The sequence below is a fragment of the Quercus lobata genome, chromosome 3 (genome assembly GCF_001633185.2).
Source record: "Quercus lobata isolate SW786 chromosome 3, ValleyOak3.0 Primary Assembly, whole genome shotgun sequence".
Classification (NCBI taxonomy): Eukaryota; Viridiplantae; Streptophyta; class Magnoliopsida; order Fagales; family Fagaceae; genus Quercus; species Quercus lobata.
This window is the reverse complement of record NC_044906.1, coordinates 11,398,353-11,470,441: the sequence shown is the minus strand read 5'-3', so window position 1 is coordinate 11,470,441 and position 72,089 is coordinate 11,398,353. Positions and strand designations below refer to the sequence as shown.

General features: G+C 36.9%; 3 protein-coding genes and 1 pseudogene across 6 annotated transcripts; 3 read left to right on the top strand and 1 right to left on the bottom strand.

The window, feature by feature from the left end:
• Positions 1–28,025: 28,025 nt before the first annotated feature.
• On the top strand, positions 28,026–29,325 carry LOC115981666 (annotated as a pseudogene).
• A 1,635-nt stretch (positions 29,326–30,960) lies between these two features.
• LOC115979515 (DEAD-box ATP-dependent RNA helicase 3, chloroplastic) lies at positions 30,961–38,801 on the bottom strand. Its single transcript, XM_031101570.1, has 10 exons — positions 38,093–38,801; positions 36,811–36,947; positions 36,313–36,727; positions 35,255–35,353; positions 34,403–34,627; positions 33,417–33,794; positions 32,769–32,912; positions 32,565–32,660; positions 32,095–32,375; positions 30,961–31,370 (listed from the first exon to the last, which is right to left on the bottom strand). Exons 1-10 carry the CDS (start codon positions 38,510–38,512, stop codon positions 31,292–31,294), a joined length of 2,274 nt encoding a protein of 757 aa, XP_030957430.1. The 5' UTR covers positions 38,513–38,801; the 3' UTR covers positions 30,961–31,291.
• Positions 38,802–39,254: 453 nt separating this feature from the next.
• On the top strand, positions 39,255–45,862 carry LOC115981481 (transmembrane protein 184A). 4 transcript variants are annotated; one of them, XM_031103648.1, is made up of 8 exons: positions 39,255–39,553; positions 39,664–39,782; positions 39,899–40,056; positions 41,956–42,029; positions 43,702–43,851; positions 44,255–44,540; positions 44,761–44,994; positions 45,161–45,862. In XM_031103648.1, exons 3-8 carry the CDS (start codon positions 39,901–39,903, stop codon positions 45,524–45,526), a joined length of 1,266 nt encoding a protein of 421 aa, XP_030959508.1. In that variant the 5' UTR covers positions 39,255–39,553; positions 39,664–39,782; positions 39,899–39,900; the 3' UTR covers positions 45,527–45,862. The 4 variants fall into 4 exon arrangements, with proteins under 4 accessions (XP_030959508.1, XP_030959509.1, XP_030959507.1 ...); XM_031103649.1 differs by having other exon boundaries at positions 39,891–40,056; XM_031103647.1 differs by lacking the exon at positions 39,664–39,782.
• Positions 45,863–50,058: 4,196 nt separating this feature from the next.
• LOC115981482 lies at positions 50,059–51,042 on the top strand. Its single transcript, XM_031103651.1, has 2 exons — positions 50,059–50,178; positions 50,317–51,042. Exons 1-2 carry the CDS (start codon positions 50,093–50,095, stop codon positions 50,756–50,758), a joined length of 528 nt encoding a protein of 175 aa, XP_030959511.1. The 5' UTR covers positions 50,059–50,092; the 3' UTR covers positions 50,759–51,042.
• The last annotated feature ends 21,047 nt before the right edge of the window (positions 51,043–72,089 follow it).

The window sequence follows — 72,089 nt, the reverse complement described above, 5'->3', positions numbered from 1 at the left end:
TATCAACAAAACAAGAAAGAATCTATTCCAAACCCTTACGACCCATCCACACGGAACTTTTGATATTTTGACGACATTCGTGAATAGCATAAGAATCAGCCCGCCCGCCATCAAACAAGAAAGAAAAGGTTTTGGAGTCTATGTGAAAAGAACCATTACTGCCCTCTCTGCCCTGAGGAGAAAGTTTAAGCGCTGAAATAGGGGGAGGCAATTTTATAGTAAGAGGTGTGGGTGATGTTGTGGTGGTTGGTTTAGGCCATAGCGGTGGTTGTAAAGGCAGGTCTGAAGGAGGTGGGGTGAACAGAGTAGAAGAATGAGGTGGACAAAATGAATGAAAAGGAAAAAAAAAAAACCCAAAGATGAGGGGAATGGGAACGGAGATGGAAAGAAACCAGGGAGTGGAGGAGGTGGCTGGTTGAAAGGCAGTGGAAGAGAGGGGAGTAGAGGAGGGAAAGGTGTTGGCTGAGTGGTAGGGAGGGAGGGGGGTGGGGGAGGAAGGGTAGGGAGGGGTGTAGTTGTCACTATGAAGGGTAGGGAGGGTCTATTTGTGAAAGCCACCTAGAATGTCATTTGGTGAATAACACTTTGAAGTAACTTTCAATTAAAATCCTTGATAGAAGGAGTGTTAAAGAGAACAAAAATCATTTATAACAAAAACTACTTCCTACTTGAATAATTAAAAATTTTCCTTCACCACCTTGGCAAGCTTTATAAACATGCAAGAAACATCTAGAAATCCTACTAAAAAAGAGCTAATCTTCACCACCTGTTTTACAATGCATGTTAAACCTCGCTTGAACCCTCTGACATTCAGCTTATGTTTGTCTTTTCTATACTTTCTTTCTTCAAAAATATATTGGACAATCCTAACTGTGAACAAATAAGTAAATCACAGCCACAATAACTAAGCCAAACACCACATCATTTTTTCTCATATGCTCAATTTTTTTCAAAATTAGCACTCTTATTCTTACTAAATTCTGAGATCTCTTAGGTAACCCACTGAAGCATTGTTTTATTTTAATACTCTTCACATGTAAGCAATCACTCAAACTTGTTTTCATAACTCATGTTTGTGTCATAACTCATAGTTTGCTTAGCCTTGCAACCCATTAAAAAAAAAAAAAAAAAAAACCTTTACTGGTGGTAGCAATTTTTTTGGATATGGGTTCTCATTTAAACTCTAATTTTCTTTTCTAAGAAATGCTTCCTTATCTGTACATATCCAATTGTGTTTTCTGGATAAGCAATAAGTAGTTCAAAATTCCTAGTTATCATGCTTTTCATAGGAATAACCCACCAAATTGTTCAAAAAGTTTTTCATAGGTACAAACCATAGTAGAAAATTACGAAAGTAGTAAATGATAATAAACCAAAATACAAAACTCAAACAATAAGATCTATAAAAAAAAAAAAAAAAAAAAAAAAAAAAAAAAAAAAAAAAAACTATAATAACTCTTTACATTGGAATGGTAAAGGTTGAGCATAAGAAAATAAATTCATAGCTATTAATAATTATAGATATAAACACATTTAAAACTTTGTTTTTAAATAATTCAGTGACAGGAAATTACCAAAGCCCACAGATATAACAAAAATGGGACGATGATCATTTGACAATCCCAACTTTTTTTTACAAATCAAATAGAAGAAGCAAATTAAAAGGAAGCAAAAACTTACAAAAAGATTTAAGTTTGGCGGCTTTTCAACAACAATTGCATGATGGTAATCTTGCCTACCATATCCACTTTTGGGTGTTTAAAACTTTTTCCTACACCTACACATCAATAATACTATCAATCTTAACTTTGGAGCAAATAGCAGGTCACTAATTTTGTTGGTCCATGATTGTAAGAATTTACAAATAAAATAAAAACTAAACTTCTAGCTTACTATTGTCATAAGGTAAGGCAGTATTTATAACATTTGAATTAATATCAATATCAGTCGATCGTTTTTATTACTAATGTCATAAATAATGACATGGTGTGTCTTTATAAAGGATGGTTGAACATAATTTTTTAGAATGCAGCCCCTAATCTACAAATGAAAATATTAACTACAAAATAAGATCATTCTTATCTAATTAAAATCATTATAGAAGGAAAAAAAAGAATAATTGTTTATAATATTTAGCTTTCTACATCAAATAGGGAAATAAACACCAAACACCAAATTTAATTTAGAAAACAATAAAGCTTCTATGAGAAATTCCATAAAATGTAGTCTAAATTTTCTAGATTTAGTCTATCAACTACTCAAAACACATAGATTTTAGAAATATATATATTGGGCAGTGTTGGTGTAGTAATCTAAAGCTTTTTCTTATCTTTCTTATTCTCTCTCTCTCTCCCCCTTCACTCTCCTCTGTCTCCCTCACTTGCTAATATGGCATCAAACTACTATCCCAACTCTTATAACCTGCATTTAGTAGGTAAAATTTTCTGAGTTGATTTCCATAGTATTTTCAAATTCCATCACTTCTTCTAGACTGATCTTTGTGCTTGACATCACCCCGTGTTGCAAAAAATATTTTGACCTCACTATAAACCTCCCTTGAGAATTTATTATCCACATAATCTTATCTGGTGTATTCCTTATTGAGTTAGGATTTTAACAATGGGTTGGGTAAGTACACTTTGGGGTGTAACAAAAATGTAGTTACTATTACCATTAGAATAATATTTTTAACGTAAAGACCATCAATTACATGAAGTTGGGTTGATGTTTGGGTAGAAAATGCCTGAGAAGTTCTTGGAGGACTGTTAGCTATGAAAAAAAAAAAAAAAAACTATGTACATGTTATTTATATTTATCATGGTATGGGGTGGGGAAAATCAAATCCAAACATCACATATTAAGTCTAAGAGGGATTTCATCGAACATGTCGAATGCAATAAAAACAAATATGTAGAACAGTGCAAATTTTTATCTGCAGTCAAAGAAACCCAAAAATTCAAATCGGGTTCAATTTAGTAACATCATAGATACAACAACAAACAACTAAACACAAAAAGAGTATCTGACACAGGAAAACTAACAACGTTATGCTGACCTTGTGTGTATGAAGTTGCAAAAATGAAATGAACAAAGCATGAAAAGGGGAAGAGTTTCCTTTTCTTTTGCCCATTTTTGTTGAATGAATGGCAACAGAGGGTGATAACCTTATTGTTGAGATACAGCACCAAATTGATCCATGAAGACCTAAAGAGTAAAGACATACACCCAAAACGAATTGAACCCAAATATCCAAAAAAAACTAAAAAACTAAAAAAAAAAAAACAAATCTAAGATGGATAACTGATATTAAAAACCATTAAAAACCAAATTCCTAACTCAAAACCGAATCTAAGTCAAAACCTGAATTCAATCCAATCTAATGAAAATACCTAGACCTAAATCATATTTGACTCCAAATTTAAATAACAAAAAAACAAAAACCATACCAGTGGAGAGTATGGGTCTGATAGAAGTAGATGCGTGATTGTCATCTCAGTTTTTTCCACACTCCACTTTCTATTTCTGACCAAATTTCTCTTTGTCGTTTGATGAAGCACAAGCTCGTCAGTAAGAGTGGGCAGATGGAATCCCTTGTGGTGTGTGAGGGTATGCCCGATGAGGGTCACCGGTGTGGTGTCTGCCACAACGTCTCCGATGCCAAAGTTAGAATAATGACCAAACAAGATAAAGAATCAGAATGTGCTCTCAAAGTGTCAGTGTATGTGTGTACCTTCTGTTGACTGTATGAGGGCTTTATACCTGCGGCCTTAGGGGCCAGCCGTTGTGGTTGTTAATGCTTTCTCAAGTAATGCCTCTGGTCCAATAATGGGACTTTTAAGAGGTTCCCAACGGTCTGCCTGGTTGATTTCGTAACTGTCCAGGTCATTGATTGACTGCATTGAATGACTCCCCTGCCTTCGTCAGTGATGACTGCTTTCCTCGTTGTTCAGGATGACTTCGACAGGGATGCTTTCTTCGTCATTAATGTTATCTTCGTTTGTGGGATGTAATCTCGTCATTCCCATCAATTGCCCCCCAAGTTCTGGGGTCGTCTGTGACGTGTCATGACAATCACGGAAGATGAAAACTTTTCTTGTGACTCTTGGGGTTCTGTTCCACATTTAATGCTTGGTGGCGACGCTACACGCAACATGGCCACGTGGCGCGTGCTGATCCGTGGAATTAATGGTATGACCCTTGGGTTTCCCGCTGGTTTTTCAATCGTTTTTTTGGCCTAAGTTTAAAACTTCTCCTCTTTTAATTTTCTTTTACTTTTCAGAGAGCAAAACAGAAAAAAAAAAAATACCCCAGTGATACTCTGAGCATTTATTTCTTGAGACTTCCTTCCTCTTCAAATCATCTGTGCTATGCTTTTGGTGTTCCGCCATTGGAGGTACGTTTCTCCTTACTGGTCTTTCCTTTATTTTTCCTTTTTTCTTTACTGCAGTGTAGTTTCTGATTCTCTGTTTCCTTTTCTTTCTCTTCTTTTGTTGGTCTTTGATTTTCTGGGGATTTAGCTTGTATCGTTTTTCTCTGCCCTTTGATTTCTATATTTCCATGGTTGATAGTTTGTAGGTTAGGATAGCTTGCCCGTCGATCTCATTTCTTTTTACGTGTCTAGGAGGGTCTTTGGGCACTTACCCGTTTTTAGAAAATTTTGTGTTTGAGGGCAATAGTCTGAGCGTGGTTTTGGGCGACTTGTTGATGTCTGAGGTTAGGTCTAGTGATCTCAAGACTGGGTTGTCGTCTAATGGCGACCCAGCGGAAGGGGATACAGCTGTCTCTGGTCCTCGGGAGGTTAGGGCTTTTTATGCCCTCAGGGAGGTGTGTGGTTTGGATGCCGAAACTGTAAGTAGGTTCAAGGATAGGTTCCATTTTCCAACAAGGGTTCGTGTCCGTCTACCTAAGGACGAAGATAGGGCCTGCCACTTTTTTCCAGGTGAAGTATGTTTTTACGAGTCAACCTTCTCCTACGGGCTTAGACTCCCCGTCCACCCGTTCCTGATGGAACTTTTGGCTCACTTTGGTATTGCTCCCGGGCAGCTCATGCCTAACTTGTGGAGGATTGTGATCAACTGTATGCAAATATGGTTGGCCTCCAACGAGGATATGATCAGGATGGGTGAGCTCACCTATCTATACCGTTTGAAAGAGTCCAAGGAGTGGGGGTATTATGAGTTAGTCCCTTGGGAGAGAAAGACAAGGATTGTCAAGGGCTTACCCTCGTCCTTCAGGTATTGGAAGTCGTGCTCTCTTTGTGTCTGGGGATGACTTCGAGACTTAATCCAGCAGTGAGTGGGGTGATATCCCGAGGTTGCTCCGTCGGTGGGGAACCCCGACCTTAGGTGTGTCAGTATTTCTCCCCGTCGTTTTAATTTTGCCACCTTTGAGGCTTTAGTATTGCTAACTCCTTTGTTTCTTATTTGGTACAGTTAAGAGACGGCCTAAGCTTAAGAACCGGCATAAGGAACGCATCGAAACTGCGATCGGGTACGCTGAGATGATTGAGAACGGGGACGACCTAGTTGACCCCCGGACACTCGCTTTCTACAACCTCGGTCCTGACCCTTCTCCTTACGTTCTTCGTCAAGTCGGTATTGAGGACAAAAAAAGTAAGTATTATCCTCATCAGTGCTGATTCTTCTTATGTACACTTAGGAATTCCTGATAAACGTTTTCTTCTTGCAGAGATGACGACAAAATTTAATAAAGACATGTACGCGAAAATGAGATCCAAAAGGACGAACCGCTGTCCAACCTGGGGAAGAAAACTGTGCGTGTGACCAGGAAGGGCCCTATTCCCACTCCCCTTAGTACCGTCCATCCCATAGCTTTTGAGACGACGAGGACGGCATCTCCAACCACGTCAATAGAGGAGATCCCTACTCCAGGCTTCAAAAGGCCGCGCATGACTGGCAAAGAGAAGGAGAAGGAGAAGGCTGATACTCGTTCGTCTACAATATGGGATGACGAAAGGTTGGCCGTGGACAGGCCTCACGAGGTTGTCACTCCAGCGGATTTGAGGGCTCTTTCCGACATGTCTTTAAACGAGGTCGCCTCTCGTCATGTTCACAAGCTCGTCCAGGTCCGGTGTTCTCTTTCCATACCCTTTTTTTTTTTTTTTTTTTTTAACTGACGACTCTACAATTTCCTCCAGGTTGGGAGAGAGCCTCCATATTACCACCGAATACCTCAGTCAAGAGGCCAAGGTGGCATCTCTAACAACCCGGATGGAGGCTTTGGAGAAAGAGAACTCTGACCTGAAGAAGAACTTGATTGCCTCTATGGACGAGACAACTTCATTGAAGGAGAAGGTTAAGGTGCTGGATGACGACCTTAGGGTTGAGCGCAAGTTGACTCAAGAAAAGGATAAGCAGCTTCTTTCATCCAAAGAGAAACTCGTAACCATCGCTGCCAGATCCGTGGAGGCTTTCCAGACCACTGACGAGTACAATACTGTACTCTTTAGTTGGTATTTTAAAGGTTTCGAGCTTCTCAGGAGGTATCTGGTCAAGCATCCTTCTGGGGTCAACATGGAGAGCTTGGATTTGGAGGAGGTGGATAAGGAGATGGCTCTAGACGAAGCTGCTCAGTCTTCTGCCCTGGATGGTGATACTCCTGAGCCTGCTACTGACGCACCTGCCGGTGAAGATGCTGCTGCTGATGCCTGACTTCAACACTTAGAAAATTTTTTCTTTTGTTTTATTTTCGGTGGATGCCCGTCCTATTTTGGGCCTTTTTCTTTTTTGTAAATCTAATCCCAGAACAATCAATTTTATTTTGAAAACAATGTTAGTTGCCCAATGGTTACGGGTTTAAATGAAGCATACTTACTTTTTCAGTAGATGTTTTGGTTGATTTATACTCGTCCATATTTTTGTGCCTTGCGATCTGTTTATTCGTCAACAATCTGTTAACGGATTGTTTTGACGATCTTGAATGCATTCTAAGTGTTGTTTTGATTTGATGTATGGTTCTTCCCTTTTCCCCTTTCTCTTTGTGTGAACCCGTCAAACGGGCTCTTGTCACTTGCACTTGCTAGGGGGTTGTACCTGTGGTGACTTATGTCCGTCAAAGCGGAATCTTGTCACTTAGTCGTTTTATCGCTTTTCTAGCTTTTGTATCCACTACAATGGTCGTCAGTAACTTACATCCGTCAAAGCGGAATCTTGTTACTTTAGTTTTTTATACCCGTGGGGTTATCGTCAGTAACTTACATCCGTCAAGGCGGAATCTTGTTACTTAGTGATTTACACCTGTTACGGTGGTCGTTAGTAACTTACATCCGTCAAGGCGGAATCTTGTTACTTAGTGATTCATACCATTTAGGGTGGTCGTTAGTAACTTACATCCGTCAAGGCGGAATCTTGTTACTTAGTGATTCATAGGCCTTATGATTGAATAGAACTGCCTGCACAAAGACATCAGAGGAATAATTCTTTCATTAATTTCAAGAACGAATGCATTCATCTATTACATTTACTCGTGGTACTTCTTTAAATGCTCAATGTTCCATGGTCGAGGGAGCCTTTGTCCGTCCATGGTTTCCAGGTGGTAACTTCCTTGTCTTGAGTAGTGAATGACGCGGTAAGGCCTTTCCCATGTAGGACCCAGTTTTCCTTGAGTAGGGTCTTTAGTTGCTGTAGTGGTCTTGCGCAGGACGAGGTCTCCTATGTCCAGTCGCTCGAGTTTAACCCTTTTGTTGTAGTATTCGGCCATCTTTTTCTGATACTTTGTCATCTTGCTAGATGCGTTATCTCTTACTTTGTCCAGACAGTCCAGGTTGAGTCGCAGTTCATCGTCATTGAGTCCTTCGCTAGAAGTTCCTTGTCTGATGCTTGTTACCCCAACTTCTACTGGGATTACTACTTCTGTGCCATAGGTAAGCCTGAAGGGTGTCTCTCCTGTCGAGGTTCTGGCTGTGGTTCTATAAGCCCACAGGACACTAGGTAGTTCTTCTGGCCAAGCACCTTTCACCTCGTCCAGCATGGTTTTGATAATCTTGAACAGCGTCCTGTTCGTCACTTCCGTCTGTCCGTTTGCCTGGGGATGCCCTGGGGATGAGAACTGATTCTTGATTTCAAGGTTTGAACAGAATTATCTGAAGCCTTGGCTGTCGAACTACCTCTCATTATCAGATATGATCGTCAAGGGAATCCCGAACCTGCAGATTATGTTCTTCCACACAAAACTCCGAATTCAAGCCTCAGTAATCGTTGCAAGAGCCTCTACTTCAACCCACTTAGTGAAATAATCAATAGCAACAACCAGGAACTTTACCTGGCCTTTACCTTGGGGTAACGGGCCGACGATGTCCATTCCCCATTGTGTGAATGGCCATGGGAAAGCTATAGTCGTCAGTCTCTCTGCTGGAAGCCGTTGCACATTCCCGTATCACTGGCACTTGTCGCACCTCTTGATGATCTCAGCTGCGTCTACCTGCATGGTTGGCCAAAAGTATCCTATTCGTATTACCTTGTTTACCAGGGATCTGGGGCCAGCGTGGTCGCCGCAAATTCCTCCATGGATTTCTTCTAGGATGTATCTGGCTTCTTCTTCATCGACACACTTCAAGTAAGGCATAGAGAAGCCTCTCTTGTATAAGACGTCATTAAGGATCATGAACCTGGCTGCCCTCTTCTTGATCTTTTTAGCTTCCTTCGTGCTCAGAGGGAGGTGCCCGTCTTAGAGGTAGGATATTATGGGCGTCATCCAGTTGTTTATGCCCTGGATGGTGAATGTTGCAATTTCTTCAATGCTGGGGTGTTTTTAGACCTCCATTGAAAGATCTGTGCCAATTTTCCCTTCTTCTGATGAAGCTAGTTTTGAGACTTCGTCAGCCCCTATGTTCTGACTCCTTGGGATCTGCACGAACTCCACTACATCGAACTCCTGAGTCAGATGTTTCGTCAGCTTGAGGTATTTCTGCATCCTTTCTTCCTTTGCTTCGTATTCTCCCCTAATCTGTCCGACCACTAGCTTTGAGTCACTTTGAATCAACAAGTTTTCAGCACCAAGTGCCCTTCCAAGCCTCAGTCCCGTCAGTATCCCCTCATATTGAGCTTCGTTGTTGGTGGCCGGGAATCTTAGTTGGACCCCATATTTCAACACTTCTCCGTTGAGGGTGATTATGACGACCCCTACTCCCCCTTTCCTCTAAGCTGACGAACCATCAATTTGTATTGTCCATCTGTCTACCTCGTCGGTAATCCTGTCTTCGTCTGGAAGAGTGAACTCTGTGATGAAGTCCGCCAGTGCTTGCGCCTTGATCGCCGTTCTGGGATGATACTCAATGTCAAACTGACTAAGTTCAATCGCCCACTGGACCATTCTTCCTGCAGCTTCGGGCTTGTTCATTGATTTCTTGATTGGTTGGTCCGTCATTACGAGAATGGGATTTACCTGGAAGTATTGCCTTAGTTTGCGCAAAGCCACTATCAATGCAAACGCGATCTTCTCGATCTTTGGGTACTTGGACTCAACTCCTTGGAAGGCTTGGCTGACGTAGTAAACCAGTAGCTGCTTCTTGCTCTCTTCTCTGATCAGGGCTGCACTTACTGCCGAGGCTGACACTACCAGGTATAAGTATAGGTTTTCCCCTTTCTTGGACGGGTTTAGAAGGGGTGGGCTGCTCAGATAACGCTTTAGTTCCTGGAACGCAGCTTCGCATTCGTCGGTCTAGGCAAAGGCCTGCTTCAAAGTCTTGAAAAAGGGCAGGCATTTGTCTGTAGCCCTAAAAATAAACTTGTTCAAAGCTGCAATTCTTCCTGTGAGTTTTTGAACTTCCTTGACGGTCCTGGGGGACGTCATGTCGATGATGGCTCGTACTTTTTCTGGGTTTGCTTCTATTCCTCTTTGGGACACCATGAATCCCAGGAATTTTCCCGAAACAACCCCAAAGACACACTTACTTGGATTCAATCTCATTTGGTGTGCTTTGAGGGTTGTAAATGTCTCCTTCAGGTCGTCCAGGTGTGCGAGCTCTTCTTTACTCTTGACGAGCATATCGTCCACGTACACTTCCATGTTCCTGCCAATTTGTTGGCTGAACATTTTGTTCACCAACCTCTGGTATGTAGCCCCGGCATTCTTCAACACAAATGGCATTACCTTGTAACAGTAGAGTCCTTGACTGGTGATGAAGGCGGTCTTCTCCTGGTCTTCCTCAGCCATCCTTATCTGGTTGTACCCTGAGAAGGCGTCCATGAATGTCAGTAACTTGTGTCCGACTGTGGAGTCCACGAGCTGGTTTATTCTAGGTAGGGGGAAGCTGTCCTTTGGGCATGCCTTGTTCAGGTCGGTGAAGTCTACGCACATCCTCCATTTCCCGTTTGCTTTCTTCACCAATACTACATTTGCTAGCCATTCAGGATAATACACCTCCCGGATGAACCCTGCCGTCAGGAGTTTGGTAACTTCCTCTACAACTGCCTGGTCTCATTCTGGAGCGAAGGTTCTTCGTCGTTGCTGGACAGGTTTCCGTTCTGGGTCCACATTCAACTTATGCTGGATGACTTCTGGAGATATGCCCGGCATGTCCTCGTAACTCCATGCGAAGATGTCTAGATTCTCTTTGAGGAACCTTATGAGTTTTGTTCGCATCTCGGGGCTCAACGTCGTTTCTATCTTGGTCGTCTTGTTCGCCTCTCCTTCTACCAACTCCACCGTCTCCAGGGCCTCTATCCTGTCTTCTTCCTTTTCCTCAATCATCTACATGTGGTTCTCCTTCCCAGCCAGGACGGCTTGGTAGAATTCTCTTGCCAGGACTTGATCTCCTTTCACTTCACTGACACTATTATCTGTTGGGAATTTTACCTTCAAACAATAAGTTGACGTTGCCACCTTCCACTTGTTGAGCGTGGGTCTTCCAACGATGACATTGTAGGATAAGGGACAATCCACCACCAGGAAGTCTACTTGTCGGGTCAACTGCACTGGGTAGGTCCTCGCCGTCACCGTTAATGTCACTATACCCCTGGGGTAGACCTTGTCTCTGCTGAAACTGACGAGTGAAGAGTCAAAAGGGTGCAGTCTTTTTGGATCTAGTCTCAGCTGCTGGAAGGTTGGGAGGTAGATGATGTCCGCAGAACTGCCATTATCGACGAGGATCCTCTTGGTATTGAACCCTTCTATATTTAGCATTATGAGCAAGGGATCGTTGTGGGGCTGCTTCACTCCCATGGCGTCTCCTTCACTGAAGGACATGTCTTGGTATGTTCGTTCGTGCTTGGACGGGGGTACGGTGTAGACGCTGTTAACCTATCTCTGGTATGCCTTTTTGAGTGATTTAAACGACCCTCCTGAAAACGGCCCTCCTGTAATCGTGTTGATCTCCCCGATCACCTTGTTTGGAGGCTGGGACGGACGGTCGTCATCCCGGGAAAAGGATTCATGCTGGGCTTTATTGTCGTCTCTAAACTTGCTATATTCTCCTTTCTTCGCATATTTTTGTAACTTCCCTTTCCGTATTAACTCCTCTATTTGCTCCTTTAGGTACCTACAATCTTCCATGTTGTGGCCGTGATCTTTGTGGAACCGGCAGTACTTGTTCTTGTCGCGGACATTAGGGGATGAGTGCAATGGTCTGGGCCATTTGAGATAATGCTCGTCCTTGATCTGCGTGAAAATTTTGTCAATAGGCATGACCAAAGGAGTAAATCTTACCGTCCGAGGACTTTTATCATCTTTCCTCCTATTCCCGTCGTTGTTCCGACGATCTGGTCGATCTCTCTTCTGCCCCCTGTGATCGTCTTCCCTCTTAACCTTGTCGCCTAGCTTCTCGGCATCCTTTATGGCAGCTAAAGCATCTTCAGCATTCATGTACTTCTATGCCTTCAGGAGCATTTCCGCCATCGTCTTTGGTGGATTCTTTGCGAGGGAGGCCACAAGATCTCTGGACCTCAGCCCCGCTTTGAAGGTCGTCAACTGCACCTTGTCATCGGCTTCGTCCACCTCCAGAGTCTCCCGGGTGAATCGTTTGACATATGACCTCAGAGTTTCCTTCTCTCCCTACTTTACGGTGAGTAAGTAGTCTACCGGCCTTTTTGGACGTTGCCCCTCTATGAAATGGCGCAAGAAGGCACTACTTAATTGATCGAAGTTGTCTATGGACGAGGTCTGCAACTTCGTGAACCATTCTCTTGTAGCTCCTTTGAGAGTGGTTGGGAAGGAACGACACAGTATCTCGTGAGGTGGTTGTTGAAGACCCAGAGTTGTCTTAAAGGTATTAAGATGATCTTGAGGGTCCTTGAGTCCGTCGAATGGCTCTAGTTGAGGTAAGCGAAACTTTGACGGTAAAGGGCATTCAAGTACCGCTGCGGTGAAAGGCGAATCCGTAGCCCTTACCATTTTGTCTACGCTCCAGTTCATTTTCTCTTTGATGGCGCTCCTTAGTTCGTCCATCTCTTTCCTCATTTCTCGAAGAAGATCTGAGTTCTGTTCGTCCGGAGTAGCTGGCCTTTGAGGGATACCCCTCCTGTGGCTATCCCCTTCTCCCTTCAGGTTACCCTTGGACCGGCTTTCGTCCTGTTGAGCCTGTTGAACCTGCTGGAGTCGTAGCTTCATTTCTGGTTTTGTTTGGTGAGTTCTTCAATGGTGGCTGCAAGGGCTTGAACTTGTTGGGCCAAGCCTGCTGAATCTGGGTTGGATTCCATCTGGATGTAAAGAGTTAATGGAAACCACGTTTTCAAATATGAATCTGAAAATTTCGATTCCCCACATATGGCGCCAAACTGATGAAGCACAAGCTCGTCAGTAAGAGTGGGCAGATGGAATCCCTTGTGGTGTGTGAGGGTATGCCCGATGAAGGTCACCGGTGTGGTGCCTACCACAACGTCGCCGATGCCAAAGTTAGAATAATGACCAAACAATATAAAGAATCAGAATGTGCTCTCAAAGTGTCAGTGTATGTGTGTACCTTCTGTTGACTGTATGAGGGCTTTATACCTGCGGCCTTAAGGGCTAGCCGTTGTGGTTGTTAATGCTTTCTCAAGTAACGCCTCTGGTCCAAAAATGGGACTTTTAAGAGGTTCCCAACGGTCTACCTGGTTGATTTCATAACTGTCCAGGTCATTGATTGACTGCATTGAATGACTCCCCTGCCTTCGTCAGTGATGACTGCTTTCCTCGTTGTTCAGGATGACTTCGTCAGGGATGCTTTCTTCGTCATTAATGTTATCTTCGTCTGTGGGATGTAATCTCGTCATTCCCATCATCGTTCACTCTCCAGTTTCTGCCACAATTCTACACTCCCCACATTTAGATTTAAAAAAACACTCCAATGCCATGGAAATACACTACAATTTATCTAATAACCCTTCTTCTTCTTTAATGACCCAGATAGCAAGCCCAAAAAAAAAAAAAGATAATAAAAAATAAAAAATAAAAAATAAAAAACAAAATATGAAACTGAAATTCATGAAAGCAAAGGAACAACCTAGAAACTGAAAATTCCTAATAACAATTTAGTTAGAATTTGATACAAAACCCAGAAATATAAAATTCCTAATTTGATCTTCTAGGTTGTGATGCTGGATAGAATCAGTAGGCTAAATGCTCCAGCTTCGATGGGCTAATGGTTGTTGCGAAGGCCTGCAAGGATGAACACACTTATCAAAAAGGCGACCAGGGTTGACCGGCCAAGTCCTCTCCGATGGCTAAGTTAGTTTCTCTCTCGAAAATCAAGTTCCAACTTCTAGGGAGTAACGTTAGGAAAAACTTGCCTTTATTTGATACCGGATGGTCTTTATATAGAGAACCTTAGAACGGTTATTGATTTAGTAACTTCCCCCAGATTTGAGGAAATTAGTAAATTCTAACATAACTTCCTCAATGGCTATAGAAGTTACATCCGCTGAGGGAAGTTAAGCATTTGTGAGGAATTTGTGGCGATGAATACGGGTTTGGTTCCCACTCCAAAATTCCGTGGTTCAAATCCTCAAGACATGTGAGTAAATCCATCCTTGAGAATTCCCTAAGTGTCATGTTGTCGTCCGTGCGCTTTGACTATGGACGACTCCTTTGTCCATAGACGACCTTCCTGAATGTTTGGCCTTTGGCTCATGGACGACCCCTATGGACGAACTAGAGAACAATTTTTGCTATCCCATCAGGTTGTTTCCCTGATTTCAACAAAAATCCCTAAATTAACAGCAAACATAATTGAAGACAATAGGGTAAGAGATTAGTAGAAAATTACCAAGAAAGATTGGTCTGGTATCGAGAGTTCCTAGGAAAGGCTTTTTTCGTGCTTATGCTGAAGGCCGCTTCATCTTCCTTCCTCCTTATTTCAGAAAAAAAAAGTAGAATGAAAAATGTCTCTGAATTCTGATCTTATATCTAGCAGAAACTAAGAGAAAGGAATTTGAGAGATGTCGTCTGCAAAATCGTGTTTTGAGATTTTTTGATTTCTTTTGCCCAATCGATGTAGTCTTTACCGTTCTGCCTCTCTCTGTTTCTTTCTCTGTGTCCCAGGCCTCCCGCCTCTCTCCATTTCTATTTATGTGTACTCCTTGATTTTAACCAGTTATTTTTTTGTTATTTATAATGTGAGGTTTTTAAACAGTGTTGTGGTATTGCCAAACAATATAATTTATCGCTTTTTAATTTATATGTGGCAGAATTTTAGATGGGCATTTTTTCTACATAGCTGCACCTCTTTAATGGTAGGAAAAAACTTCTGCGTATATGATATAATTGATAGGTAGGACACTGTTCAAGTTATCCTTATCTAAACCTCACATAAATGGGACCAACATTGGAATGACCCCTTCTTGAATAAGCTAAGGAAAATATTTAAGAGGGGAAAGGTACTCCATACTGACACAAATACAAAGAAGTTCCTGTAATAGAATATATATATATATATATATAGAATTGATAGGTAGGACACTATTCAAGTTATCCTTAGCTAAACCTCACTTAAATTGGACCAACATTGGAATGACCGCTTCTTGAATAAGTTAAGGAAAATATTTAAGAGGGGAAAGGTACTCCACACTGACACAATCAGAAAGAAGTTCCTGTAATAGAATACTTAAAGACCAAAAACTATTTGAAGCTTTGTTTGAAACCAAAACCGTTAAGTCCACATGACGAGGTTGATCAAATGTAATCAATTTATAAGAGTCTTAGTGAGTATTTTGCGTGTTTGAAGACCATTTCAAGTCCAAGACAAGATCAAGATTGAAGCTCAAGAAGTTGACAAGTTTATGTAATCTTGATATATGCTTGATCGAGAATCACTAATCTCAATCTATCAAGATTCATGCAGAATTGATTCTAAGTATGTTCCAATCAGCCATCATGAAGTTAGGGTTTCATGGTTTTCAATCCAAGGTAAAAAAAATAAAAAATAAAAGCAATTCTAGGGTTCATTTTTCAAGACATTTGTGAGCCATGTGGTGTAAACAAATTATAGGAGATTTCCAAGCTCTCTCCAAGCATCAACCAAGGATCATTGTTCATGTTTCCGAAGATTTGGTGATCAAGGTGAAGTTGCTGAATCCAGTTAATAAAGAGTTATTGGAGTGAATCTTCAAGTGGGTCCTTGAAGTTGTGAGCGGGTGTTCACATTCAACAAAGTTCACTTGTATTAGATTCTGTGGATTTGAAGTTGTATATGGTCATGTTAGTCAGTACCACCGGAGATAGCAACATAGAATATGGTTATTCTATTTGTAAAAACTTCAATTTTACATAGTAGATCTGTTTTGCAACTAGGGTTGGAGGTTTAAGCCCTGCATTAAATTCAAATCCTAATCTTTGTTGGAAAAAGATTAGGAACAGTCTATATAAATACTTTTACATAATTTGTCAAGGTTAACATGGGCATTGGGTTCAATTAAATCTTTCTAGCTTTTTTAAAGTATTTTGTTGTAATTGCCTATTCCTTCAAAGGTGTGATTGCTTAGGAAATCTTAGTGTGGTTTCCTGGGGTTTTTCCTTTTTCTCCTTCAATACACTAATTTAAAACTAGACAATCACGTCAGGTACTACCACTTAACGCAAAGGGTGATTTGTGTTGTCAACCTATTTGGCCGGAATTCAAGAACTTTATTAGAAAATTTCTTTCTTTGTTCTTCTTTTTAGTTTTTCTAAAAAAAAAAAAAAAAAAAAAAAAAACTATCCAATTCAATTGACCTCCTGATTAGATCTTTGTACTAAATCTTTTCAATTTTCTGGTTCTCTCGATGGTTTGGTCTCTAAAACATTGGCAGCTTACTCCTATCTATATCTATATATAGTAGTAGAACAAGTTTGACTATTAGTTAACCTTCTAATATTACTAGTCCCACAATTTTACACATCATTTATTTATTTATTATGTCAAAATGAGAGTTTTCAACTGACTACTACTCAGCAAATTGAAAAGTTTTAAACTAACTACTACTTAGCAACGTAGAGAGTTTTAAACCAAACCGTTATTATGTCAAAAGGAGAGTTTTAAACCAACTACTACTTAGTAAACTGAGGAGTTTTAAACCAACTATTACTTAACAACATGAAGAGTTTTAAACCAAAATGAAGATGTTTGACTATTAGTTGACCTTCTAATATTTTGCCACATAAGTTGGTAGTCCTACAATTTTACACATCATTTTTTTATTAATTTATTTATTATGTCAAAAGAAGAGTTTTAAACCGATTACTACTCAGCAAACTGAAAAGTTTTAAACCAACTACTACTTAGCAACATGGAGAATTTTAAACCAAACTGACCCACTACTATATATATATATATATATATATATATAGCACCATACCAAAACCCTCTATTTGATTTACCCTCTCTCTACCATTTCTACTCTTTTGTTTCTACATACTCTTCATCCTCGGGCCTCAAGGTATATTTTACATGAATTTTTCTTCGTAGTTACTTTTGTTTTTCATATTTTTCTCTTTAATATTATGTGTTTGTAAATCTTTTTTCATATTTTTACTTCTATTGCCCATGTGTTTGTGTAATATTTTATTAGGAACAAAACTTCTAGACACCATGTTTGATTCTAGAGTTTTTATAAATGGAGTAAATGCTAAAAGAAAGCTAGAGGTAATAGATGCCACCCAAATATCTTGATTTTTTTATTCTCATGTTTGACATCTTAGTTTTGTTGGATGAATACTTTGTGCCATAGAATGTTATTTTTGTATCACTCTACTTGATTTTTTTCCCCCTAAAAGCCTTGGTGGAACTTGAACAAAGTTTCTCTTCAAACTAATTTAGAGAGAAACCCTTCAAACTCCTCATATATCTTTATATTGAGTGTAAATTTTGAAAATCTAACCGTTGGATTGAATGTTCTGATTATATCCATCATGCTTGCAAAATTTTAAGAAGATCAAAGATCAATTGCTATGTCATCAAAAAATTGTTTAAATTTCAAGTTTTTGTGATCTAAGAGCATTCCCATCAGCTCTTTCAAAAAAAATGCCATTTTGCCACACCAAAAACCAACTTTATCATTTTAGCACATCATTTTACAACATACCATTTATCAGATGTTCTATACTTCAATTCTATACATTAAAATAATATATTACATTCTCTCTATCCCTATCACTATCTTCATCATCATCACCAACGACCACCACCGGCACAAACACCGACGGCCACCACCGGCAACAATGCCGACGGCTACCAACGCCACCTCAAAAAAAAAAAAAAAACACAACCAGAGAGACCAAACCGGCACAAACCACATCCATCACCGGCACACCCACACCACCACTGGACATCCACCACCGGCACAAACCCACATCCACCAACGCCACCTCAAAAAAAAAAAAAAAACACAACCAGAGAGACCAAAACAAACAAACCCACATCCATCACCGGCACCCACATCCACCGAATCAATTATAAAATTTAACAACCCGCATCCCATCCACCAAATCAAACAAACCCACATCCCAAACCGCCTCCGTCGCCATCCCTGATGGAAGCTTCACTTCCAGCCACCGTGTCCTTCACACTGGAGTTCCTCTTCGTCGCAAAGTGGGTCGTGATCAGTGGCAAGCCGGGCGGTCTCTGTCTCTCGGCGTGGCGAGATCGGCGATGGCGAGATTGGCGTTGTGGGATCGATGATGGCGAGAGGGCGAGGCGAGAGGGCCAGAACAGAGAGAGCGAGAGATGTAGACGAAGAGACATGCTAGAACAGAGAGAGCGACCAGAACAGAAAGAGCGAGAGATGTAGACGGAGAGAGAAAACAGTGAGAAGAGAGAGAAAACATTGAATTAAATATTGAGAGGAGAGAGAAAATGTTGATTAAAAAATTATTTTCCGAAAATAGCATTTGTGTCTGTATCGTCTCATATTTGAGATGGTACTGTAGCATGTTCTAAAATTATAGAACATATAGCACACCTCATGAACCTTGAACAGTAGTGTTTGGTGTGCCAAATGCCAAATATTTGGCATTTGGCACACCTGATGAGAGTGCTCTAAAATTGTATATTAAAAATAAGTTTATTGATCAAATAGTAAATAACATCCGATTTGAACACAATTTGATATACATGTTAAGAACATAAGGAACATGAAATTCAACGGTTAGATTTTCAAAATTCACACCCAAAAAAGAGATATATGAGAAGTTTGAAGAGTTTTTCTCTAAACTAGTTTGAAGAGAAACTTTGATCGTGGAACTTAGAAAATTTTCTTTTGTCATTAAGTTATTGTATTTTGTTGTTCCTTGGTTTATAAAAGTTTAAACATGGTAGAAACATAAGTAGTTTGTCTTTGTTTCATCTTATAAAAAAGACACCATATGGTTATTTTTTCAAAATACATATATTTTTGTTTCATTATTATAAATATAAATATTGAATAGTGAAGATATTTAATAATCATTAACTATCTAGTGCATCCCACGGGTTAGTGACTAGTTTGTTCTTAAAATTGGATACAGATTTCATTTTTGTACCACAAATGTAAATAGTTGCAATGTCATCCCTGAAAATTTATTAGGTACAAAGTATGTCCCATATATCAACCGTTAATTTTAACTTCTTATTATTGTAGGAAGGCTTTATTTAGAAAAGTGTGGGGGAATATGAACTTCAAAGAGCTGGGGAATGCTTTTGTCTAGCAGGATGCTATAAACTGGCAGCTGAGGTGTATGCTAGAGGCAACTTTTTCTCAAAATGTTTGGAAGTTTGCACCAAAGGAAAATTATTCAACATGGGTTTCAAGTACATTCAGTATTGGAAAAATAATGCAACTAAGGATTTTGGTGTGGCTAGAAGAGGAAAAGAAATAGAAAAGATCGAACATGAGTTTCTAGAGAGTTGTGCTCATCATCATCATGAGCTTAAAGATAGCAGATCCATGATGCAGTTTGTCAAAGCTTTTCAATCCATAGATTTGATGCGCACATTTTTGAAATCTTTCGATTGCCTCGGTGAGCTTCTATTGTTGGAAGAAGAATCAGGAAACTTCTTAGAGGCTGCCAGCATTGCAAAGCTGAGAGGGGAGATTCTACATGAAGTTGATCTTCTAAGGAAGGCAGGGAATGTCAAAGAAGCGTCCATTCTATTGCTCTTCTATGTGTTGTACAATTCACTTTGGACACCTGGAAGCAAGGGTTGGCCACTAAAGCAGTTTACACAGAAGCAAGAGCTTTTGGCAAAAGCCGAGTCATTTGGAAAGAATGATTCAAACTTTTATCCTTTTGTTTGTACAGAGGCTGACATTTTATCAAATGAGCAGAGTAACTAGTCCATAACAAAAAAGTATTTGAATGCTTCTCAGAGACATAATAGTGTTGGAGGTGAAATATTTCTGCTTGAAAAATTCTAGATGCTCATCTTCAGTCAAACTCCGCAAAGTATGTGTGGCAGGATTATTTTGTTTTTGATCTGACAAAGCATTCAGAACAGGTGATCTCTAGAAATCAAATTTCTGTAGAAACACTATTTTACTTTTGGAATTTTTGGAAAAATAAGATTCTGAGCATTTTCAAGTATCTCAGATGTCTTGACACTCAAGATGTTAATGAATATAGAAGTTATGGAGATTTTTGTCTGAATTACTTGGGAGTGCGAAGGCAGTTTCATAATCTTAATGCAATCTATATATTGCTCAACTCTGATGCGGATTGGGTCAGAGAGGACAGTAGATTCATTCATTGAAATGGAAATTTGGTTTATATTTATGTGAGACATTTTGTTGCAACTGCTCATAGTTACTGGTGTTCAGAATTACTTTGTGCTGATATGAAGGTTTTGGACAATCTTGAAGCTCTTTACAATTTCTCATTGAAGAATTCCCTTTCCCTATTTTGCCAAAGTAGATCTCTTACGTATATCAATGAGGTTGCAAAGTTTCTTTTGGAATCCGAATATCTGAACCGTAGTCACTACAACAATATGATATTGCAGAGATTTGTTGAACTTTGTAATAATTCTTTTTTTGGCTATATATTTCCCCTAGATTGGCGGAAATCATTGGCAGAGAACATGTTTTCTCTGAGACAAACTGAGGTTTCAAGGAATTTACTAGAATAGGTCATAATTGAACATCAACTTGAAGGGTAAGAAGACATACAGGCAAATTGGAAGAGTTGTAGTGATAACTCTTGGATTGGGTGGGATAAACAATGATTTATATAATAAGATATTGAAAAGGTTTGATGGGACTTATGGAAATCCACCATGGAAGACATTTGTTCAGGTTCTCTGTGGGAATATGGGACCAGAATTTCCTCAAGGTACTTTAACTGACAATAATTGTGAATCTCCAAGAGAATTGTGCGTGCTGCTGAAGCTACAAGAAGCTTTGATGTATACTTACAATGCAAACTGGAGAGAAGTTGACTATATTTCACCTGGTTGTTTCTTATATCTTATTGAGCGCCTCCTAATCTTGGCATCTTACTTCCAGGGATACTTTATCACTTCGAAGTCTTCTTTTTCTGAATGGTTTATCTATCAAGACGCAGATACCAACCCAAATTCCACTTTAGTGGCTCAAGTGAGACCACCCCATGTTATCTTTGAGTTTATTGTCAATGTTGTTCAGCAGCTTCTTTATGATAAGAATGATACGATGGATTGGATCAGAAGGTCTAATATAACTGTGAAGGACTACTATCCACTGCTGGTATTGAGATTGGTTTCTATTATATGTTTAGTTCATCTGAATTCTGGGGAATTTTTGGAATTTCTTTTTGCATTGCTTGGTAGGAGCTATATTACTGAGCAACTTCCATGGGAATTTTATGATGTCCTTCAAAGAAGACAGAAACAGATAAATGTGGATGTGCTAGCTGAAGCATTTAAAAAGATTCACAATCCTCTTGTAATTGTGAGTTGGGAGGAAATTGCTCAAGGTTTCTATGTCTGGATGCCATTTTTGTGGACATGAGGGTAAAGCAGTGTAGGGAGGACATGTTAAAAGTCTTTTTTCCAGAGACGGTGAAAGCATCACAAGGTCAAACTGAGACATATGAAGTTGAAGCAACTAACTCTGGCAATGAAGTGCTTTCTTTAGGCACTTATGATCAAGATAGTTGTAATTGTAAGCCTGTACCTTCAAACCTTTCTTTGGTGGTAGATCAGGGGGACTTGAACAACATAAATGGAAGTAGGCTGCGAGTGAATTACTTTTGGGAAATATTTGAAGCTTTGAAGTTGTTGGAGCATGGTAAAGATTCAAGGAGCTTTATGTCAAATGTCCAAATAATGAAGGTAATGCAAAATTTTCATAAAATATTTGACTTCACCAAAAAGCATACTCATATGAGCATCATACTGTATTTTTATTCTTTTCCTGTGTAAGGTAATGCCAAATTTTCATATAATATTTGACTTCAGCAAAAAGCATACACACAAATGAGCATCATACTAAATTTTTATTATGTTCCTATGTAAATAGCAGGTGAACGTGGAGAAAAGTATTCTCCTTGTTAGGGACGCTACCCACACTTTCCACATTACTGAGAGGGAAATCACTGTGACTCCTCATGATTTCTACTGGATGACTGGTTTGAGGTCCCATCAGCCCATCATTGACTTGGAGGGTGAGTCAAGCATTCAAGAAGGTATAGACTTGCTAGGGCGTGCCTACCCTAGCGAGTGTATCCGCTACTTCGATCTGGAGAGAGATTACAAGCCTCTTTCTCAGGCGATTCCCGATGACCGTGCTTAGATGGCCAGGGCATTTTTGCTATATGTGCTAAGGGCATATCTCTTTTTGCTTTTCGTATTCTTTGCATATTTTTCTTTAAAGCATAAAATAGCATATCATGCCTGCGTATATAAGAAAGAAAAGAATTACCCAATTATGTAAGCCAAACATCTTATTTTAGTTGTGCAAGTGCTACACCTTATTGAGCACGGCTTTTATAAATTGCACACAGATGTTTTATGATTGACGAGTTTTAGTGGTGAGATGGTTATTTATGTCTTTCTCTTAGGATTTTTTAGTCCTTCCCGTCAAAAGAGTGATAAAGATATGAATGATAAAAGATTAACCAAATCATACAAATCACATAATCGAGCCACAAAGCTTACATTATTTAGTTGTGCATGAAGATACTCATCTAAGCTACAAATGATACAAAGTTAAGAAACTTTGTTTTAAAGGCCATCCAAGGTACACAAATACCAGTATACACAAAACCCACTGTTTTTGTATTTTTTCAAAAAAAATTCCCTTTTTTTTATTGAAAGCAAGAAACCAAACAACAAAACAAACACACAAACAAATATATTAAAAAGCAATAAAGACTAGTCTTACTCAAAAAGAACCAACCAAACACACAACAGATGCAAGAATAGAGATGGAATCAATTGAAGGAGACTTTTTCCTTCCAAATAGGAGACTTGAAGGGAGATGAAACTTTCCTGTTCTGAGACCTCTAATGAGAAGAATATGAAGGAAGGTTAAATCCATTGAAGTTTGTCAAGAACATCACAGCCTTTAAGAGTTCCCCAAGAGGAGCCAAAGAGTTTTGAAGTTGATTTTAGCCTCTGAAAGATAACACACTATTGCTTTGTTGAGTGACAAGCCACTTATAACAATTTGGATGAGTGTGTCCCGATGCTCCATAGTGATGACAGAAGTGGGGTTTCTTAGGTTAAGACTTCTTATTAGTGGAGCGATGATTGCTTTGCTTAGTTTCTACAACCTTAGGTGGTGCTCCCAGAATGGATTTACCCTTATCATGCTTAACCTCACTCACATTTTCAATTTTGGACTCAATTTTCTCAAGTTTAGCATTAGAAGGAGGAGAAACAAACACAACATTATTCAAAGCACTAGAAGAAGTACTACAAGAAGAAAGAGAGTGATCATACCTGAGACCCGTTTTATCAGATACAGCCTTTTGGAAATTCAGCATTTCATCTAGCTTAGCACTTGAAGTCCTTTCCAATTGAGCTCTCACTTGAAACAGCTTAGCATCCAATTTCTTGGTCTTCTCTGCTAGGAAGTTGTTTTCAAAACGCAATGCTCCAATGGTTTGATTTGCTTCATCAACTTTAATGGAGAGTTCTTCTCGTTCCAACTCCACTTCACTCAACTTCCTTGTGGCTAGCCTATAAAGCCTTTCATGCTTCTCAGAATTCTTGTAAAGCTTTAAGTAGGCAATATGGATATCATCTTTTTCATCCATCTCTTCAAATTTGGACTCTATCAATTCCTCTTCCTTATCAACCAGTTCTTTGGACTCCTTGGACACATCAACAGTGGCTATGAAGGCATTGACTATCCCTTCTTGATCACTATCCTCTGGGTTTGCTTTTGGTTCAATATCACTCAAGGTGGTAGCTAGGGCTTTACTTTTTCCAACTGACTTGAGATAGGTAGGACATTCTAGCTTCATGTGTCCGTACCCTTGACACCCATAGCATTTTGGACCCATTAGAATCTTGTTTTGTCCACCTTCTTTGGATTCTCTTTAGAATTTTTCTTGAGTTTTAGAGTGAGAAAATCTAGACTGTTTGCGATCCTTGTCATTTGCTTTGACGTTTGCATTCTTGATGAACTTCTTGAATTGTTTGGTAATGTAAGATTTGAACTTTGAGTTCTCATCTTTAGATGACTCGTCTTCTTTGTCATTCTTGGCTTTCAAAACCATATTCTTGCTCTTGCTTCCCTTGCCAATCTTTACTAAACCTAATTCATAGGTTTGCAAATTCCCAATCAATTCCTCACAATTTTAGACGTGGGAATCTTTTCACCTAGATTGAAGGCAAAATTTACTATGTCCTTAAGCTTGGCATAGAATTCATCAAACACTTCATCATCATCCATCCTGATTTCTTCAAAGCTCATGGTAAGCCTTTGAAGCTTGGAGTCTTTCACAGCTTTGGTACCTTCATAAGTGTTTTGAAGGATTGTCCATGCTTCATTTGCACTCTCAGTGGATGAGATCTTCTTAAACTCCTCGCTAGTCATAGCACTAAACAAGGCATTCAATGCTCTACTATTGAAATTTGCAGCTTTGATCTTGTCATCATCCCAAGACGCGGGTGGATCAATAGGTTTAGTCCATCCAACCTTGACAACCAACCAAACATTTTCATCTAAAGACAGCAAAAAGGCTCTCATGCGTACTTTCCAGTATACATAGTTAATACCATAAAAAAGAGGAGATATAATCAAAGATTGTCAACGATCCATAACAACAGGGGTCAATGGATCACATAGCAAAGATTAAAACCTAATCAGAATGTGTCCACTTGGATACCATTTGTTGGGTAAAGATAGCTTGACCCCGATTAATTAATTCAATTACTCAAGTTGATTAATTAGGTCAAATTACATGCAAATCATGGAGGCAATAACAAATCACCAAATAAACTAAATGTAGCAGAAATTAAATTAATACAGTGATTTGTTGACAAATGGGGAAAACGTTTCGCAAGGAAAAAACTCCATCGGATGAATTTAAGGTCACCACTCCTAAGAATCCACTAATCAATAATTAAGCGGTTACAAGTATGAGAAATCTTATCACTACCCTGGCCTATCCTAAAATACCAACCTATAGTTGAACCTTCGCTCCAATACCCAATTGGACTTGGTCTTGTAGTAGCATTCTTTCCTTTGATGCAAAAATCTCCAATATGTGACCAACCTTTTTGCATGGATCCCAATGCGTGACTAACTCTAGCAACTTGAATAATTGTTGTTGGCTCAAAGATCTTCACTTCATTAACAATGAAGATCAGGAAGCACTTGATTACAAAACCCTATGGCGTACAAACGCAGTAGCTTCTTACAGAGAAAATTAAACTCTTGGTCTCTGTATCCGTCTCTGACGGCTCTTAAAAATAAGCCTTATATATGTCTAAGGTTGTGAGAAAAGAAACCCTAAACAAATACATCAACATGGGCTAAATTTCAGATTTGGAAATTCTAAAATCGTAATTCTCAATAGATCGAGCTTGTATTGAGCTATGTGTTAAGCTTCCCATTTAGTCTCGATAGCAGCTATCTGTCAAGTTTTAATGTCAAGTTTTAATAAAACAACTTTTCTTCACTTGTTTCTTGGATCAATTTTCATGTTTTTAATACTAACACTTGATATGTTTGAACAACGTATTTCTTGATGTATTAAACCCAACTTAGATCTACCCAAATACAAGTAAAGTGCGTCTTGTCAAAGGATTAGCTAATTACATATAAAATATGAACCTAACACTTAGGAAGGAACAAATTCAACTATTTAAAACCCAATTCACTCTCTCTCCCTTATTTGGCTATTGACTACCAAATCTCTCTCCCCAAATTCGACTTTATGGAAGCCAAATTCTCTCCCCTAATTCGGTTTTATCAAAGTCATCCCCCCAAATTCGGTTTTTATCAAAGCTAAATAGCTCAAAATCAAATTCTACATTTTCTCTCGAATAACCTAAAAAACTACACCTAAATACTATACCTAAATCTTGCCCTCTTTGAATTATCATCACTTATTTGTAAGGTCTTTAGGCATATATTTGTACTTGTTTTGGAAAGCAATATATTAAGTCATACATGCTGCAATTCGCAAGCATTGAAGTGGGGATGAGTCATGTGAGTGTTGCAAATCGCAAGTGGTGTAAATTGTAATAGGCTAATAGCCTACCCTTTTTCGATGGCAAAATAAAAAATAAAATGGTAAAATACAGTCAATACCAAGGTTGTGAAACCCGACCGGACCGTACAGTCCGACCGAATTAACCGGAAACCGTTCATCAATACGGGTTTTTAACTCTCAAGAACTAGCCTATACAAGAAAAGCAGTGAACCGTGCAAACTGCGGTCAAACCTTCCGGGTTTGAAAACCGTTGACGATTCTTGCGATTCAGATCTGAATTTTATTTTTGGAACTTACCACCATTGTTGATGCTTCAAACTGCCATGTGATGCTGTTAGACCTTTAAATCGCATCGCCTTTCTTCTTCTTTTCTGTCTCACTCGCGCTTTCACTCTAATTTTTCTGCGTTTTTTTGCCTTTTTGCCGTTTCAGTTTCTATGTCTGGACTGAGAACTCTAGAGTTGCTTTGCAAACGATGGAGATGGTGAAGTAATAATGCTTGGCTGTCATCTACTTACTGACCAACCACTTTCTTCTTGGGCTCTGTTTTGTATTAAGGCTATTATTTAATGAGTGGCTTTTATTTAATGAGTAGACTTCTAGCTTCTTCTTTTTAAGTGCTTTTTCTTTTTTGTTTTCCACTTTTAAATTTCATTGGAAAGTTGACCGTTCAAATGGGCTTGGTTTAATTTGTGCCTAAGGCATAGGCTTAATTTAGACATAGGTTTCATAAAATATATATATATATATATATATAATTTATTTATATAAAATTACGTTTTTGGTACCTAAATATTTTCTTATTTTAGTCAAATTTTCTATTATTTTTAATTTAAAATATTTATTTATTTATTAAATAATTATTAAATTAATTATGACGTCATCATGGTTCGACTCCAGTTCGACCTCGGTTCGACCTCAAAAACCTTGAACCTCTCCCTTTTACAGTTCAATAAATGGTCCGGATCTGAAAACCTTGGTCAATACCCTTGAGGTTTAGGCTAATACTAGTCAGATCCAAGACATTTCAAAACTAACCAACTTGGTCCTTAAACCATTACTCATTTTTCTCCTCTCTGTCATGGTGATTAGGGACCAAGTTTGTCAGTTTTGAAATGTCTTGGTCCTTTATGGCATTAGCCTAAATCTCAAGGATGTTAATTGTATTTTACTTTAGGAAAAAAAAAAAAATATATATATATATATATATAAGATTAAATTCTATAAGGATGGGGTGTAAAACCTATATTTTACACCATCCAATAAGTGATTGCCACATCAGTATTTTACTTAAAATTTATTAAAATTCAATACATCCTACCACACTTAATAACATCTCGATAGATTCCCAATTTGGTTGGATTTATATATGGGTATTAGAATTGATTGAATGTGATTGTGTTTATTCTTAAATATGTGCTAAGATGATGTGGCATGTTGGGATTGGAGGGGTAAAACATGGGTTTTACACCACGTCCTTATAGAATTTAATCTCTCTCTCTCTCTCTCTCTCTCTCTCTCTCTCTCTCTCTCTCTCTCTCTCTCTCTCTATATATATATATATATATATATATATAAATTAAATGTTGCAACCAAATAGTTGTTTTACAAAACCATTTATCTCCCCTAAATTCAGTTTTTACAAAATCAAATTATGTTTATTAAATTGAACATTAAATTTGGTAGTGGTAGTAGATACCGAATTTGGTGTTCTAATTTGGCATTAAATTTCTTTTGAATTCGGCTCTTTTTATACCGATTTTTCTCTCACCTAATTTCTCTCCAAAATTATCAAGCCAAATCACTCCTAAAATGCATAAAAGGGTGGCACACAAAGAGACGGACGAGAAAGTATAGTATTTCAACCACTATATTTTACTGATATTGTCAATTTGGTTTCTATTATGGACTTACTAATGAAAATTGACTACAAGTTAAAAATAACATAAATCAAATTAACTACAAACAAAATATTTTAAAGGGACCAAATTAGTGACCCAAAATGTAGAACTCAAATGGTATTTTTCCCAAAAGCATAATGGCCTACTCTTGTTTATTAGACCTTTCCCGAAGATGTGTGCGCGTGTATGCTCATAATCAATATCAATAGAAGCCTTCAAACATCAAACTGAAACTCAAATGGCATTGTCACTAGCATTCAAATTGAGATCATCTCATTCTCATTCTCAGGTCGCCTCTCTCCTCTTATCTTTTATCCATTCCTTGGCTCCACTCCTACCGCAAGCTCGTAACAACACAAGCATTTTTCTAAGAGCAACGTTTCCAAATCCAAACCCAATATCTATAACATTTTCTTCTTCCATTGACAGACATATAAGGTTGTTTACCTCCGAACCCACCAGTACCAGCAGCAAGATCAACACCAAGGTTAACTTCTCTTTGCCCGATTCAGATGATGATGAGGATAACAGCAAAGAAGATATCATCGACAAAAACAGCCATCGACAAAAACAGCAAGCCTCCACCACCTTACGACCCTTTCAACAAGAAGCCAATCATAGAGGAGCCAAATGACCCCAAAGACTTGCAAGAAATCTTCCACAACATGAGGGCCAAAGACGGTCTCTTCAACAATGCAGTCAAGATGTTCGACGCTTTGTCCAAAGACGGACTCACCCATGAAGCCTTAGAACTCTTCTCCCAAATCAAGGACAAGGGTCACATGCCCGACGTGGTGGCCCACACTGCCATCATCGAGGCTTACGCCAATGCGGGCCAGCCCAAGGAGTGTCTGAAGGTGTACCTGCGCATGCTCGCTTCTGGGGTGGCCCCTAATGCCTACACTTACACCGTTCTTATCAAAGGACTTGCTAAGAATGCTAACTACATAGGGGATGCAAAGAAGTACGTGATGGAAATGATGGGCAAAGGAATGAGACCCAATGCAGGGACCTACACCGCTGTCTTTGAGGCTTTGGCTAAGGAGCAGAAGGTGGACGAGGCCAGGGAGTTTGTAGAGCAGATGAAGAGTAAGGGATTCGTACCCAATGAGGCGGCTGTGAGGGAGGTTCTTAATAACAAACGGGGACAGGTTATTATAACAGTCATCAACGTTCTCTTTGGCAAGTAGAAACTAGAAACTAAATTTCTTTTTTTTCTTTTTTTTGCTTTTTCCCGTTCTTGGACCATGTACTTGCAACCTGTGTTATTGGACATGAGAAAGTAGTTTGCGCATCACCTTTGATTAAGTCTTGGTTGGTGGGGATGGTGTAGAAGTAGAACTGGTGCTATGTTTTATTCTAGTTCAGAACTTACATAAAGCTTATTGTGCTCTTTTTTTTTTTGGTTCATAAGTTATTACCTATAGTCATCTTCTTCCTCTGCTCTTCTTGTACTAGTAGTAGTAGCAGCAGCAGCAATGATACCAATAGAAGTAATAAATAATTGTAACAATAATTATAGAAGTTGCTGGGGAAACAATGTTGGCAAAATATAGATAGAAACCAGCAGTTGGCTAGAGGAAGTCATGAGAGAGATACGGATACTGCAAGTAAGGACGTTTGTCTTTTATGGTTTCCATTTGTTTGGAACAATGATTAAATAACTGGTTAATGAGTATACCGGGTTTTCCTGTGAAATCTTTCCCTGTTTTGATGGATGGTGAACTTATAATGAATTTTTATCAAATTTTAGATATTGCCTAATCCACAAAAAGAGTCCCACATCCAGTGATTTAAAATCAAGAAAAATTTGCATCTTGCTTCAATAACATCTAAAAATAGATGCCTCCAATAAAAATACTATGAGGTGCCAATCAGTGAGCTGCAAAGCTCCTATTGTCAAATTCTCTTAATTACAAGAATTGTTCTTTTCTTTTCTCTTCCCCCTGCCAAATTTTTTCTGCCAAGTTAAGTACAGTATCTTTCAAAGATAACTGAAATTTTATCATCAGCCCAACTAGTTAATTCTTTTTAAGTACTAGAATTAGTCAGTAAAGCCTATGGATGTTTCACTAAACCGTACTAAAACTGCTCACGAAAAGGTATAATTGCACCGCACCACAAGTAACAGTGAACCACACTGCACCGCATGATGCAATATAATTTGCAATTTTATAACAAGAAAATTGCACAAATCGCATCGCACCCTCTCTATATATCAATATATTTATTTTTTAATAATAGTATATTATTAATAGTTTAATAACCCTAGCAAGTGTTGATTAGGAAAGTCAACCCAAAATATAAAATAAAATATATATATATATATATATAAAAAAAAAAACTAGCTCAAAAATTTCAAACTTAACCCAAAACAAAGGAAAAAAATCAGTTTTGAACTAGACAAGAAAAGCCCAAAATATGGAAAATATTTTGGCTTCTAATCGCATCTTATACACTGCACCACACATGTGACTGCAAAAATAAGGTACAATGCGGTTATGATTTTGGCTAAACTCTAAACTACATCGCACCGCACATATAGCTGCAAAAATAAGGTGTAGTGCAATGCTAAAAATAACCCAAAACAGCACCACATAGCGAATGCTCCTAGTAAAGCCTATAAGCAACTTTAGCCTTCGCTTCTTCTCAAAAAAAAATTCTCCTTCACCGTTTCACCTTTTTGGTATGTTTGATTGGGTGTAAAAAAGGAGAGAGCATCTTCCATTATTTGTTGTGATATGTTATTTCTTTTATTTATTTTTGCTAGTATGACTTTTCCCACTCCTGTTACTGACATAAATATTTTCTTTTAGAGAGGACATACTCCTCACATAGATGATTTGTTAAAGGAAAATGCAAAGCCGCAAAAAAAAAAAAAAAAAAAAAAAAAAAAAAAAAAAAAAAAAAAAAAAAAAAGAATGTCATGATCACCTTTTTGTGATTGTTGACACATTAATTTAGTAAAAGTGATATAATAAAATTTGTAGTATCTTTAGCATCCTTCTTTGTCAACTTTTAAACATAGGTGATATTCAAATAATGCAGAACACAACAAAAGAAATCTCTATTCTTGGTAAATGTCATCAGTGCCAAGAGATTGAATAAAGATATAAGTTTTACACATATCTAGCAAAAACTTTAAACGGAACAAAATCTTAAAACAGAACGACCGAAAACACTACATGAGAGAGAGAGAGAGCAGTACAAAGTCGATTCCTATAACTTTTAGTAGCATCTATCAATCTCTAAGGACCTATTGAACATACCATGTAAAGAAATTATCCAAAACAATTCCAAGCAGCAGCAGCTTCTGAGTTCCGGCCCACTTAAGGAAAAAAAACCCGATGTAGGCTTGGGCACAATTAATAGTCTTGCTTGCTTGGGCATTCTGATGCCCTGTGCCCAGACCGGCCACAATTAAAACACGAACCTCCAAAGCTTCTGCAATGTGCATTCCAATGTGTAGTGAGTTTTAGAGAGATTTGAACGCTCAAGGATGGACAAACAATGAAACAACTATGACCTTGTATGACCATAACTTAAATGCAAAAATTCGATAGTAAAAACAAAACCCAAAAACAAAGTCTAAGAGGCTATATTGGGTCTTAGCAGGAAATAAGATAATCAATAGCTAACTCAATAACTGTAGACTGTCACCCCATTTGAGTCAATGGCGCTTTCATTTAGGTGAAAATTTCTGATTTAAATATTTGTATCACCCACGTTTTTGGAGAAATAAGTCCAAAACAGTTAAGAGGTGGGAAGAATACTTTTGAGAAAGAAGGTCCTTCAGAAATAAACAGAACACCAAACTGGTCAACAAAAGACAAAAATGCAGGCATTATTTTGCTGCCTCAGATATGTAGAGGATGTAAACATGCAAGAGTATCTTGTATACTTGGGGGAAAAAAAAAAAAAAAAAAAAACAAGAAATCTTCTGTCTTATATATTATTTTATTCAAACAAAAGGACCTTCACTAAATGTTCCTTCTGTTTCCTTCCAACCCCCACCATCCCTCCCACCACTACAGAAATCAATTGCAAATTACTTAAAAAAAAGTTTCTTCTTAGCACTTTTAATGCCAATTACTTGTGAGTTTCAAAAACTAAAAATACGTTCTTTTAGGAATTCATAAAAAGAGAGAAATTTTAAAAGAGATATTACCTGTCCCGGGATGATGACCTGTTAGTGTTTGATCGTCTACCTCCAATTAGCCAATCATCCCCACTGCTTTTTGAATTTCGTGACCAGCTGTTGTCAGATCTAAAACTTCGACTACTACTCTTAAATAAACCATCATCACTATCAGAGCCTCGGCCACTGCCCCAACCCCGTGATGTTCTAAAACCTCCCCTATCTCGAGATCCTCGTCTATTATTCCGATCCCTACCAGAAAACCTGCCATAGGAATCACTTGCAGGCCCATCATCTTGCAGAGCAGGCAACTGTCCCAAAAAATAATCATTTCTGTGTCAGTAGTTCAATGCAGGGATTCATACCCAAAGATAGAGACAGACCAGAAAACATAAATACATAGGACAACTTCAAATGAATCAAATAATAGACAGCAGAAGCAACATATGTCACCAGGCAAACGCAACTATAATGACAAAAGGACCAAATCAATAATCAACCTTGGTGATCTTGGAGAGTGTGTTTCCAAGTGGTGTTTGCCTATTCAGTAACTCCTTTGCAATTTCCTCTGGAAGATCAAAAACTGCTCCTTGAACCTGACATTGGCAACATCAGTAATGAGACAATGACCCATACTGCAAAAGGCAACACATCAACAAAGAGAAACTATAACAAAAAAGGCGAAGCACATTGTAGACACAAACCCTTTCATCTGCAATTATATAAATCTTTCCAACTTCATCAGCAGCTGCTGGATAAACATCCGAAAGAAAGCCAGTGACGGATCTAGCAGACAGGTATCTACTAGAATAAGCTGGATCTCGAGTCAGTTGCAATGTAACCCATCCCTACAATACAAGGATCAAGATCAAATGAAATAATCAGAACCCAATAGAAGGCTGCAAATAACAACATAAAATTTTTAAGGCCAATAAAAAGAAGAATACACAAGGATATGATTAAGCTTTTGCATCATACATGTTTTCAAAGATATAATTTATAAGTTGGGAATTTCCATAGATGCTGGCATTATGAAACTTCTAATATTGCTTGCAATGGCCATGAGACAAGGGTTAATTGCATTAAAGGATGTCTTTGCAACCAAACAAAAAGGCACTATTTCCTTTGCATACAGTTGGTTGAGTAAATCATTATCTGATGGCAGAATGAACCATCTACATTCCAATTCTCAAGTACTTTTAATTTTCCAGAGGACAAACTGCTGACAACAAACTATGAGGACTTGTAAGCTTCCAACTGAAAAAAGGCTCGTGATTTAACTGATTATTATTGATGAGAGACCATTTACAACTTGTTAACTTCAATCTGAAAATAGAAATCTCATCATTTACCTGCTCATGATTGATGAGAGATCGGGCTGAAGGAGGTCGGGAGAATCCACTCAATTGTGCTAGTGCAGCAGCAAGAGCGCCTATTCCCTTTTCTTCAATCAATTTTTGTGCAGTTGGGGTGAAAAACTCTACAGATTCAGGATGAACTCCACTAAGAGTAGCAACTACATGCTCAGCAGATGACTCCAAAACTTCTTCAACAGCTGGTGCACTAACAAACTCAAACTTACAGCCCACATCACGCTCAAGGGATCTGACCGTTCTCCTCTGGCTACTAGTAAACATCAGAATGGCATTACCTTCCTTTCCTGCTCGTCCGGTACGACCAGAGCGATGCACAAAAGTCTCTGGATCATTGGGAAGTTCATAGTGAATAACCTGGAGAAAGGGTAAAAAGTGAAAACAGATTTTACAATTCATCATCAGAGCAATATGGACCTTGATATTGGAGAGAGGTGTAAAGTGTTGCAAAGAACTTCTAATGAAAGGCAAACTCTTAAAAAGTGTAGGTGCAACATCAAATTAGAATTAGGCATGAAGAATTGCAACATGAAAAGCAAGTTGATCTCCAATGGTTGCATTCCCTTAAGTTGAAGCTCAGGAACAAATGCAGTGAAATTTTTTTATATAAGTAAAAATAAAAATAAAATTATTGAAAAAAGGGAAAAGGGATAGACACAGAAAATAAAAATCCATAGTCCTTTTCAAAGAATACAAATTACAAAGAATAGAAAATCTAAATGCAGTGAAACCTCATATTTGATTAATCTGAAGTTTGATTTCAATCTCAGGTCAATGGAAGGGACATCATTTACTATTAATTTTTATAGAAATATAATATTACATATCTTATTTTTCTTTTGAAAAATAAATAAAAATTTATTATTTTTAAGGTATTTAAAATACTAGGATGGACATAGTATCAGAATCCACAACATTAATACAAGAATTTAATTATGGATCATAAAGCAATTCCATCAACTCACTAGATCAACGTTGGGGATATCGAGTCCACGAGCTGCAACATCAGTGGCAACAAGCACCGTAAATTTCCCTTGTCGAAAACCATTTAATGTTCTCTCCCTCTGATGCTGAGATATATCTCCATGCAATGCCTCAGAAGCTATGCTATTTGTTAATGACATTGAGACTTCATCGGCATCACGTTTCGTCTGTGTGAAAACAATGGTCTTCCCACCTTTAGCATAAACCTGACAATTAAAATATCACTCAGTTTTTATAAATGATATGATCCCTTTAGATTTGTAATGAAGAAAATAAACCACAGAGATATAGTCATGATGCACCAAGATAAATTAACAATATTTTTTAATACACTAAAAAGCTAAAGACGATATTAGTATAAAAAACAAAATGAGTTGCAAAATTTGCACATATATTTAAGTGGACCTATAAATAAAAGAATACCCTCAAGTAAAAGAATCAATACTATCTATTAAAAGTTTACACAAAAGTAACATAAATATTTTAGGTTATTGGGTATCAATACACCAGATAAGAATAATGGAAATACGGATTCAAATCTACACATAAGTATGAGTGTATAATCATGTCTCTCAAAGCATTGGTATATGTCACTAGCCAGTCTCATGTTCCTCACTGTTTCTTCAATTTGATAAAAATTATGATAAGGTGTGAAGGTTTTGCCTCAGATAGTCAAAACAAATCTATTAATGACTGCCAATCATAAAGTACAAGATAATAGAAGCCTAATGATTTACAAAAAGTATAAAGAGGGGTCCTCAGAGTAGTGAATGTAACACAGACTTGTCCTTCACTGAGAAAAACAAGACTAACATATGACAGCCAACTCTTACTGTTATAAGATCACTAAGAATGGTCCGCTTTGAAGTTGCAGTGGCTGATAGAGCAAAGAGCTTGATCCCTTCTGCAAGCTTTTCTTCTCGATCACCAACCTATTGAGAAAAGAAAATAACAAAAAAAAGATTAGAAATTTACTTCCATACAACTTTAATATTGACATTAAACATGGAGATTTTCTATACCCTTTTTCTTCATATATAAACAATAGTGAAATCTATTATCCAAGCGCAAAAAAGGGGCATAACCCTAGTACACAGGATGTATACGAGAGTAAAATCCAAAATAAACTAAAAACATTTTTACCTTAGAGCATCACCAGAGGTATGTCACATTAAACTAGTTAATACATGATGAGGAACTTGTGCCACTAGACATAAATCCCAGAAGCAAAAAGTCACACATGCTATTAGCAAAAGTTTTCAACTAGCACCTAAATGTATCCATAGAGAGAATGGAAGTTGAAAAAGTGACATTTCTATCTCACAACTTGAAACTTGCATGAAGTAGTCATTGCACAAAACAATATACTTGTCCCAACAATTTCACACTCCAAAATAAGCTGTACAACATTGACATATCTTTAACTCTAAATTATGAAATGTTAGTGTTAGAGTAGGCATTATGTTTGAAATATGAGCACCCCCCACCCCCCCAACCAAAAAAAAAAAAAACTCTCCCCCCTTCCTCAAAAAAAGAAAAAGAAATGAATTTCATAGAGTGAGAGCACAATAAACCACATCATATTTTATTTGTTTTCTCAAATTGACTAGCTGAGTAAACTGAATGAACCAGATCAGATTATATACAATGAGGCTGGTCACTTTTTTTTCTCTAATATAAAATAATCATAAAGTGCTCATCCTTTCTGGCACTATAATGAAGCCAGTATGAACTTTACATGAAATAGGTAACACTGTACATGCAAGTTTCTGTAAACAACATGAAGTGAACAGCCCTTAAAAGGTGGCATTGTAGAGAGATACTAATAAGCAGAATCCCATGAGATTCTCTAAGAAAGAAAAGAAAAGAAAACCAAAATAAATAAAATTACCAAATCAATGGTCAATGGATTGTCCAAATATTTCCGTGCCAATTTCTTCACCCAACCAGGCATAGTGGCGGAGAAAAGCATGCTCTGGCGCTTAGATGGAAGCTTTTCTAAAATTACTTCCACATCCTCCTCAAAACCAACTGCAAGCATCTGATCAGCTTCATCAAGGACCAAAAATTGAACTTCCCCTAGTTTGAGGCTGCCACCATTTATCAGGTCAATTATTCGACCAGGAGTTCCAACAACCACATCAACTCCACGGGAAAGTGCATTCTGCTGTGTCACATAAGAAACCCCTCCATAAACACAAACAGAATTTAAATAAGGTGCAGACTCTTTAATCTCTTTTTCAACTTGCTTTGCTAGCTCACGTGTAGGTGCAAGAACCAGAACTCTAGGAAGAGAACCAGACCGCCTGCAAACAAATCAAGAAATACACCAAATGATAAAACAGATTTCAAAATGGTAATGTTTAATAGAAATGATATATGCGAATACCTATGAGAGCCTCTTTGTTCATCCTCTTCAGTAAGTTGTTTAATAATTGGGATCCCAAAGGCTAATGTCTTCCCAGTCCCAGTCTTTGCACGAGCAATGATATCTCGACCTTCTAGTGCAGGGACTAAAACAGCTCTCTACATGATTGAAGAAAAAACAAATTAGTATTTATCATATTGGTTTTAATACACACCCACAAACTCACACGCACAGAAAATTATTATCAGAAGAAGAGAAATAATTAATCCAGCATAAAAGATAGACATTGCGAATAAAGCAAACAAACATTTGGAAACAGCAGCTGAGCATGAAAATTCTAAAACTTCACTTCCGAAAAAGAGAAAAACCAGAAATTTTAGAATCTTGGAAATGAAATAAGAAGAGGTGGGTTATTATGTCAAGTGCACTATAGTAGTCACAAAATATCATATAAAGTTGTAAACAGGAAAAAGGAAAAAGAGAATATTGAATATTCAGCGGTTCAACATCATGAGAGAATCACAAGTGCACTTCAAATAATGGTAGTATGGAATGAAAGAAATATTTTGCAGCAACTAATTGAACTGTTTAGATAACCAAGGACGGCACTCAAACGGCTCATATGCAAGTTAAATTAATAAATATGCATACAAAAAATATTACAAACCAATAAGAAATTGCCTTAGTAGTGTCAGAGAAGCCAATGAGTTGAAATGGCACTTCCTCCTCACATAAGAACTGATGGAAAGTGAGATTATGGATTCAAAACCGATTCTACGCATGTATAGCTTACCAATAAAGAAGAGGAAAAATGGAGGGTGAGGTCATGGGTTTAAGAGCCACTATAACGTACTAATTAAAGAGTGCCCTAAGAGCCCAAAAATAAGGCATATTGAATGATATTTTTATGCATTTGAAAAAAAAAAATGAAATTAAATCAAACTATGAACAAATATGAAGAAAAACAAACACAACCACAATGAATTGTTAGCAAGAGTATTTATGTTATTGAAATTTGTGGTATTACAGCTCATGATTGAATACTTAATATTGATAAATCTTATCCTAAAGGCATATTCCTTAACAAAACCCCATAACATTGTAACTTAAGTGAAGACCTATTTGAGAACTTATCCAAACAAATACCTAATATGGTGATATTATAAGCAGCAGCATAATTACTAGTACAAAATAAAATAAAATAAAATAAGAATATTCAAGGTATTGAGTTTTCCAATTAGCCAACGTATTAAAGCATAGAGAACCAAAAAAATGAGAGAGAGAGAGAGAGAGGATAAAATACTTGAATGGGGAAGAGGTGAGTAATGCCACGTGTGTGAAGGGATTGAACAAGGCGTTGAGGCAAGCCCAGTTCGGAAACGGCGAGCTCATGGTCGTCCTCAGGAGAAGTAGAAGTAGCAGCGCCGGAAGAATTATTGTTGTCATCGTCATCGTCATCGTAATAAGCATCGAGAGCACCGAGGCCTTTGAAAGCCTCTTCACTGAGGACTGAGGAATTAGAAGTGGCAATAGCGGAGGGAACCAAACTGAGAGAGTGGTGAGGCTTATGGGTTTGGTTGGTGTTGTAATAGGCTTTGAGAACATAGTTGAAGTGAAGAAGGGACTTGTTGTCTTTAGTGGCTGCTGTTGTTGGGGTTGTTCTTCTATAGAGTTCCAGAGTGGGAGTTTGGTAAATGGATGAGACGCCTATAAAAGACGTCATTTTGGTAAATGGGTTGTGACTAGTAGTGTGAGGTGAATATGTTTGCTCCAAGCAAAGTATTAGAAGCAAACAGTAGAGAGTGAGAGAGACAGAGGTAGAGGCGGCTTTGTTTCTTGAAGAAGAGGGATAGATAGATAAGGTGAGAGAAACAGAGAAATCCTGACACCAAAAAATAGAGAGAAAGAGGGGAAACAAAGATAAGGGTTCTCCACAACCTACTGAAAATGTATGGCCTTTCCTACCTCCACCTCCTTTTTATAAGCCTAATTACAAACTCCACTTTCACCACTCACTGCTTGCTTATTACTTTGTGCTTTGGCTGCTTCTAATTAATAACATTTTTCCTCCTGTGGATATTTCTTCTCCACTTGGCCCAGCCAAAAACCCATACCTTCAATTCTCTGCCCTATGCACCCTCACCTATAAAATATCTATGACTACAGGGCCTGTCTCCCTGTTACTTGTTGGATTGGGCTTGCTTAACCCATATACCAAGGCCCTGCTCAATTCCTCAACATTTACCCCTCCTTCAAACTCCAACCACCTCTTCTACATTTCGGTTCTTCCTATTTATCAATATACTATTTATTCTCAAAAAAAATCAATCTAATAAACCCGTATAATAAGTTCAGTATATTAAAATTTTTAAAATATTAAATTATTTTTTTAGTGAGAGTTGTAACTTTAAATTTCAATCAAGTTTATAGTCAAATTTTATACTTCTCAAATTATGTTATTTTTATCTCTCTCTCTCTCTTGAATTTTATATTATTTAAAGTCGGTTGTCTTTTGTTTTTTTTCTTTTTGTTGGTTGGTTTTGGGGAGGTTAGAATAGAATTATAGAAAACGGGATTACAGATGAGAAGATCTACAGTGTTAAGTGAATTAGAAATAGCCGCCATTATTGTCTGCCACTGCCACTGAAACCCCGGACCTTTCTTCTCTTCTCTGCTCTGCTCTGCTCTTTCCTCTTTCCTCTTTTACATATTACATTTTCAGACTCAGATCCGCCCTCCCTTCCTTGTTCCGATCTCCAATCAGGTAATTAAATCACACTTCTAGTATTCATTACTAGTTTTCAATCACACTTAATCTTATTGCTTCATTGCCAAACACTTAGGCCCCCTTTTTGTTTTTTTCTTTGTCCGCAGCCAATTATTATATATATAACATGAATTAGGGTTTCTACAATTTTGCGCTGTAATTCAAATCCAACAATTCCTATTTCCTACCAATAACATTAACCCTATACTATAATACTCTACCTCAGGTTTGATTTGCTACTTTTCTATATTTAGTTTAAAAAAAATAAAAAAAATAAAAACCCACTGTTTTATTTTATTTATTTAAAAAACTAATTTTTGTTATTGATTTGTGGGTGGTCAGGAATGGGGGAAGCAGTGCCAATCTATCTTAGCATAGTTGCATTTATATGCACAGTGGGAGCCATTGTTCTTGCTGTTAGGCACATCTACAGGCACCTTATGAATTACACCGAACCTACTTATCAGCGCTTTATTGTCCGCATCATCTTCATGGTTCCGGTGAGTGCTGCTTCTGCCTTCACTTCACATGCTTTCCTGTCATAGTAGTATTTAATGTGTAATGAATTCATATGCTGCTAACCTAGCCTTGGGATTATGTTTTTGTGAATAATGTGCCTACCACTGAATCTAATGATTTCAAATGGGCAAATCTATCAATACCACGCCTTCTTCTTGCTACTCATTTTCTTACAAGTTTAACTAGTGTCTGTGTCTTTTAACATCTAAAGCCTTCTTCTTTTTTATTAAAAAAAAAAAACAAGTACACTGGAAGTGTACTACAGTGGCACAAATCAAGAACCTAGATTACAAGGATCAATAAGATCAGGGAGATAAAAACAAGAATAAGAAGGCAAAACTAAACTCCACTCAAGGAGAGTACGGAAAAAGAAAAACTTAATGTCAAGAATAGACCATTCACAATCCTCAAAACATCTAGCATTCTACTCCCACCATAAGCACCAAAACAAACAATGCAGCACAAACCTCCATAAACCTATATTTCGATGTCTACCAGACTTCCCCTGTCAAGAAGCTAACAACTCACTAACTTTTTACGGCATAACACAATGTATACCAAACAAACAAAATACCATAGATCACAACTCATATGCTATAGGACAATGAAGAAGAAGATGATCCACCGATTCCCCACACCTTTTACACATAAAGCACCACCTTTTTTTTTTTTTTTAATAAATACACATAAAGCACCACTCTAACACTGCAACATGCCTCTTTCAAAGATTATCCTTAATTAAGATCTTACCTAAGGCAGCAGTCCAAGAAAAGAATGCTACTCTAGGAAGAACCTTTGATTGCCACACCATTTTCCAAGGAAAATCAATGACAGAAGAAGGAGATAAAGAGTGATAGAAGCCTCGAACCTCAAAACCTCTCCTCATTGCTAGCTTCCAGCAAAGTTTGTCATCACCAACACCCCACACATTTGTGGAATAAAGCACAACCCAAAACAGATCCAATGATTCTGACTCCCAATCTTGTGGTGGACGACAGAACCGAATGTCCCATTGAAGCCTCCCATCAGAGAAATGCATCACCTCCGACACAAAAGACTCCCATGTCCAACTAATACTATACAATTCTTGAAATGCTTTCTTAAGAGAACAATCCCTACACTATACATCCACCCAAAACTTTATCCTAGTACCATCACCCACATCAAATTGAAGAAATTTAGAAAAGTCCAGCCAACCACGTCTAATGGATTTCCACACACTAACCTCAATGACCTTCCTCCAAAGGGCATCTCTCTCTATTCCATATCTCCACAACCATTTTCCTAACAAAGCAAAATTAAATCTTCTCAGCTGTCAAATCCCTAAACCACCATTCTGCACTGGCATACAAACCTTAGAGCATTCCACCAGAGGAACCTTAGGAACATCAATACCACTCCAAAGAAAGTCTCTCTGTATATTCTCCATACGATTAGCGACCTTTACTAGAATAGGAAGGAGAGAAAGGAAATAAGTAGGTAAAGTGGATAGAGTACTCTTAATAAGAGTTACTTCCCCCCCTCCCCCCAGATAAATACAACCTCTTCCACCTAGCTAAACACCGCCCCATCTTCTCGAAAACGGGGTTCCAATAAAAGACATCTAGGGTTCAACACTTAAAATGTATCAAAAAAAATCTGAAATGGGTCACAACTTTATTTCAATTTGAAGGAATATGGTCAAATGTGGCCATTCAAATCTATGCTATGCGGCATGCATACAAAAGTGTTGGTTATGATTTGATGATTTTGAACTTTATATCTTCTTTCAATAGTTAACCTCCATTGGTCTTGACATCTGCAAAAGGCTGCACTTTAAACATGCTAACTTGCATTGCAGTATTTTCAGCAATGTGTTGATTTTTTGTTTTTTTTAACAGGTTTATGCACTAATGTCTTTCTTGTCCCTGGTTTTACCAGCTGCCTCAATCTATTTCAATTCATTTCGGGAAGTGTAAGTTCTTCTGTGTTTGTATATAATGTTGATCTCTGCAATTTTTACATGAAAAAAAAAAATATTTTATTGTTCACTTTGATTTCTGTCTTATCTTATATTTATGCTTTTCGTCTCCCCTTGTTTTGCTTGACTCTAGAGAGCAAATGGTATTGGGTTACAAATGTCAATAGAATTTCACCCAAATTAACTCATGCATTAGATTGCTCTAGAAAGCAACCATTTTTGTGGCAAGAAGTTCACCACAAGTCATCTATGAATGAATGGTGTTGGAATGGTGGAAGAGGTGCTTATGATGATAGGGATTGTGATGATGGTGGCAGTGATATTATTAATGGCAAAGGCTGTGGTTGTTTTGCAAAAGCAGCAGTGCCATTGCCATCGATGGCAATACAATCAATTGAGCATTATTAAAATGACACATTTTTTGGACAAATATTAATTAGCATTATTTTACTTATCAAAATGACACCTTTTTTTTCTATTTTAGTTGGAATGTGAGCCCTTGGATTCCTCCTATAATAATGCCCTTTACATGCCATTTGGTTCAGGAAATAGAATATGCCCCTAGCATCCAAATTCTCAAAAACGTGATGCCTGAATATCTGAATTCCCTGAAATTTAATTTCAATGTTTGGATTGATTATAAATTTGATATGATTCAAGTCTGAGATTCATGAGTATATGAAATCCCTATATTTCAAAACAACTTTTTAGAAAGGAGAGATAGTAGAAGGATTGGCCAAGTGAGAAGAGGGTTACATTTTTATTGGTTAGAGGATATTGAATGTGGGCATTCTTTTCATTTCTTTAATAAAAGAGAAGTTTACCAAGCATTGAGAATGTAGATACCCAACTATCTTCATGGTTCTCTGTGTATCACTAAACTGAGGTTTAGGGAGAATCTAGATGTTTGAATTCATTTTCGCTATTTGCGCCAAAACATAGTTGAGTAAATAGCTAGTATTCTACCATTGTCCCTCTGATCCTTTTGTAACACTGTTTTTCAATAGAAATCTTTACTCATAAAATTGAAATAAAAAAATTAAAAAAAAAAAAACAAAGGCTATTTGCAACAAAACAAAGGAATTCCTAGGAACTCTTCTCCCAATGACTTTGAAATATGCTTTGAAACAATTGCTGCCACATTAGGATTTTGCAGATCCTTATCTTATTGAACTTAACATTATAACTTTCAACTTAGAAAACTTAAGTCCCTTCCCACCCACGTAACTTGTCCTTCTAAGCAACAAGAGTTGAATCCAGTCTTCTGATTGTTTTCCCATGGCTATCTTTGTGAGAAGATTTTACAGCTTTATGATTTTTTGAATGTAACTTGAAGTGAGGATGTATTATGATCATCCATGTTACGTGTTTTGTACTTGAATGAAGTGTTTAACTTATTAAAAATCTGTTGCAGAAGCTTGTTATTTGATAATTTTTCTTTTTCACTGTCTTGCTTTCTCCACAACAGTGAATAAAAATTGCTTTATTATTATTTAAAAAACAAAAAAAGGAATATGTCTATAGCTGCCTGGGTTTTTATGAGCTGTTTTTTGGGGAAAAAAAAATTAGGGGATTATAAGAAGCTGTGTTTATTGACTTATTCACAAATATCATTTTATGGTTAATTATTATAATAATCATTATATCTATGTTTTTACTGTTTCAGTTATGAAGCATGGGTCATCTATAATTTCCTGTCATTGTGCCTGGGATGGGTTGGTGGACCAGGAGCTGTTGTACTAAGTTTAAGTGGTCGGGTTCTGAAGCCATCATGGTGTCTGATGACATGTTGCTTTCCTCCCATACCTCTGGATGGGTGAGTTTCTAATAACAAAAGTCTATGATTTTACTCATACTTATGCACGTCTGTGTAAGAAGAGTACCCCCCCCCCCCCTTCCCACCCCCTTCTCTCTCCTCTTGCCAAACTCACAAATTTGTTATACTTGGGGATTGCTTCTGTCCACTATCTAAGTCCTTGAAGGTTTTTTTTTTTTTAATATATAACTGTAGCAGCACTCTTGATATGTATGAATTAGTTGGCATACTGATTTACATGTATGGATTAGTTTCTCTGCACCTTTTAAAAGCCTGTCTATAAGTCAAAACTTGCTGGGATATTATAATCAATTATTTTAGTCTTTCAATAACAATGATTTATCTGAATACTGCATCCTTAGATTTGTTTGATTAGCTCTCATTTCTGAAATTGTTTATGCAGGCGTTTCATACGTAGGTGCAAGCAGGGGTGTTTGCAGTTTGTCATTTTGAAGCCTATTTTAGTTGCTGTTACACTCATACTTTACGCAAAAGGAAAATATGAAGATGGAAATTTCAGTCCAAATCAATCATATTTGTATCTCACAATTATCTATACAATCTCATATACAATGGCTCTTTATGCTTTGGCATTGTTTTATCTGGCATGCAAAGATCTGCTTCAGCCATTTAATCCAGTCCCAAAGTTTATTTTAATCAAATCCGTTGTTTTCCTGACTTATTGGCAGGTACAGCATTGATACTTGTTCTCTCTCTCTCTCTCTCTCTCTCTCTCTCTCTCTCTCTCTCTCTCTCTCTCTCACACACACACACACACACACACACACACGCGCCTAGTTTATTACTGAATGGGAGTTGCTGAATGCATTTTATTTTTTATAAAATTTTCTGTAAGTTGAAATTGTAGCCTCTTCCACCGTCTTTCTGATTTTCTTGTTTGTATTTTAGGGTGTTTTGGTTTTCCTTGCTGCAAAGTCTGGATTCATTAAGGATGCAGAGGAAGCTGCTGAATTTCAAAATTTCATCATATGTGTTGAGATGCTTATTGCTGCTGTGGGCCATCTCTATGCATTTCCATACAAAGAGTATGCTGGTGCAAATATTGGTGTCTCCCGTGGTTTGACAGGAAGCCTTGCACACGCTTTAAAGTTAAATGACTTTTACCATGACACGGTCCACCAGGTAAACTGTACAATTCCATCTCTCTCTCTCTCTCTCTCATGCTTTGAATGCATTCGACATGCTTTCCCTTAAGGTTTGCTTACACACAGGCCTTAATAAGGCTTCTGAATTCTCTTTATGGGCTTTGCTTTACTCTTGCTGATGATCACTCATTACCTTTTTGCAGTTTGCACCAACATACCATGATTATGTTCTTTACAATCACAATGAGGGTGATGAGGGAACACGGAAGTATCGGTCACGCACCTTTGTGCCAACTGGTCCTGAGATGGAATCTGTAAGAAGAAACAAACATATGTTTGGAAACAAGTTGGATGACATACAGCTTTCCAGTCTCTCATCTTCTAGTACCAGTACACCCAAAAATCCTGACACTGTAACTGATTCTACACAATCTGATGTGATGAAATCTTCTCTGCTTGTGGATACCTCAAATTCTTTTTCTGAGCCGTATGATATGTCACTTATTGAGTTGGATGTGTCCAATTATCCTTCCAAAGTTCCTGCAGCAAATGAAACTGGGACCAGGTGACAAGAGTGTTAAGAAACTGTGAAGGACAGGTAAGAAGACCATGCTTTTAAAGGAAAGAAAGGGGTTAAGAAGAATTGCAAATGTTGTTTCTGAATTGGGAAAGGCTGATTGGCCTATTGTGTGCTGATATTGGTGTCAAGTACTTTTAGAGTTTTGAAGCTTGCAGTTCTCCCTCTCTCTGTTGGTTTGAAGCACTATACCCACCGATATTAGGCTTCCCACTTAAATGGAATATAGCCTTTTCAGTGTGTAGATTGTAGATACAAAACTCGCAACATTACATTTTTTAACATGAAATTAAAAATTCAAAGTTACTGTTTCCCATTGGATGTCATACACTGCCTCTGTCATTGCATTCATTTTTTTTAGTGTTTTCATTATTGGCTTACAACTGTTGGTATTTTCAATTATAATTTGCATTGTTGTAGTATGCAAGGATTGTGCTATCTCTCTCTCTCTCTCTCTCGGGTGGGCTCTCCCACCTTTTCTGGGGCAACCAAGGAGATATTGTACCTGGGAAAGGAGTAGCTTTTAGAAAACAACCGCGTGTATTGTGCAGTCTGTTTGCTGATAGCTTGGCTCACAACAGATGTACAAAGTTGGAAAACTCTGCTTATATACAACAGCAATTATTTACACGTGCATCATCCCCAACAATGTCCCTAGAAGTAAGATCTTCTGTTCATAGACAGGCTTATATTCAATATGAATTGTTTGAGTTGAGCGTTCAATGATGTTCAAAGCTTAAAATTGTAGTATTTGCATGGGTATTGGAAGCGATCACATTCTGTTTTCCATATTTTTATCTGATTATCTTATATTCTTACTCTAGAATTTTGTTGAAATGATGGTGTTATGAAGAGAATTCTCAAATGGTCTGCTCCAGCGGTGCCTCCCAACATCTTAGAGTTAGATCAGAATTTCCTTTTTTCGAAGTTACGTAGCTGGAGCAGAAATAAACTAAAGTGTGTAGTCTGGCTCCAGATTGTGCCTTCATGATCCTTAGTGTAGAAGTAAATCGTGGGTAGCCTTAGGATGACATGTGGCTCTCTCTCTCTCTCTCTCTCTCTCGGTGTTTATTTAAATTTTCTGATGTTGACAACAATACAAAATATAAATCAAACAAAAGTCAAGACTTTTCAATTCAGAAGAAAGAAGGGCATGAACCGCGTAGAAATGGTTAACTTGCGAGGTTGAACATCTATGCACAATTAGTCGGTGGTTACACCTGCACATAATCCTTTCTTTTATTGCAATTATCAAAAAAGAAAAATCCTTTCTCTTATTGGTAATAGAACTCAGTATATCTGACTCTTTGTAGGAAGTTTCCCCACGTTACGCCAATTACGTCATGCATTCCTCTTGCCCCTAAACAAAGAAAAGCACTCCCATATACCTACTTTGAACTCTACTTTCTCTCTCTTTTTTCTCGCTAAGTCACTTTGAACTCTATTGCTACAATAATCTAATAATAATGTAATCAATCATAATCAAGTAACGTGTTGAGACTTGAGACTCTGATAGAGAGGACCTATAATTTGCCATGAACAAGGTTGGTGGGACCATCCTTTTTGTGGGCCTAAACCCAGTAGATGACGCCATAGTTTCTAGCCTACCATCGGCCATATATCAAGACATACCAAAAGACAAACAGATTGGGGAATAGGGAAACACGAAAGCCACGAGATTGTCTGTTCTACAGTTCTAGAAGCACCAATTGAGTTGTATGCTCGTCCTTAATATTGAAGAGTGATATTAGAATATTACCAATCTTATTACATAAATCTTACAAATTAATGGTCATCATTCACACAAAAAAAATAAAGTAATATTGTTACATATATGTTTAGTAAACTGTAATAGACACTGTAATGTAATAGCTATTCATATGATTTAGCTATTCTTTAGTTTGGTTATGTTTTTATTACAGTTATGGAAAATAGTTATTTCTTATGAGGTGTAATAATTTCTAAAATTAATATATTTTCAAATAAAAAATTTCTCTATATACACATAACAATTATATAAATAAAATAATCATAAAAAATAATTCATCTCTCTCAAATTTAAAAAATATTATTTTTAAAGAAACATAATTATATGAATAAGATATTCCCTAGAATAAATCTTAAGTTTTATTCTAATGTTATAACTTACAACCAAACTTATGAATATGTTTAGTTGTTGTATTACAACACATTTTACTCCTAGTAATAAAGATTAACATTCATGTTGTAATTGTTTCTCAAAAAAAAACATTCATGTTGTAATTCTCATTTAGTATACCAAGTTTGCTCTAAATTTGTATTATTGTAATGTTGGCAAGTTTTGACATTAATCAATTTTAACACTGTGATCGTGCAATTTTTTTTTTTTTTTTTTTTTTTTTGGGAGAAAGAGATCGTGCTAATTAAGTGTCAACGCAAGACACATCTCACAATTTATAGGGTGTACCGTGTATGAAATACAAATACCAATTTCAACATAACACACAAATTAAAAACACTCCTAGTACCAACACTAAAATAGAGAAGTGCTATTACAATACAACATGTCTTCAAGCCAACCTTAGGCAATTAGGAAATCCTCTTACAAAATCTTGATAAGCACCATTGCCACAACCTAATTCTACTAACAACAAGCAACTTGGCTAAATCAAAGCTTGTAGATATCTCTACCAATTGAGCCACAAAACAACTGTGAGGGATTTTCACAATTCGCTCCAATACCAATGGACTTAGTCTGCGATCGAATGCTATAAAAGATTTGTGCCCCCTCATCCTTCACCAATTGGTCATTGGATGGATCGGTAAGGCACACGGTCCGAAAAGAGATATAGAGTTCGGTTATAAGTTTGAGTCGTTGGAGCCGCATTGTAAGGGAGGGATTGTGAGGGATTTTCACAATTCACTCCAATACCAATGGGCTTAGTCTGCGATCGAATACTATAAAAGATTTGTACCCCCTCATCCTTCACTAATTTTTCGTTGGATGGATTGGTAAGGCACACGATCCGACAACAACAATACAATAACAACCTCATGGTGAACTCAATCTCTTCACTCTAAATTGCTCAATTGAGCCACATGAAAATAACATAACATTAGCAAAAAAGACCCATGATAGTATTAGTGCAAACCTAAACAATCTCTCTTTCTCACGAGCTCTCATCACTTTCTCCTTAGCGTTTGCACAGATAGCATGAACCTTTCTCTCCCTCTCATTGGCTTTCGCTTCCATTTCTTTAACTTTTTCTGCAATTTGCCAAGCTATCATTACCCTATCATTTGCAAGTCACAACTCATACTAAAGCCCAAAGATCTTTTGAAGGACTAGAGGAGCAACTTCACTCCCACACCTACAAGTTGGGTTATCGACCCAATCAAAGAAGGTCCATTTTGGACCAACCTGAGCATAATTTTCCGAAGACTTAAATTCACTATGTCATAATGACACAAAATCAATTAAGTTAATTTTCAAAATTTTAGTTTACCTTATATTGGCTACAGCCCAAAAGTCTCTTCCCAAAATTATCAATCATCAAACTTGTTCTCAAAATACAAGTGTAATGAGTTCACATATGCCCACTTGAACCCGAATAATTGCCACTTGATGAAGATATTACATAAATTGATCAACAAAAACTTCAATAATTATTCCTTGAGGATTTCAATAGGTTATCAACAAATGCACGAATTTTAGACCTTACTATCTTATCCATTTTGCTAAAAGTTCAAAACCTTGCACAAGAACATACTTGGTTTTGCTTTACCTATTGGATGTGCAACCCTAGCATGGATTTAGTACAAAGTTGAAAATATTTATAAAATCAAGCCTGAAACCATTAATTCAGCTCATTAGGGTGACAAATTGGAAGGAGGACGTTCACACGAAAAAGTTTTGAGGAGTCTGTTTGATTTGTGTTATGTTCTATTTTCATATAAAAATATGTTTTGTTAACATCAAAAACAACGTTAGGTTATGAAGCTAACCTTAAATGGACAAAGTTCCAACTTTTAAATCACGAGTAGGTAAAGTATTGGGTCAAACCACGAATAAGTTAATTGTAATTTTCCCTAACATTAAATAATATAAATTTTAAGAAAGTTATGTAACAACATAAAAAGAAGTCAATAAATAGTCAAACTATTATTTTTATTATATATGTAATTGAAATAAAACCCTTTGATATCCATTTGTCTATACTTCCTAAAATAACCTATTTCATGATTAAAAATGTTTTAAAAATAAGGTAAATTAAGAAAACAAAGATAAATTGAGAAGTTGCCTCAAAGTCTATTCTCATTCACTTCCACATGCAGGCTTGAATAAAAAAGTCAAAACTATATCAATTTATGTTTTTTATTCAAAAAAATAAATAAATAATTGAAAATTGAGTAAATGACGTAGAGTTTAGGTTTATGGGACTTTTTAGTTATAAATTTTGACGCAAACCCAAAAATTAGAGGGATGAAAAAAGTATTATAGTGGAAAAAAGAATTCAGTAAAAATTACAAAGGTGGGCGCTTTAGGTTAGCTTCTGCGGCGGCGCAGTGGTCGCTTGTTATGCAAAGCAAAGCAATACAAATAGTGAATAGACAACAAACAATAATAAGTACTCGTAGTAAGATAAGAAGCAAAGCAAAAGACAGGTGCGGAGAATTTCAACAGTTCATACATGTATATTTATAATAGTTCAGACTTCAGACCCCACAGCCCAAAACTTTATATTTATTTTGCACGAAGCCCTTCTCGTTTTTTGTATTTATTACTATTGGTGTTGATTGCAGAACTCACAGGCAGGAGAAGCATTTAAGTAGCACTTTTGACTCTCCCTCTCTCTCTCTCTCTCTCTCTCTGCCTCTTTCTTTGACGAACTTTGTTCAGGAGGCATACATCATGAATCAGAATCAAAACTATGTTTTGGGTCTAAACCCAAAACCGAGGAGCGAGTCATTTGGGTACTACTCAGAGCAGAACTACACAATGATGGAGAAGAGGCAACTTTTCCTTAGAAGCTATCAGTTCTGCAGAAAAAGGAGCTTATCTGAGAGACTCAAGGGGTCCTTCATCCGTGTCAAGAGGGTCATATGTTTTAGGCTTCGATCCGCTCGTAGATTCAGGAAGTTGGTCTGTTCCGGGCTTAGATACGGTTTCTATTACCGCAGAAGAAAATTCCTAAGACTCGTCAACAGCAAAAAAAACTACTCCTCCTCCAACTGCTTCTGGTAGTTATTAGTTTTCTTTCTTTTCTTTTTTCTTTTTTAACTCTTTTCAGTTTCTCTCATCTCTTTCTCAATCTGGTGATGATTTGAGGTTGATAATTACTATGTTTTACATTTTAGAATGTCTTATCAGGTTTACCCTTCTGAATTCTATGGTATTAAGAAATTGTTCTAAATCTATTTCATGTTTCAGTTTTTATTAGTGATTTTAGTCACAAACTCTAGTTTGTGTTTCTGGAAAAGGGTTCCTCTAGAAGTGTTGGAAATTACTTGTTTCTTTACTTTTCATCGAGTACTGGGATTTATTTTTAGTCACAGTTTTAACATGTATAATTAGCAATTAATTCAGCAAAAAAAATACTAATTATTAACATGTATGTAATTCCAGTGGGAATCCCAAGATTTTAACCAAATACTTCCCACTAATTTCGGTTGAGGTTTTAATTTTGGATTTATGGTTTTACAAAACCAGCACTTTGCACAGAATTTGAGGGGGTTTTATTCGGTTTTTAGCGATTGGAAAGCAGTTGTGGGGACTCTGGTTAAGGCCTTGTGGGGACTTCAATTGTTCATGCAATTGTTGGTTCATGTTTGAACTCTATACTTCCTCCTCTAGGAGGGGGAGGCCCCAAAAAAAGTCAAGCATTTCAAAGATCCAAGTTTGAACGAAAGAGAGACAAATTAGAAAGTCATTGGGGAAGTCGGGACTTTTATTTATTTTTTAAACTTTGTGCACTTTAACACATGTATTTGCTGTTGAATTTGGATACACATACACGTACACACGGATATATTTGACCATGCTACCTGTTTCAGTGTTTCTTTCTAGATTTGGTGGCTATTCGCTTGCTCTTTTCTTGTACCTTTGTCAATGCCGTCTTTAGCCAGTTTGCCCCACATTTTTTGTGGTTTCATGCACTTCTTATTCACGGGCATTTTGGGTTTGGTAGTTGCTGTTGCTAGCCCTCTACCTTTTTTTCTTTTTCTTTTTCTTTTTTTTTTATTTGATAAAATAGCCTTCTAAGCTCTGTCTCTTGCTTTATTCTGTGAAAATTAAAATGCATGAGATGAGAACCACTTTAAGACCTTATCCAATCCTCGCCCATCTTTCAAATTTTCAAGCCGACTGCGTGACTCTATATATTATGAGTGCCACACATATCGGGTGCTCTTTAATGATAGGGTATATACCTCAAAAAGATTGCCCAATTTTTAATGTTAGGTTGTATGTTCTCCGAATCTTGTATGTAAATGTAAGTAATTGTAAAGTCAATAATTAATGATAAGGTCTATAAGGTTCTCATACCACATAAAGTGGAGAAATAAAATGGTTTAAGAATTCACTATTTAGTGTTTCTACAATTATCCTAGTTAAAACCATTTTTTAATGCCCTATAATTTTATACCACAACCATCAAATAAAGTTTGTTTGTTCTTTTTTTCCCCCCTTGTCTCCATTGACTTGTCTTACCTTTGAGTCATTTCATTTCATTCATTCATGTTAACGCGGCATGAACTCATTGGAAATCTAACGTCAGACACAGGTTGTATTGAGTGTAGCTGAGTCATCTTGATTAATAAGTTCTTTGATTTCATTACCGATATGACTTAACTAAGGAAGCATCCTCCATATCAGATGCCGACAGATCCTTTGGATAAAACTTCAAAATGCAAATGAATAATATTTCTCTTCTATTGATAACTCATCATCTTAGTTGACCTTCCTTATGTGATAAGTAAGTTAAAACATGCGCAAGAAAAGGAAGTTGATCCATGTAAGCAACTAAGCATGCATGATGCTATTTAAATTGTACTGTAGTTAATTTATACAACCATATAGGCATTGGAGGAGACAAAACAAATCTCCTCAGATTTTGAAACCCACTGTTCCAGAAAATTTGACTTTACCATTTAAGTATTACAAAATGGTGCTGTCAACTTTTAAATATTGAAACTAAAATTAACAAATTTCTTTATTATTATATTGTTGATGTAACTCCAATCCCATTTATTACCATGTCAAATTTATAGTTTTTGTTATGGTAAAATTGGTGATAGTTTTGGAATATTTCAACAAATATTACTAGGAACTTACTGTTAGTAGAGGAGATTGGAAAATGTGTGATTTTCCTTAACAATCGAGAAAGATAAGAAAAGGAAGCGACCATGAGCTCTTCAAGCCAAGGAAGTATATTTACAAGAACATTAATGATTTCCTAGGTGTTAAAAGTCAACCACGTTTGAGCAGTGACCTGCTGTAACGGTAACACACTTGCTAAGCAAATTGGAACGTGGGGGATATTATTTGTTTAAGTAGATCCAGATGGCCATGCAAAGGGATCCTTAGGATATTAACTCAAAAACTTATGAGTCAATACTCAAACAATTAATACACATATCCAAATTCATTGGCATGTCGATTCTGTTTTCATATAAACTCAAATTCCTATTTTTTTTAAAAAAAAAAATTAAGCATTAACTTAAACCAAAATTCAACTGAAGTTATAAAAGGGAGAGAGAAAACTTTGTAATGGGAAATTAAATAAATAAATAAATAAAAACACGTTGAATCTTAATTAAAGTTCTATAAGAAAGAGCAAACATAGAGAGAGAGAGAACTCACAGTTTTTGTGTGGGAAAAATATGGATTAGATGGGAGAAATGATATCAAATTTATACATAATAAAATGGGAAAAGAACTCACAGTTTTTGTGTGGAAAAAATATGGATTAGATGAGAGAAATGATGTCAAATTTATACATAATAAAATGGGAAGAAGAATAGTCAAAATATAAGAAGGAGAAAAAGGAAGTGTAATGGTAAAGCATAGAGTAGTGAAGGAGATAGATAAAAATGGAGGGGAAATGTTGAAGGAAGTGTAACGTATGGACTAATAGAGAGAAGAAGAGTTTTTTTTTTTGGTTGAGATGAGCTAGACTATGGATGATGTGGCTCAACAAAAGTACAGTAATAATAAATGATAGGCCAAGAATGTATTGACCCATTGTGATAGATTAACCAATTAATTAGCCAAGTTGATTAATTAATCAGATTAACATACAATATGCGTGGCAGCACAAACAAATCACCAATTAAACTAAATATGCAGCAGAAATTGAATTGACACGGTGATTTGTTTTCGAATAGGGAAAACCTACATGGCAAAAACCCCACTGGGTGATTTTAAGGTTACCACTCCCAATAATCCACTATTATCAAAACAAGCGGTTACAAATAAAGGAATCCAAGTACCTTATACCAACCTACAGTTGAATCCTTACCCCAATACTCAATTGGATTTGTTCTGTAGTGACAATCTCTCTTTTCAATGCACAGCTTTCAATACGTGACTAACCAATAGATGCGTGGATCCCAGTACGCGACTTAATCACCAACTTGAGAAGGATGTTGGCTACAAAGTTCTTCAGTTCATCACACGATGAAGATCAAGAAGCTCTTTGGTCACAAAATCCTACGGTGTACAAACACAGCAGCTTTTTCGAGAGAAAGATGAACTAGGGCATATGTCTCCGGTTCACAATATGCCTGTAAAAAACTTTTTCATTGAGTTGCATCAACTGTGACAGCCCTTAAAAAAATCATATGTTTAGGGTTGTGAGAAAAGAAAGCCTAAACACATACTCACGGATTAGATGAAAATTAGCTCTTGAAAAACTGAGTTTCATAAATCTCGATAGATAGCTATCTATCGAGCTAGTTGTCAAGCCACGGGCTTCAACAGTTTTTTAACCAATAGATGCGTGGATCCCAGTACGCGACTTAATCACCAACTTGAGAAGGATGTTGGCAACAAAGTTCTTCAGTTCATTACACGATGAAGATCAAGAAGCTCCTTGGTCACAAAACCCTACGATGTACAAACACAGCAGCTTTTTCAAGAGAAAGATGAACTAGGGCATATGTCTCCGGTTCACAATATGCCTGTGAAAAACTTTTTCATTGAGTTGCATCAACTGTGACAGCTCTTAAAACAATCCTTATATATGTTTAGGTTGTGAGAAAAGAAAACCTAAACACCTACTCATGGATTGGATGAAAATTAGCTCTTGAAAAACTGAGTTTCATAAACCTCGATAGATAGCTATCTATCGAGCTAGCTGTCAAACCACGGGCTTCAACAATTTTTAAACCTCGATAGATCCTAGTTGTCGAGTTTTAAAATCCAACACTTTCTCACTTGATTCTTGGACAGACTTGCATGGTTTTAACACTTGAATTTAAAACTTTGTTCCTTGAAGTATTAAACACATCTTACATCTACCTAATTACAAGTAAAGTGCATTTTGTCAAAGGATTAGCCAATTACATAAAATAGTAACATATGTTCCTAACAATCTCCCCCTTTGGCAATCTGTGATAAAACCACAACAAACAAATGAGATATGAGAGAAATCATAAATCACTCAACTCATACTCACTTGTTGAATACAATCAAATCTATCCTAACACAAACTCTTGAAAAATTTTGCAAGAAAAGAGTTTATGACAAGTAGACTTTGACAACTTGTATTTCTGAAACACTTTAAACAAAACTCATCATGGCATCTTAATGTGAAACAAAAATAATAGATTGCATACAATAAATAAGAAACATGTGTATAAAGAGAGAAAAGAAACAACACATGGAGAGATAGGTGAAATAACTTACATCAATATATATATATATATATATATATAAACCAAATATAAGTACAATGTATGTCAAATGGTCACAAGACCAATGTACAAGAGATAATGTATCTAAAATAGAAAAAAAAGAAAAGATACAAAAATCCTCACTACATCCCTCATGCACACTCCCCTTATCTCCTATACTAACCCTCCTCCTATGAGTATGACTACTCTCATCTCAAAACTACTCCTTCTTTTTGTCACGAGTGACAAATGGCAAGTATATCAAGTAGACATCTCATCATCACTAGGCAAGTCATCATCATCATCCTCATCAGCATCATCACTACAGAGCCATCGTCACTCTCATCCTTAGATGCCTCGAAAGAAGGAGAGGAAGTCACAGTGAAATCACCCATGACAGCCTATCGTCGCGCAATACAACCAACACGGGTGTTAACATAATTCATCGTTAAGAGTGTCAAGGCAAGTATCCATGCGCACAAGCTGTGCCATGATGGCCTCAAGTGTCACTCCACCCGCTGAAGACGAAGGAGCAAAGGTGGATGGAGCTGTAGAAGTTAGAGGAGCTGCCGTCTTTGTCCGGGGCTGCCTCGGTCGAAGCTGTGCTACGCTCCGTCGAACGATAGCTACATCAATGGCACACATGAAAATGAAGTGGGGAGGCTCAGGATAGGAGACAGAAAAATGGCGAAGGAGCCGCGTGATAGGTGAAGGAAAAATGAGCTTATCACGAGTCATTGTATCCTTATAGACATCTATAAGGGAGGGTATAAAGTGAGAAGTCAATTGAAAGATCCTCAATGAGGGATAACAAAAAGCGAGCATGAGGTTTTGTGATAATGTTATAGTGTGACAAAGGATGAAGAATAAATGTCATCACCATATTAAGGAATCTCAAACCTTTTGCAAAGGCTGAGCAAAGGGTGTTTTGACGCTCACCCCAAGATGATGGTGTCTCACAAAAGAGAGACGCGAGTTTGTATTTGGGCACTATCCTCAGACACTTACAGCCAGGGTAGTCAGGATGCACTACCCTAGGAACGTGTGGTACCTTGGATACAATATCCGAAGTAACTACCATGCGTATTCCCTGAACGCGAGTGACAAACTGGGGTATAGAATAATCAAATCCATGCATATTAGAGTAGAACTCTTGTATGATCACGGAATGGCACGTGACCGGGATGTCACATAGTGACTCCCAACTCCTACTGTAGATGACAGTGGGTAGGTTAATGTCAGAAAAATCTGATAGAATGACTTGACGTTCCGAATGAATGCCTCGTCGTGAAAAGTTCTTCGAGAAGTCCGATTTGGCCTTCTCATCACAAAACTGTACATGAGATGGAATGGGGTCAGAAGGAGAAGAAGAAGAAAATGCCCCAGAACGAAGAGGGTTCTGGGACTAAATGGATTTATATTTAGGTGTCATGATGCAACTAACGTAAAAGAGAGAGAGAGAGAGGGAAAAGCACCAAACATATTTAATATCAAAAGATAAAAACAGTAAGGTACGTATGCATGAAAATGCATGAACATGTGACATGCAAATTTAAATGCATCATGGGCTCAACCCAATCCAATCCTAACGGCACACAAATAGTTCAACATATATAGCACACATCTAAAATGCATGAAATATAGTTATAATGCAAGTGTGATGTAATGCATGAAGTTTTAAACTCATTGAAGTAACACCCATCCCAAAAATTTCACAAAAACTTCATTAATTTTGAAAAAGCCCAAAAAATTTTCAAAAAGGCCAAAAGTTAGGTCAAAATCTATGAAATGCATGTGATCCCGAAAAAACGTAGGATTTTGGAATCTGGTTTGTTATCAAAACCAATCAATTTGTTAGTCCATGAAAGAATACCAAAAATCTCTTTGATGTTAAGCCACCTTTTTCCTCTTGCCACAAAGGAAACTTGAAAACTATAAAACAAAACCCGAAAAATGAAAACCTAATAACAACTCAGGTGGTAGTAGTTGAACTCTATGATTGATAACCAATCAGTATGACAAATTATGCTGAAGACAATCATTAAGGAATTATTATCTTAGCTTTCTTCAACATAGAATCAACAAACTTCTCCTGCCTCTTCTCTAATAAGCCACAACACATTAAAAAAATGAGACATGAGATATTTCCAAATAAACCAAGGTAAAAAAAAATAAAATAAAAAAATATTGTTTTTGGCTGTTAAGTTATAGCACTATTGAGCAACATAATCAGCTCCTTTTTTTTAAAAAAAAAAAAACAACATCCAGGAAATCTCACAAACACATCAACTACATGCCAAGGATGCTCGTCTAATAAAAGGACAAGAAATATTACTGTCCCTAAGAAGAGTTTCAAGAACAGTAGAAACCTTAACTTGTATTATTCATTCCAGCCATCGCCTTTTTCTTTGGTGCAAAACTCCTTACACAACACATAACAAAGTTATTAACAATGAAACATGCCACTATTATTGGACTCCCCCCCCCAAAAAAAATAACAACTCTAAAATCCCAGATGGATTTTCTCTCCACTAATATATACCAAGATATGGAACAATTAAACTAAATATAAAAACCAAGCTTGACATAACCTAGAAGCTTAAATTAAATCCAAACAAAAAAAAAAAAAAAAAAAAAGGTCTCATATTAATATAAACAGAGCATAAAAGTTTTGTACCCAAAATCTTACATAAATATAGGGTTTCTAAGCTCCACGAAGTTCCACACAACACTCAAAATATCACACCAACATAACCATCAAACTACTAAACTTAACATCAACATACCAACAGTCGTGAATTGCAATACAAATTTTGGTCACCATGGTCAGATTTGGGGGACTTGCTTTTGAGAGTTCAAATCATTAGTCAAAAAAGGAGGGGAGACAAATATGAGGTATGAAGGAGTGATTCACTTAAATAAGGAGAGGAAGAGACAAAGGAGGGAAGAGAGAGAGAGGTTGGCGTTAGAAAACCGAAGGTCTGAAGTTTTGTAACTATCTACGGAAGAGAAAGAGTTGGGTTTGGGCTTTATGGACAACATTAATGTAATATACACCCATATAGATTTGGGCTTTATGGTGGACATAATTAAAGCTATAAAGATTTGAGTTTTATGGTAGAGATAAGGCTGGAAATCATTTTCATTTTAATAGTATTTTAAAATTAAAGGAAAATTTTAGTGAAAGTATTTTAAAATTATAGGAGAAATTCAGGATAAAAAATTTAGTAATGACATAATTGTTGATGTAGCTCAACGGGAGTGTAGCAACATTAATTGCCATGCTTCAGCTTTTAGTAATATATATAGATATAGATGAAATGCACTAGAATAAATAAATTATAAAGGAATGAAAAGTAATAAAGCATAATAGTCACAATCCCCGACAAGCATAACTTCTCATAAAATGACAAAGTAGGTTTAATATCATACAACTACAAGAGCATACAATACAACCAAAAATATCAAACCAATAATCTTAAATTGAATTCTTAAAACCATGCTTGAGATTCAAAGATCAAGCATTAGTTTTTTTGCTCATCTGCCATATTTCTTGATCCTTTTCATGGCTTACGATTCATGCTCAAAAGTAGGGTGGTGGTCACGCCTACGCCTGTTTTATTGAAGTGCAATAATATATGCAGACATGGATTGACCAATTACCATATACTTGTAGGTTGAGAAGTGAGAGCTTGAGAAGGGCTGAAAATTTGTATGAAGGGTGCATGAGAACAAAAACATGACCAATTGAGTACCACGTGTATGTGAGTCCTATTGAACTAAGAATTCTACAAAGAGTGGCTCTAGCAGTTTAGCCTAGTCATTGATCAAGTTGATTATGCTTCCTTCTTGGGTGGAAAGAAGCCCCCTCAGGCCTCAGTTAGTGCTTATTAAAATTTTAAGTTTAATTTCCCTGGGGAAAACCACAACTTCCTGAAGCATTTTTTTCCTCTTGAAAATCCAACTTACATTGTTCTTGGACTCCTTTGCAACAGACACTGCCAGTTAATAATGGCGGCCTTTTAAACCATAGCCTTATAAAAGAGCAGGGCCCATCCAATAATGGGACCTGAAGTGTGCACTATGAACATGAGCATTTGTTCAACCAGTCAAGGCAGAAAGATAGACAAAGTAAATAAATATAAGCCTCTCTGTACGGGACAAATTAGACCAACAGTTCATTCGCTTGACTTGACTGCGACTAATCTCTGTCATTTAAATAAACAAACAAGTAGATCTGCTTTTGATTAAAGATCACAACCACATACATTCCTTTCTTTACCAAATGATTGGCCTCTATTTGTATTCTAATATGGATTTCAATCATTGCACATGCCTCCTATATTCCTTTCATGATTAACTAACTACACTCTTACGTTTAAGGAAATGAGAGAGAGGCGCTTGCAATCAGCCAACCACCGAGCTGGTTATGTTAAATGATGCTAGCCATGTGTTAAAAAGTAGAAATTAATGGCATCTCCATCTCTTTCAGCAGAGTATATTGGGTTAAAATATAATGGCAGCCATGTGTTATAAAGAATCCAAATGTAGGTGCTCTCCATCTCTTCCTGTTACTAGTTTGTGTTTGAAGGTTCATTAAAACCAGATTCTCCATGTGTATTATGCACATTCATTGCCTCCCATTCTTAACTTGCTCTTCCTCTTTATATACACATAAATTTTCATATGACTGACGGCATTCATTGAATCATAGCCACACAGAAAGCTCCCTTGAATTAACTCAATTTTCATCTCTTGCCACCCATTAGTCCTCATTTCTGCTGATGGGTTTCCAAGACTTAGTTGGTGGACGCTTGAAATGTCGGTACAAAAAGCTAACCAATGCTGATGAAAAGGTGGCAAGGCCTAGAAGGCATTGGGTGAAGAAAATGAATGGAAGGCTAAAGGGTCTTCGCTTATCCCGGTCTAGGAAGCTTACTCTGAAGGCGTTTTCTATGATGGTATTGCCTGCCAGGATTGCAAAGATGTATGCTGATATTTCAAAAAGAATTAACATTGATGGTGTGTGCCCAGCTATCATCTACCCCACTCAGTGGGGGTTTCCAGTTCTATCTCATCCCTCTGTATGTAGAAAGAGTGTCATTTCTCTTAATAGAGATTTGACCTACATTCAGTAGCATCCTTCTGTTATGACAGAAACTAATAATTTTGGTGTCTATTCACTAACTATTCCAGCTCTCCTCACTGCACACTTTTTTTTTTTTTGGCAAAAATAAAATAAACACTACCCATTCTCCACTACACCAGTCTTAGTTTCACATTATGGCTACATAGATTAAGTTGAAATTTTAGGAACTGCAGGACCAAATAGGTTTTCATTTATAGAAAAGAGAGTGTATTCCATATCATGTTGAACGATTTACCATATCATATCTTTTTCTTTAGAAACATGTAATTGCTTGTCTTATATTTTTTTTTTTTCCCCTACAATTAACATTTGCAACCAAAATAAGTACAAATACTTAATATTTTACCAATCCTCCAACAGTTTTGGTGAGTAATATTAGCATTGAACTTGAGCCTAACCAATCAACCCTGTGCATCAGCCAATTAATCCACTAACATTTTAGCAACATGTGAGTGGACCATTGAGAAATTGCATATTTCTCTGAGGTTTCCTCAATTATTCTCCCAAATTTTCAACTTGGGTGACATGTTATTCATCTATGAACATAATTTGAAGTTCACCAAGCCTCAATACTTCCCCGAGTTTCAATAAGCAAGAGTAATTGGGACTTCCAAATTGTGCATTCAGCGCACCACATTTAAGAAATTGCTGGTATTTCTAGCTAGGATCTTGGGCCCTATTTTGCAGCTCATTAATTTAATTTTATTTTATAATTATTTTTCTGCTCATTAATCTTATAGTTTAATCATCATTTAATCATTTAATTTTAACAAAAAAGACAGAGTGCCCCCATAGAAGATACACCACTCTGTAAAATGAGCAGTTCTCTCCAATATATAGCCGAAAAAAAAAAAAAAAAAAAAAATCTGTCTTTATGGAGAAATACTCTTCATAAATAGCAAGCAAAATGAAATATACGTTCATTGACAGTGCAATTTCCCTTAGTTCCTATCTTCTTAGATTCATGTTCCTATCTTCTTAGATCATCAGTCCCTAACGACTTTAAAAAGGTGATTTACCAAAGTGCAAATTTCCTCTTTTTTATTTTTTTATTATTTATTTTTATGAACTAAACTGTCAATTTTCTTATTTTTTGAAATGATGTGTACCCTTGTGTGAAGGTAACCCAATGCATGTGGTTCCTGTTATCACTGTCTCACATGTCCTCAGGCAGGGGCGGAGCCAGGGGGGGTCGAGGGGGGCAACTGCCCTCCCTGACCTTCCCCCAAATAGTCTAACACTTATTTTCCTCCCCCCCCCCCCTGCCAGATTTTTAGATTAGTTTGCTCTTTTTAACCAAGAGTCAAGAGACAAGTATTACAATTTATTTTGCTAAGAAAAGATAAGTTTTACATTTTATTTGAAAAAAAGAAAAGAAAAAAAAAAAAAGCAAACTCATAACTTAATTATAGACTCACGATAGTTTTTTTTTTCTGATAATTATTAGAAGTCTTACAACACTTTTGGTGTTTTACAATAATTGAAAATCAATATTTTTAAGGGAATATCGATGAGCTAATCCATGGGTTTTATGGGTCAACAAGTTGCTATTGTTGCAAAGTTTCAAAAGGTGGGAAACACACTCTGTTTTAAAGTCATGAAACAGGGGAGTTTCACTCTAGCTCCCTTGGCTCTCTAAAGTTTTGAATTTAAAGTGTCTAGAGGAAATCCTTACTAGTTTTTAAGATGTGTTTAAAGTCACATCATTTCCAAAGGTGTTTTGTAACTTTTGTTTGTTCTAACCAAAGTCATCTATAGCCAAGGTTCATTTTGACCTTTTTGCATTTATAATTCAAAATCATGAACACAATTTCAGCTATGTGTTTTGTACACATACTATGTAACTATCGCTGTTCTTTTTAATCTTGCCCCCCCTAAACAAAAATCCTAGCTCCGTCACTGTCCTCAGGTTAATCATTTTGAAAAAGTATTAAAAAAAAAAAATTCCTATTGTCTAGTTGTTTAGAAGGTGTGATTTTCTCTTAGGCAGGTATATTGATACAACCACCGAATCAGAACTCTAGCAAACCTCATAACTTCCAGTAGAAGCATTATGGAAAAAATGAAACCATGAAACGTATCTAGCTACAAAACTTGTACAATCGCCATCTAAGCAAGTAAACGCCTCCCTTAGCACAACATGTAGCTACATGAATTTGTAAAAAATCAAAAACATATATTGCATAAACAGTAAAAATTCAAAAGCATATATTGTGCAAAAATTAACCTATGCTTCCGTCAAAAGGCGGAATTTAATCCATGAAAACTGAGAGAACATACTTCAATTGAATCAATCACATGTCACACACGCTTTCATAGAGATATTTCAAGTTTTTCACTCTATATTTTCCAGCAGTAATTGGGGAAATGAAAACAGGAGCCAATATAACAATTACACGTTGAAGGCCCAGTGGACTATGATCTTGCAGGAATTTATACAATATGCTTAATAGATTAAAAATGTTAAATTCCAAGTACCAAATTGGCCCCTCATGCATTCTCTTTATTGTAGTCCTAATAAACATATTTCTAGGTGAATGCATTTTAAACAGGCTTATACATAAGCTTAAGAAGGTCAGTATTGAAGAAGTCCACCAAAGCTACCTTTAGATGCAAAGCCAGTCATGAATAGGGCATAGGAATCTTTGAGGCTGAACTGGGGCATGAAAGAACCTCCCATCTTATCCTTGAATCGAATCTTCTTTCCCTTCTTAGCCATGCGACGATGTCTTGGTGGTGTTAGGTTCTGCTCGTTCTCTGGCTCTTCCCTGATTGTTGCAAGCTTGGTTTTGAGTATTTCCTCTATGTCCTTCCGGGAGTCTGTCCGCAAACTTTTCCTGCTCGCACAAGGCACCACCCGCCACATTTTGCGATATGCTCTCCTCATCTTTGCTGAGAAAACAATACACTTATGTCCCTATAATTAACTTGGCCTTCAACTCAAGTACACATTTGCACAACTATATCTAGTGTAATACACTTGACTTATTGGCAATGATGGAGTCAAGTGTAAATGGGTAGGACTAGGACCATTCCCAACGTTCTTCTCCTTATATATTTATAGAGGGGAGAGGAAGGATTCATGAAAATAGATATATGTTTGTGTTAGTTGGAAAAGTAGTAGCAGGAGCAGGGGGCCAGAGAGGCTGAGACTGACTTGATAAAAGCTAGTGCCTTCCCTACTTTACAGCGATGTTTCATTCATACTTGAGCTTGTTTGATGACCTTTATATCCACCAACCAAAGCTATATTCATTAGAAGACATCATGAATAAGGTCTACAGGAATCTTTTTTTTTTTTTTTCCCTCTTTGGAATCACGAGTTCATAAGCTTTCTCAGATTCCCTTCCCTAGCACAATTTTTTGTTTTTTCTTTTTAATGAAAGCATTTAAGAAATGTCTGCTACAAATTTTATGGTTCCCACTCTATTTTGTGAAAGTATAAAAGGAAGATTGAAAATATGTAGCTTTATGGAAAGAGGTAATCATGGAGATTTGAATTAAGGCATATCATGGGGATAGAGAACGAGTAGTTTAGAAGATTGAAATCAGGTCCACACTTGACTCGTATACTTGATGTTAGTGTGTATTCCAAATACTTGTCCTTTTCATTTAGTCCTACATTGGTTAGGAGTGTACTCCACTTTGCTTAATAAACTATCATGGGCTTCCTTTGCTAATTTAGCTACACGACCTGGTTTGGAGCTTGAACCTTAGCTATATCACATACACACTTCTTGTCTTATATTGTCCCATGAATCCAGTTACGAGCGTGCATGAATCCAGTTTAGTTTTACATTGTCCCATTCACTTATACCAATAGAACACCATCGGACCCTTCTAACCGATTTTTTTGCTCTCTCCCCGACAGTTTTGACTTTCTGAAACATAACAAGAAATTATGCTTTCCTGTGGTGAGGAAGGGCTAAGGTTGATTTTGAATCTTTGTGTGCGGAAGTGCATCAATGGCAAAGGTAGACATTATAGTCTAATCCTCAGCCAAGAAACCATTTTGCATCAAATTCTACTAAGTAACGCAAATCAACCTTTAAAGACAACCCTTTCTCTTGATCCTATAATTTGGTGAGAATGTTCTTAGACTTTGCTTTAAGGTCTGTTCCTTTAGGATTTGTTAAATATTAGCAACGAGATGTGTTATACCATGTTATGTATGCTAGAGTAGATGCGGAAGGGGAAGCATAGCAGAGGAACACCGAGAACAAGAGGGTTACGTGGTTCAGCCTTGACGGCCTACATCCACGGAGGAATCCCTTAAGGGCTACATCTTTATTGTATGAGAGTGTAGTACAATAACTTCCTGTGTTACAATGAACCCTAACATGAGTATATATAGGCGACTAAACCCTAGACTACTAGTACAAGCAGGACTGGGCTTGGGCCTATTACATTGGGCTAATATATGTCTAATATATATCTCTAACACCCTCCCTCAAACTCAAGGCGGAAGCTTGATGAAGACTTGAGGTTGGATAAGCATGAGAAGATCACTTGGAGATGCCTTGAAGAATGCCTTTGAAGAAACCACAATGAAGAATGTGCCAATTGTCCAATTTTGGAGTTTCAAATGAAGAAACGGAGGCCAAAATCGGAATCTACGCGAAAAACCGAGCAAGATAGGCCCTTTTGGAAATTTTGACTTTTGGTCAAAAGTCAACGCAAAAAGTCAAAAGTCAAAGTCAACACAAAAAGTCAACAGTCAAAGTGCTCACGGGTCAGATCCGGGTGGTCCGGGTCGGGTCGGTCCGGGTCGTGGTGCTGACGAGACGACACTGCTGACGTGGCTGATGACGTGTCGCTGACGTGGACTAGGGCTGACATGGATGTGCTTGCGTGGCTGCTGACGTGGAGTGATGACGTCATCCAGATGACGTCAGATGACATCAGCAGCAGATTTCCGGCGCGTGGAATGCGCGTGACAGCGTTACCGGCGCGTGGAGGAGAAGCCAGAAATCTTGGAAGCGCGTGGAGGCGCGTGTAATCTCATATGAGAACCGGAATCGCAGGTTTTGTAGATCGGCGGACGAGGAGGCCGATTGGGCGGCGCGTGAGCCCAGAAGACGACCTAGAAGTCAAGAATCTAGGCGGCGCGTGAGAGATTTTCCGGTTGCTACTGCGGCGCGTGGAGGCGAGTGAGAGCTCGTATGATTACCAGATTCTCAGGCCAAGTGGATCGGTGGACGACAAGGCCGGCTTGGCGGCGCGTGTGACTGAGATCCGAGCTAGGAGTCGAGAATCTTCGGCGGCGCGTGTGAGAGTTCCAGGAGCCATTGGTCGCGCGTGGTGGCGCGTGCGGCTGCCGTTGGAGGTCGGGTTTCTGGGTTTTGGTCGCGATATGCCGTGGAGCACGTATGTCTTGTTGGTTTCATCAGGCGAAGGCTTGATGTGCATATATCTGATAAGTTAAGTCCTGGCTTTGCTTGAGTTTGTGGATCTTGGACATAGTACTGCGCCACGGTGGCTGCGAGATGCCATGGATTCTAGATCCAGCAGAGAAACATGTGTGACTTCAGATGGTGGTATGCACGTGAGAATCTTCTTTGCTTGCTAGAGATGTTTTGTTTGATGCCAAGAACGAAGTTTGGCTCTGATACCATGAGAAATATTAGCAACGAGATGTGTTATACCATGTTATGTATGCTAGAGTAGATGCGGAAGGGGAAGCATAGCAGAGGAACACCGAGAACAAGAGGGTTACGTGGTTCAGCCTTGACGGCCTACATCCACGGAGGAATCCCTTAAGGGCTACATCTTTATTGTATGAGAGTGTAGTACAATAACTTCCTGTGTTACAATGAACCCTAACATGAGTATATATAGGCGACTAAACCCTAGACTACTAGTACAAGCAGGACTGGGCTTGGGCCTATTACATTGGGCTAATATATGTCTAATATATATCTCTAACATTAAGCATCATTAAGTTCTAGGACATAATAGTAGGTCTGATTCAGCCCAAAAAAAAAAAACCGATGTAATAGCTGGTTTGAGGGAGGACTAATACTGGATTCAGGGTGAAACTTGGCACAAAATGTCTGAGCTGCCAAATATGGATCGAGTGCTGCACAACCGCCACAAGTTCTGAGGGTTATGTGTTAGACCATTACCAGTCTTTTAAGGCTTTTACCTGTTGCTATTTGCAGACTAATGCACATCTCTATATTTATGATGGCTGTTGCAAAGGGGCAATTACTTGCCGCTACCACTAATTAGTTTGCAGATTGCAAGGTTCACCATTTTTCTCTTAGATGGTTGCTTTTCAGTTTTCACCAAGATGCTGCAGGATTCTCTCTCGATTCTCATGCTTCATTTACTAGTAGCCAATTCTAAGTTTATAATCATCACAAATGACAATTCCACCAACATCACTATTCATTAGTTTGATTGAAAGGGAAGAATAAAAAGGGTACAATTTTTGCTAGGATCTTAGTATATTAGCATATTCTGTGAAACTATGTAATTTTTATTTTGTGGGTCTAATTCTAATTGGGATGAGGTTTCAAGCATGGTCTTTAAAACCATATCGGACCGGCCGGTTCAACCTAAAACTAGACCTCAATTGGTCCGGTATAAACAATAAAAATCGGTGGTTTAACCATAAAAATGGGGAATCATACCCTTTTTCGGTTCTTTAACTTTACCGAGGTTTAAAAACCATGGTTTCAAAAGCTGAAATCGAAGCTATACAAGTCATCATTGCAGTCAAGCAAAATTGTTTGTTGTCTAGCAGAATGACACGTGATTACACTTCGAAAAGTTGTTAGGGCAGCAAGTTGCGAGAAACTTGTAGGACGTTGGCTAGAGCAAAATTGATGAAACTGGAGAGAATTCAGTTATGAAATCTCTTGTTGTTCCCACCTTATCTATATACCCCATTTTTCACAAAATTAAAACCCTAACTTCCGATATGAAGGTTGAGAGAAATTGAGCAAATTTGATAGCCAAATGCTCATAGTTTTGAAACCCAAACTTTTCAAAAAATTGGAAAAGGAAGGGGTTAAAGATTTTTGAGATTGGACTAGGGTCCAATTGTGTTGTTTCATTTAATTTTTTAAGTAATTTAATTCATAAGAAGTTGTTATATATAATATTTTTTCATAACTTACCAATGAAAGGTGTGTGACCCAATGTTTGCCACTCAAGACATGCAAATCAACACTACTAAGTGCAAGTTTTAATCCTGCTTATGACAACTTTCAACATTTTTATCCTATGCATCCAAAGTAGTAGAGAAAGGACTTGCGAAGTTAGTTGTGACGGGGAGGTTTTTTAGCTTGGTTCTGAGTTGTTGTTGTTGGAACATTTTAATATTATATAATTAAAATGGTTTTATATTACAAGATAAATGTAAAGATGTGGGAGTTAATATGGAAGATGAAGAGTTAGTGAAAATGTTTAATTTCACATTGAAAAAGAGAGTGACTATTTTATACTTTTTAATTGTGATAATTAATGGGGCTAATATGTATTGATTCAGATATTGGGCTAAATACGTGCGCAGAGAGGATGTGAAGGGAGGAGGTGTCAAAAATAAATTTACAAAGTTTAGCCAACCAAGAGCTTGAATCTCCTTAAAGATAGCAATGTCGCGCCTCAGTCAAAATAGTGTTGTGTATTTTATAATCTCAAATTAATAATATTCAGAAGTATTATTCAATTTCTCTTTATGTTATTTAGTATTATTCAATTTCTCTTTGTATTATTTCCATTATTATTGTGTTTGCACCAACAATTACTGTTGTTGTTTTTTTCCTCTCATGGATTCAAAGTTGTAGAGAAAGGACTTGGTGTCGTGGATTATGCAACACAATAAAAATCAAAAACTATTTTCTACGATGGTTTGGTTGATATGGACTCAAAGAAATCAAACTTGCTTACACTTACCGAGCTATAATATTGACCAAATTTCCTAGGTCTCCTAGGATCGATATGAGCAATATCAAGTAGTGCTGCCTCCCCTAAGACATCGATCATACCAAACATGTGCTTCCTAGCGTCCCCCCACCTGATTTGATGAAGATTAATTTTGATGGAGGCATCTTTGATGAAGTTAATAAATCTGGTATTGGAGTGGTTATATGCAATCATTATGGCTTACTCATCATGTCTGTATCCCTATGGTTTCCTCAAGCTTACAAACCTGTGGAGATTGTAGCTTTGGTAGCAACTCAAGCGCTTTAGTTTGGCTTAGAAATTGGCATAGATCGAGCTATTGTGGAAGGAGATTCGGTTGTGGTTATGAAAGCTTTGGCTAACAAGTCAAGGAATATGACATCGTATGGTGTTTTGATTCAAGATGCGCAGGTTTTTTCTGCGTTTTATTCTAAGTTGCTTTACTCTCACACTAAGAGGGAAGGTAATAAAATTTTTCATAGTTTGATTAGGTTGGTAGTTAATATAGGATCTGTTTGGATAGAACTTATTTTGCTGAAACTGAAAACTGAAAATTGAAAACACTGTAGCAAAATAATTTTTAAATGTGTGAATAGTGCTGTGAGACCCATTTTTAATGAAAAAATTGATAAAAAGTGAAGTTTGTGGGACCCGTGAACAGTGCACAAGGGCACTGTTCACAGAAGAACGAGTCAACCATTGCGGCTGAAAAGAAAAAAAAAAAAAAAAACTGAGGATACGCAGACGCAGCACTAATAAGTGCTATCCAAATGAGCACATAGTATTGTGTGGATGGAGGATGTTCCACCATAAGTTTGCCTCATTTTTCAAGCTGATATAGTTGTTTTGCTTTAATAAAATCTTCACAGTCTTCTCTAAAAGAATAATAAATAAATAAATAAATAAAAGAAGAAAAAGAAGGTTGTGGTTTATCATCTCTTAGTCACTCTTAAAAAAGCATATCCCAAAGTCTAGAAATGGTGTACCAAAAAGGTCTTCAAAATTATTCTTAGAGAGAGAGAGAGAGAGAGAGAGAGAGAGAGAGAGAGAGAGAGAGAGAGAGAGAGAGAGAGAGAGAGAGAGAGAGAGAGAGAGAGAGAAGAAGAAGAAGAAGAAGAAGAGTAGTATCTATACTACTATTTAAGGAGTTTTTCCTGTTTAGATTGGACATTTTTTGGATTCCAAAATATCCTTACAGCCTACATTTAAGTAAGGGCAAAACTTGGTAAAAATGCTTCATTAACTCCCACGTAAAACACTATCTACAAAATAGGACCACACTCCTAGTACACTCACATTAGTTTTCAAAATCAAATTGCTTCTTCTTCCGTTCTCCAATTCTCTCATTCTCTTAATTCTGTGTTAATCTTCTTTTCATCATTATCATCATTTTTTCTATTTGCTTAGCTGAAATTTGCTCTTGCTCAACGGTATGTGTATGTCAATGTACATTGGTCTTTTCTTCTTTTCTATTTTGGTTTTCTAATTCATGAACAACTTCTTATATTCTAGAAACAAATCAAATATTTGTGTAAAATATTCCTTCTATTTCAACCTCACCTTTAATTTCTTTCACATATTTCTTCAAGTAACATGCATTGGGTGATTTCTTTCACATATTCCTTTAAGGAACACACACAGGGGTATATTTCTTCAAGGAACGCATACTAGGATGTCCATCTTCAAGATTTTTGTATCTAAACTTCAAGGAACATGCACTGGGGTGCGGATCATCAAGATTTTCGTGTGCTCTGTCAACTCCAACTAACTGTTTGGACTTTGGACTTGAGGTGCAGTAAATGGCAAAAATGTAAGTATTTTTTATGACCTCTATTTAAATGTCTCATGTGTGTTGGGTTCTCTATTACAACAAATTACGTTTCTTTTTATGAGTTGCCATTCAATATTTACTTTCCTATATTTGGTTTCCTTACTTTGTTATTATTATCTTTTCTATATCATTATTTTATCTTATATTTTATTTGGTCAGTTTGATGAGTGTTTTTTTGCTCCTTTTAATCTCAAATTACGTTGGTTTTTTTTTTTTTCTTCAAATATCTTTGTTTTGAATTTGAAAAAGAAAAAAAAAAATCAAACTCTGTTTGTGAACTCAATTTAAAATAATATATTCAAATCAAATCGTAAATTGAAAATTGCGAAAGCGTCACTTTTTCCCTGAGGCTGTTTTTGCCGTAAACAAATTTGTGAGGGTCCTCCTTTCACGCGATCTAGAAGGAGGTGCTCAACACGTGCAATTTGCAAATTCTTCTTATTTTCTTAATTTTTTTTGTTTGAAGAGGGTATATTAAATTTAAATAACAAGATATCAAAAAAAAAAATTTTCCTTCTTATGTAATTCGGTAGTCATGAGAGAGACAAAAAAAATTTTGAAACTTAGATATTATAGAAACACAGCAAAAATACCAATCACGCATTAATTAATTATATTGCACTTAACTTTATTTCGAAGCATAAAATATATACGTAAAAGAGTGATTGACAACCATATTACTAATAATAATAAATAAAAAAACTGATTGGATCATTGGGCTTTAGTGTGGACATGTTTTTTGTGCTTGAAAATAGGCAAAAGATATTATTTCTCCTTACTTTGTAATCAAGTTACAAAGTGTCCGGGTTTTTGTCTTGGTTGTTTGTAGAATGTTGTTGGATTGCATATATTAGTGCCTAGGTTTTATTCACTTTGTCACATGTATTTTCTTAATGTAATAATTGTTTTGTTATTAGTGATAATTGTTCCATTTTTCTCAATCTCATCTCTTTCATTTAAAATTATCCCTAACAATTGTTGTGCCTTTTTACTACAACTTTTTTTCATTTTTTTTTCAAGAATATACCTTTTTTTTTTTTAAACTAAATTATATTATTGGTGATAAGTACCTGCCAATGTTGATAGTCTTTCTTATAATTTTTCTTTTAAGGATTAAATATAACTTCACAACTCCCATTTAAAAAAAAAAAACAAAAAAACAAAACAGGACTGTGAAAGCCTTTTCTATTTTTTTTTTTTTTGATTTTTAGGTATTTGATTTTTTTTTTTTTTTTTTTGTTATGAATATGTACTTAGTGGCTACATTATAGGACTAAGTGGTTATCTTAAAAAATAAAAAAATAAAAAAAAACTTGATAACTCTCATTAAGTAAAAATTAAAAAAGAACAACTTGATGGGAAAACAAAATAACGTGAGAGATTTTCCTATTTAAATTTTTTTAGGCATTAAAATTTTTGTTATGGATGTGTATTTAGTGACTACATTATAGGACTCATCACACCCTTAATTTTTTTTTTTTTTTTTTGTGATTGAAAAATATAGTAATCCTAAATTATAATACACTAGCCTCCAAACAATGCTAAAAAACTTTTCTATTTTTTGGGAAAAAAAAAGTTAATAATTTACATTCATTATAATTTAGGATTATTCCATTTTCCAATCATAAGAAAACCTAGAAGTGTGATGAAACTCATCATACCCTTAAATTTTTTGATTAAAAAATATAATAATCTTAAATTATAATAAATGTAAGTTATTAAATTTTTTCTAAAAATTAGAAAAATATCTGAACACAGGCGTACCCATAGGCTAGTTTTCCTTACGCTACT

What these genes read in the sequence shown, in the direction of transcription:
- LOC115979515 (XM_031101570.1), bottom strand. Translation starts at nt 38,512, where the DNA reads ATGACGTCTTTTATAGGCGTCTCATCCATTTACCAAACTCCCACTCTG. An exon ending in GAACAAAGAGGCTCTCATAG is followed by an intron (nt 36,728 to 36,810) that starts GTATTCGCATAT and finishes ATTTGTTTGCAG; the next exon opens with GCGGTCTGGTTCTCTTCCTA. An exon ending in CACTCTCCAAGATCACCAAG is followed by an intron (nt 32,376 to 32,564) that starts GTTGATTATTGA and finishes TTTTTGGGACAG; the next exon opens with TTGCCTGCTCTGCAAGATGA.
- LOC115981481 (XM_031103647.1), top strand. Translation starts at nt 39,901, where the DNA reads ATGGGGGAAGCAGTGCCAATCTATCTTAGCATAGTTGCATTTATATGC. An exon ending in TTCAATTCATTTCGGGAAGT is followed by an intron (nt 42,030 to 43,701) that starts GTAAGTTCTTCT and finishes TTACTGTTTCAG; the next exon opens with TTATGAAGCATGGGTCATCT. An exon ending in TTTTCCTGACTTATTGGCAG is followed by an intron (nt 44,541 to 44,760) that starts GTACAGCATTGA and finishes TTTGTATTTTAG; the next exon opens with GGTGTTTTGGTTTTCCTTGC.
- LOC115981482 (XM_031103651.1), top strand. Translation starts at nt 50,093, where the DNA reads ATGCAAAGCAAAGCAATACAAATAGTGAATAGACAACAAACAATAATA. An exon ending in AGAAGCAAAGCAAAAGACAG is followed by an intron (nt 50,179 to 50,316) that starts GTGCGGAGAATT and finishes TGTTGATTGCAG; the next exon opens with AACTCACAGGCAGGAGAAGC.